We start from the raw sequence: 72,089 nt of genomic DNA, 5'->3' as shown, positions 1-72,089 counted from the left end.
CTTTTTGTATTCAGAATTACTAATTTTGCTGCATTAGTTTCAGTAGGTTATGGGCCCAGGCAATAGTGAATGCATTTGCAATAAGTATTCTGACATACAGAAGGAAGTACCATCAGAATAGCCCTGGAAGTGTGTAGTTAAAGCTGTCAGGACAAGCCAGTTGTGGCATAGTTTAATACTAGCAAAAGTAATAGTGAAGATGAGTTCAGGACAAATACCACAGACAGAGAGACTTGTACATCATGAGAACTATGCTACATGGAAACTTGCTGAGGAAGCACACTTACACATGGACAATTTATGGGATGATGTGAATTGTTCACTAAAGCCCACTGAGCAAAATTACATAAAGAAGGTCTGAAAGGCAAGATCAAACCTGATATTACTGATTCATAAAATGAATTATGTACACTTAGAGAAAGTTGTAACTGCAAAAGTAGTTTGGGACAAGTTACAAAGTTCATTTAAAGATAGTGACCTCACAAGAAAACTTGCATTACCCTGTGAACTTATAACACTCGATGGATAATTCCAATAATGTGTACAAGTGTGTCAACAAGATAACATTGACATTAAATCACCTAAGGAACATTGGGTTCGAGATTGCTGCTGAATGGGTAGACACAGTATAACCAGCAGGACTGACCGAAAAACATACATCCATGATTAAGGGGTTAGAAAGCTCAGGCATACCAATTATGTGAGAAAGTGTAAAAGTAAAGATCCTGTAGGACATGTAAAGTATGTTAGTGTGCCTTAATTTGAAGAAGGAAACTGCTATAGTAATTTATTCTAAGAAGAAAACAGTCAGGTGCTACAACTACCAGGAGATGAGTCACGTCACACCTCAATGGCACCAAAGGCCAAGTAAGAAGTAAAAAAAGACATGACACAACAAATAGTCCAGAAAGGAAAACAGCTGATTAAGGTAAGGCACTCTCCATTTATTACTCATTTGGAGTAATGAGTAATAGAGAACCAGAATGGGTATTAGATTCAGGAGCATCAGTGCACATTATTAGAGACAAAACAGCTCTTTATGATGTTTGTAATAAAATGGACATGGATATATCCACAGTGGATGGTTCCAAGTTACAGTGTAAGGTTGCTGGGAAAGTTGATCTTAAGACAGCTGTAAATGGAGACTGAGGAAATATTTACTATGTAAAAGTTGCTGTAACTAACTTGTTATCTGTAAGTAAAGTAGTCAAGAAGGGAAACAGAGTAACCTTCAATATAAATCAAGCAAAAATAGGAGGAAGTTATAGCTACGTTGACAAATGAAAGGGACATTTTCAAGTCAGATACTGCTAAAGATGTAGGTGAAGTTGTACACCAGCCTCTGTGCTCTGAAAAATGTTTCTTATGGCAGAGAAGACTTGGGCAACTAAACAGAAAAGGCATGTCATTATTAAAGGATATGGTGACAAGAGTGGAAGATTGTGGTAAATGTAAAGATATATGTATACAAGGGAAACAGACTGGACTACACTTTAAGCCCAGCAAAAGCAGAATTGCAGGTGTATTGGAGTTAATATATATAGATTTTTGTGGACCAATGGATTGTGAATCTTTAGGAAGAAGTCGTTATGTTATTGCCTTCATAGATGCCTATTAAAGATGTAAACCATGTTTATTTTTTAAGTTATAAAGATCAAGTGAGTCATTTTTTTGAGAAGTTTCATAATATGGTAGAAAGATAAATGGGAAAGAAGATTAAAATCATCAGATCTGATAAAGGGCAAAGTATACCAATCAAAAATACAAGAAATGTTTGAACAAATTAGGAGTTAGACACCAAACTACCATCAGATATAGTCCAGAAAGAAGTTGAAGAGAAGAGCAAATATGAGTATCGTTGAAAAAGCAAGAAGTATGTTAATTGTTGCTGGGTTACCAAAATGTTTTGGGGTAGATAACACTTTACATTACACTAATACTTATTCCATAGATCATGAATATGACATTTCGTAATGATGTGGCATGTGTCAGTTTCATGTAAGGTTTCTTTATGCAATATAATAAATTTTTTTATTTTATTTTATTATTTTTTTTACAGTTATTACTTCATATTTTAAGATTCATCTGTTATGTAGAAGGACTTGTCATTCAGAAATTCTTTTCATTTGTTTTTAAATGTTTGTTGGCTGTATGTCAGACTTTTAATGCTGTTGGGTAAATGACTAAAGACTTTCACGGCAGCATAGTTCACCTCTTTCTGTGCCAAAGTCATATTTAATGCAGAATAGTGAAGATCATCTTTTCTTCTAGTGTTATAACTATGCAATTTGCTATAATTTTTGAATTGGGATTGGCTGTTAATAACAAATTTCGTGTGTGAATGTATATAATGTGAAGGTCTGTGAATATCCCTAGGGAATGTGGCTCAGATCATACCTAACTGACAGAAAGCAGAGGGTATTGCTGAATCACGAAGATGGCTCAATAGTTTCATCTGGCTGGGGAACAGTTAGTGTAGGCGTGCCGCAAGATTGGTGCTTGGCCCTTTGCTCTTTCTTATTTTTATTAATGACCTTCCTCACTGTTCAAATTTACTCTTTTCCTAGATGGTACATCCCTTGTAATTGAAAAAACACCATAAAATGATATTGCATCATCTGCAAACTTGGTTTTCCATGACCTCCATAAGTGGTTCAGATGCAACAGCCTAAAAAAAAAAAAAAAAAAAAAAAAAAAAAAAAAAAAAAAAAAAAAAAAAAAAAAAAAAAAACACCTTAACATCTATGGTCATCAGTCCCCTAGAACTTAGAACTACTACTTAAACCTAACTAACCTAAGGACATCACACAACACCCAGTCATCACGAATGACATAAGTCTAAGCTGTAATGATCAAGATATACATCAAGTTTATTCAACAAAATTTTTAGGCCTCCACATTGACAATAAATTAAATTGGTCTTGCGATATTTTGGACTTGAGAAAAAGACTCAGTTCAGCAATTTATGTTCTATGTATTATAGCAACAACTGCTAATAAAAATGCTGTTAAGGCTGCTTGTTTTGACTGTTTCCACTCATTGTTATCCTATGGCTTAATATTCTTGGGTAACCAACCAATGGCAAATAAAGTATTTGTAACTCAGAAAAGAGCAATTCGAATTATAAGTGGAGTTAACAGGAATCATTCATGCAGAAATCTTTTTAAAACACACAAAATATTAACAATGACCTCACAATATATCTTATCCCTTATGTGCCTTTCAGCTAAGAACCTACATATGTACAAAACCAATACTTCTTATCATGACTATGACGCAAGAACAAAACATGACTTTCATATTGACAGAAAAAACTTGAGCCTGATACAAAAGGGAGTATACTACTCCATGTTGTTGTGGTCTTCAGTCCTGAGACTGGTTTGATGCAGCTCTCCATGCTACTCTATCCTGTGCAAGCTGCTTCATCTCTCAGTACCTACTGCAGCCTACATCCTTCTGAATCTGCTTAGTGTATTCATCTCTTGGTCTCCCTCTACGATTTTTACCCTCCACGCTGCCCTCCAGTACTAAATTGGTGATCCCTCGATGTCTCAGAACATGTCTTACCAACCGATCCCTTCTTCTAGTCAAGTTGTGCCACAGACTCCTCCTCTCCCCAATCCTATTCAATACCTCCTCATTAGTTACGTGATCTACCCATCTAATCTTCAGCATTCTTCTGTAGCACTACATTTCGAAACCTTCTATTCTCTTCGTGTCTAAACTATTTACCATCCACGTTTCACTTCCATACAAATGCTTTCAAAAACGACTTCCTGACATTTAAATCTATACTCGATGTTAACAAATTTTTCTTCTTAAGAAACGCTTTCCTTGCCATTGCCAGTCTACATTTTATATCCTCTATACTTCGACCATCATCAGTTATTTTGCTCCCCAAATAGCAAAGTGTCTCATTTCCTAATCTAATTCACTCAGCGTCACCCGACTTAATTCAACTACATTCCATTATCTTCGTTTTGCTTTTGTTGATGTTCATCTTATATTCAAGCATAAAGGTGTTTAATGCACTCCCGTCTGTCATAAAAAATCTTACCAGTGAAATGCCAAAATTTAAGAGTAAATTGAAGGAATATCTTCTGGAAAAAGCGTTTTACTCTCTTAATCAATTCTTTAATGTAACATTATAACTTAGATGTAATACTTTACTTGTAATATTTGCTATTGCCACTTTGTAACTTAATACATCTTACTGCAGTACGGGAATTCGTGTTCAGGCAATTGGCACTATCAAATTCCTGCTAATGTATAGTTTGTAATATGGAAAAATGTAATTTATTATTTTATTGTTTTACACCTCTGTTTTACCATAGAAAATGCACAAGCCTGTAACTATTAACATACTTTGTTTCTTATACACCAATTGCAATTTACATTTGTTAGCATATACAAGTAGGCTACTGTGTTAATTTATATTGTGACTCGTTCCATATCCATGCAATTCTTTTGTATACCAGATCTATGGAACACGAATAAATAAATAAATAAAGTTCCCTACATAAATGTCTGAAAAGTTATCTTGGGTGGGCTCCAGCTATTATTCTGATTACACACATCTGTGCAATAAATATTTTTTTCTTGATTATGAATTAATATGATGCCACATGAAAGCAGTGAATGAAAATAGGCATAATTTACTGATATATTTATAATCAAACTTTGCAATAACGCGAATAGCATAAGTAGCCGAACTCAAATGTTTCAGCAGATTATAAAAGTGTTTCTTGCAGTTTAATTTCTCATCAGTGCACACACTCAGAAATTTTGAATATTCTCCTTTAGCAAGAGACTTCTGTTCAATGTCTACATTAGCAACAGTGTTATGCCATTTACTATACGCAACTGTATATGCAGTTTTTCCTCAAAATTTAGTGAGAGTCCATTTGCAGAAGACCACTTAATAATTTTCAGAAATACATTATTTACAATTTCCTCAGCTAATTCTTGTTTGTTGGGTGTGATTACGTCACTTGTATTATCAGCAAGAATAACTAGCTTTCCATCTTCATGAATATAGAGTGGCAAGTCATAAATATAATATCAAGAATAATAAGGGACCTGAGACAGAACCCTGTGGAACACCGTTCTTAATACCTCCTGATTTACAGGGCTCATCTATTTTTGCAGGCTATCTGTGCACTGTTAATTTCAATCTTCAATGTTCTCCCAGATAGATATGAATTAAACCATTTGTGCACTGTGCCACCCATACCACAAAACTTAAGCTTATCTAGAAAAACTTCATGATTCACACAGTCAATAGCCTTTGTTGGTGCCGACAGCTGAGTATTTGATCAATCGATCGCCTACCACACCGGTAAAAGATTGAACTCCCTATGAAGTGTGGACAGGGAAGATGCCAAATATAAGCAACTTAGAAGTTCCTGGATGCGAGGCTATGGTATGAATCCCAAAACAGTTGAGAGGCAAGTGAGACCCAATGTATAAGAAATATATTTTTGTAGGCTATTGTGAAGTCTCAAAGGGTTACCGACTCGTGAATCTTACGAATAAGAAGATACTGACCAATAGAGATGTTATATTCCTTGAGAATAATAAAAACGAAATATAAGAGGTCATCAAGACAGTGCAACCATTCCATTAACGTCATCAAGTTCAAGAAATACTAATTCTGAAAAAAATCAGAAAATGAAGAAGAGGAATAAGATGATGTCAATGAACACACGAAGATGAATGTCTAGAAGGCGAAGAAGAGGACGAAAATATTTTGAGACGTTCTTCTAGTATACCTAAAGCTAAAGAATACACTCATTATGAAAGGTACATAGCCTAACCATTTAGTGATGAACCTACAACAGCTGAAGAGGATATGAGTGGTCCGAATTCTTTCAACAATGGAGAGAAACTATGGCGTCACAGCCGAACTTTTCAAAATTTTCCCCTCAATTTTATTAATGTGAATATGCAGAAACAGACATTGTGTAGTAAGCAAACGAAAAATATATATTAACGGCATCATAGATACCAGAACTGTAACCATAAATGTAATCTCTAATCGAACAAAGATCATCGACATAAGTGATTATATAAACCATTGTACAAGGGTACTCGATCTCACTTTTTGATCTCATTGTCTGCTTATTTTGCTCGCTCGCTTTGTTACCGTAGCTCGCTTGATTCTTAATTGCGCTAGCTGTGCTCTGATGTTAATTTAGCTGGATGTTCAGCTTTAATTCTTAATCAGATTCTAGGAATAATGAAATGTTTAGGAATGATATAAAAGTATTGTGTTCACAGATAACACTTTTATCAGGGTTGGGGGGGGGGGGGCGCAGTAAGTAATGCGCAGAAAGTAACGAGTTTTGCAAGTTGTGTACATATCGTCACAGTGGAAGCAACTGCGCTCTAAACAGTAAACTTCGTTTCTGTGTGTGTCATGGTTTTTGCTGTATTTGGTGGAGTACTTTGATTGAGTTCTTCCCTCGGAAGTACACGGTCAACAGTGGGAAATTTAACGAATTCGGGAGTGTTACGGTTGTTGCTGTTATTGTAGAGAGATTTGAGTCAGAACTTAAATTGTTAGCGAACTGTGGGCAGCGAATCAACATCGAGTTCGGCAGCTTTATGGTTTGTTCTGTGAAATACTCGGTGCAGAATGTACTAGTGAGTGTGAAAATTAACTTTTACGTGTAAATGATGCGCATGCACGAAAATGCTCTCGCCATTTGGCAGAAGCAGATTGCATGAGGGATTTACAACCTGAATTGTTCAATTTGCCCCGAAAAAGTGTGTTTAATCCAGAAGCAGCCCCGTCGTGCAATTTACAGTGCAGGAGTGCGATTGTCAACGTGTCACCTGCAACAGAAGACACACGCTAACGTGCAAGAAACGTGAACTACGTAAAAGATCTCTCCAGACTCTGGAAAAGCTGTCACTAAATAAGAAACACCCTAATAAGTGCACATTTACCGATGACAATCTTTCTTCTGGCACAGATAAAGTTACTTTGATGAATGCTGTAGGGGCGTTAGAAAGAAGTAATGTTGGTCTTACAAACAAGTGTGTGTCATTTCGAGCGCGTAATTAAGATCTTCGGAGTCAGCTGTCAAGAACACAACGACTTCTGCGCGAAGTTGAAATTAATAAGGGTGTCTTTGTGTCTAATGAAATTACTCGTGTGTGGGGGAAAATATTTTCATCTAATCAAATAAAAAGTTTATTAAATGATTCAAAAAGGGTTCGATAGAGTAATGAGGACATTTGTAAAGTGATTGCTCTGGGTGCTATATCGTGGAAATGTTAACAATTTTCTGACGATCATGTCGGGTATCCTCTGCCGGCAGTGTCGACGTTGAGGACTCAGATAAATCGATCTTTTAGTTGCTGTCCTGGCATTTTGAAAGATATTTTAATTATGATCAAAATGCAGGGTAAAACATTCGATGACAGGGAACGTGTCTGCGTTTTGTCCTTTGACGAAATACACAATGACAGCACGATTTGCTGTCTTCGTTGATATGGAACGCGGGCTGTTTGCAAGTTTGAAACAACCTGTTTATTTTGATTTTGATATTCACATGACAGCTGTCCCCTTGAACGAAATTGTCGCCTTAGCCAGTAATTCGTAAAGTTGTAGCTTGTGTAGCAGACATGGGAACAAGAAACATTTCCGTTTGAAACGAGCTTTGCGTGACGCATATAAACAGTTATTTCCCTCATCCTAGCGGCACACGGAAACGTGCATGCGTGTTGGCTTATGTCCCATAGTTGCTGAAGCTGGCACGGAATCATTTGCTGGATGAAGGCATTATCGTAGAAAGTAAGGCAGTGACGAAATCCATTTTCGAGAGACTTTTGGCTTTAGACAGTGGCAAGATGAAAATGTCCCCAAAGTTACCTCAGGAACACAACACTGTTACGCACAGAGATCGACAGGCAATGCGTCCAGCAGTCGAATTTCTGTCTCGCACAACTTCCCACGCCGTTCGGTATTCAGTGCTAGACGAACACGCTAGTGACTTTATACAGCTTGTCAATGATATTTTAGATGTCCTCAATTCAAGGACATTCAAAAGTAAGAAACCTCTGGAATGTAGGTTCGGAATTCATTTCGAAGCATAAGAATAGTATCTGCACAAGTTCTACAAATGTCGTGTAAACACGCGCGTTGGCTCATCGAGACATTTGTTACCTTTACAGAAAGGATTCATGAAATGTATTCAGTCACTTTTAAGTCTGTTCAGTGACTTAAGAGAATATAATGTCAAATATATACTTACTGCCAGCCTGAATGGGGACTGTCTGGTAAACTTCTTTTCTCTTGTAAGGGGTCTGGGACATTTTTGTGACCATCCAACACCAGCAGACGTAAAGAGAAGAAATAGAATAAGGCTATTATTGTTAAAGATCAATGGTTTCTATATTCGTCTATCTAATGCTGCTTTTGTTGAACCTGATGAAAAGGAACATTTGTGACTGCAGCATTGTTCAGCAGCATCCTTCCCGATATGTCTGAAGCACTGTCAGTGGTTGAAGGGCTGAAAGAAATTGAGGGGATACAAATGACTGAAGAAAATTATGAGAGTTCCTCAGTATCTGTGGATTCGGACTATAGCGTGGACGGATTTCGGTACCTTGCCATATATATAGCTCATCGGAGCAGGCAGTAAGACATTAGCCACACCTACTGAAGAGCTATGTCAGTCCCAGAAGAAAAACCTGTCAGCTGGTTGTGCATGATTAATAGGGGACGTTTACTTGTGCGTTCAGAAACATGGCCCGAGACAATAAGCCAATAGACTTTTGCTCAGTTTCACGGCAGTGACGCTTTTTGTCTAGAGAAAAAGGCATTCATTAGTTAAGTTGCGTGCAACACTTGGTGAGTGGTTCCCCAATATACACAAAGAGATAATTAGAATTTACGCTAGAGCTCGAACATTTATTCTTTTGCGCTGGCGTTCATTAAAAGACTGAGTAAGAATATCTGAGATAGCCCATCGAAAAAAAGGGAGAAAATTGCATATGGCATCGCAATTATCAGTTCAATATGTATTGTAACTGTTTTGTAAGTAAAAGTTGTGTATGTACGTACGTACATTTTTGACAGAACCTTTGTATATAATGTGTAGTTGCGTGTGATATTTTATCTGTAAACATCTCCCGAATTTTTTCACGGAATTACAACACTTACGTTACGTATGTTTTTGCATATTTACGACACTGTTTGGAAGCTTCACGTCAGAGGGGAATTGGTAAGTAAACATGTTTCTTATTTATATAATCGTAATTTACAGCAATTATTCTCTTATATAAATTTATTTCAGTGCGATCAAATTAATAGTTTCTGATCCAGTTGAGCCAATGTTTCGCATTTCAAGTGTAGTTGTGATCTGATATTTTGCCGATGATTAAGGCATAAGCTGCGATGGAACATAATCAGTTTCAACTGTAACATTTTTAGCACCGGAATAGCGGTTTTAGACATCTAAATTCTGCTTTAAACAAAATCTTTCACCAAAAACTAGATGTAAGCATGCATGCCGTGTCATCTGCTTGTGAGCGCCTGCTTCCACACTAAGGCCACACCGCCACACCGTCAGTCAATGGCGGAGCAGAGTGCCAACTGCCCAACTTTAATATTTACTATCCTTGATTTTTTTTGTTTTCCGTCGTAATTATCGACTAGTTGCTGTGATGATCAGATGTATGTGTGTGTGTGTGTTTTAGTTACTTTGAATATATTGTTAAATTCATTTTTTATTTCATTTAAAATACCACACCTTTCCTTCCAAGATTAGTAATTGTGGAATATAGTTACATTTTTTCCCTGAGACATTGAAGTTTCTTCTTTACCTGCGATAATGATTGAAGCAGAAGAAATGGATTAAAGTCTGTGCTGCGGCTGGGACTCGAACATGTGCCTTCTTGCTTGCTAGGCAGCAATGCTAACCATTACACCACTATGGTTAACATATTTAATATGATTTGAGTCCCAGCTGCAGCACAGATTTTAATCCATTTCTTCTGCTTCAATCATTATCACAGATGAAGAAGAAACTTCAATGTCTCAGGGAAAAATGTAATTATAGGATCTATAAGACCACCTATGATACAGGGCTTTCCCATTACGTCCAACGCTGTGGTGCTATTCCAATGCCGGAGAGCCCTGGCAGTAGTGACAATGTAAGGGAAAATAAGCAGAAGATATGAACTGAATTTTGTGTTGGGGAGGGCACTAAACTTGAATAGTTTGTGCAGCAGTGTGAACCATAGTGATGTGGTGGTGTAATGGTTAGGATTTTTGCTTAGGAAGCAAGAAGACGCAGGTTCGCATCCCAGCTGCAGCACAGATTTTAATCCGTTTCTTGTGCTTCAGTCATTATAGCAGAATTGTGGAATAATTAAATACAGAAATGTTCTTTTCGTCCACATAGTTTTCAAGTGCCATTTTATGCACACTTATCTTTTGTCTTTAAATTCCAATATAACCTGCATTCACTTTTACATTACGAAGTCCGATTATAAATAACATATTCTTTTTCAGCAGCAAACGGCATTAAATTTCTAGATCAGTTTATACATTACCAAAAGAAATGTCTTCCAAGCTAACTGTGGGCTGCAGCTATTTTGAAGTTGCCACTGAAATTGTTTAATAATTTATGTAAAAGCATTAACAATAGAATCGAAGTTTTCTCTAACGTTGCTGTCATTGCTAATTATTTCAGGTCCGAATTTACAGAAAGTTAATACTTTCATTTCTCAGTTATTTTCCGTAATTTCAATTCATTTAAAGAGATGGTGACATTAGAAAGTCATGGAAAGAGAATTAGAGTCATTTTATCAAAATGAAACTTTCGATTGGGTTGAAATGTCAGAAAGAAAGAAAAACGTGTTATAATCACGACGGGTGTTTAAGGTAAAAAAGCCTGAGAGTGCAACACCAAAATGTAAAGCACAACTTGTACTTCGCAAAAAGAAGGCATAGATTGCAGAGAAACGTTTTCACCAGTGGTAGAATATGAATCGTTTGGACACCTTTTAGTCCTGACAATAAAATATGATTTACTAATTCACCGAATGGATGTGAAGACAGCCTACTTACTTGGGAAATTAGATGAACAAATGATGTGATCCACCAAAAGTAGCTAGAAAAAACTCGTCTAGAAAAAGGGAAGATTTGGCGACTGAAGAAATGTATCTATGGATTCAAACAGACTGGCCATTGCTGGAACAGACGTCTGCACGAAACCTTTCCAAAGAATGGTATGAAACAGTCTAAGGCAGGTCTATGTCTCTGTTATAGGAGAAGTATAGAGAGGTCACAATAATGGATATATGGGGGGATGATTTCTTCATTCTAACTAAAGATGAAGAACAGATGAACAGTTCTAAAAGACAATAAACAACCAAGTTTAACACCACAGAAGGCGGCTACACGGGTAGCAGGGGCTGTGCGGCATGGACTGGGCAGTGTTTTAGGTTAGAGGGTCTCGGGAAAACACAAGAAGGGCTTCAGTCACATAGGGTACAGGCTGAACACAGGAAGAACAGATGAACAGTTCTAAAAGACAATAAACAACCAAGTTTAACACCACAGAAGGCGGCTACACGGGTAGCAGGGGCTGTGCGGCATGGACTGGGCAGTGTTTTAGGTTAGAGGGTCTCGGGAAAACACAAGAAGGGCTTCAGTCACATAGGGTACAGGCTGAACACAGGAAGAACAGATGAACAGTTCTAAAAGACAATAAACAACCAAGTTTAACACCACAGAAGGCGGCTACACGGGTAGCAGGGGCTGTGCGGCATGGACTGGGCAGTGTTTTAGGTTAGAGGGTCTCGAGAAAACACAAGAAGGGCTTCAGTCACATAGGGTACAGGCTGAACACAGGAAGAACAGATGAACAGTTCTAAAAGACAATAAACAACCAAGTTTAACACCACAGAAGGCGGCTACACGGGTAGCAGGGGCTGTGCGGCATGGACTGGGCAGTGTTTTAGGTTACAGGGTCTCGGGAAAACACAGGAAGGGCTTCAGTCACATAGGGTACAGGCTGAACACAGGAAGAACGTGGATACAGGAACCATTGACGTAACAATTGTAAATTATCGTAGGGGTGTTGAGAAAGTACCAGAGCTCCAAGTGCTAATAGAAAGCATGCTCAAATCGTTATAGTCACTGAAAGCAGGCTAAAGCCAGGTATAAGCTCAGCCGAAATTTTTGCGAAGCACCTAATGGTGTTCCGAAAGGATAGGCTACAAACTGTGGGCGTGGCATGTTTGTTGCTGATCGAAGTATTTTAACTTGTCGCGAAATTGAAGTAGATACTTCCTGTGAGTTAGTATGGGCAGATGTCATTGTTGGCAACTGGAATAAAACAATAATTGGATCCTTTTATCGACCTCCCAATTCAAATGATACAATTGCGGAAAGTTTCAAAGAAAGCTTCAGTTTGATTTCAAACACGTACCCGACTCATACGATAACCGTTGGTGGTGACTTTAATTTACCCTTGTTATGTTATCGAAAATACATGTTTAATTCAGGGAGAAGGTACACATAAAATATCATCCGAAATGGTGCTAAACACATTCTCTGAAAATTATAACGCGTTCTCTGAAAATTATTTCGAGCAGTTAGTTCATGAGGCCATGCGAATAGTAAACGGTTGTGAAAACACACTTGACCCCTTAGCAAAAAATAATCCTGAGTTAATAACAAGCATCAAAACCGATTCCGGGATTAGTGAACACAGGGTTTTCGTAGCGAGATTGAATATTGTAATCCCCAAATCCTCGAAAAATAAGCGAATAATATACCTAACCAAAAACCAGATAAAACTTCACTTGACGCCTTGCTGAGAGACAATCTCCACTCATTCCAAATTTATAAGTGTAGACCAGATGTGGATTAATTTCAAAGAAATAGTATCAGCAGCAATTGTGAGATTTATTCCAAATAAATTACCTAACGACGGAGCTAATCCTCCTTGGTACACAAAACGGGTTAGAACACTGTTGCAGGAACAACGAAACAAACATCTCAAATTTAAACAGACGCAAAATCCCCAAGATTGGCGATCTCTTACAGAAGCTCGAAATTTAGCGTGGACTTCAATGCGAGATGCTCATAACAGTTTCCACGACAAAGCTTTGTCTCGAAACCTGGCAGAATATCTAAAGAGATTCTGGTCGTATGTGAAGTATGTTAGCGGCAAGAAACAAGCAATGCCTTCTCTACGCGGTAGCAATGGAGCTGCTATCGAAGACAGTGCTGCCAAAGCAGAGTTACTAAACACAGCCTTCCGAAATGCCTTCACAAAAGAAGACTAAGTAAATATTCCAGAATTCGAATCGAGAACAGCTGCCAACATGAGTAACGTAGAAGTAAATATCCTCGGAATAGTGAAGCAACTTAAATCAATTAATAAAAGCAAGTCTTCCGGTGCAGACTGTATACGGTACCAATTAGGTTCCTTTCAGAGTATGCTGATGCATTAGCTCCATACTTAACAATCATATACAACCGTTCGCTCGACGAAAGATCCGTACCCAAAGACTGGAAGGTTGCACAGGTCACACCAATATTCAAGAAAGGTAGTAGGAGTAATCCACTAAATTACATGCCCATATCGTTAACGTCGATATGCAGCAGGATTCTGGAACACATATTGTGTTCAAACATTATGAATTACCTCGAAGAAAACTGTCTATTGACACACAGGCAGCATGAGTTTAGAGAACATCGTTCCTGTGAAACACAACTAGCTCTTTATTCACATAAAGTGCTGAGTGCTATTGATAAGGGATTCCAGATCGATTCCGTATTTCTGGATTTCCGGAATTGTTTTGACACTGTACCACGCAAGCAGCTTATAGTGAAATTGCGTGCTTATGGAATATCGTCTCAGTTATGTGACTGGATTTGTGACTTGCTGTCAGAGAGGTCACAGTTCGTAGTAACTGACGGAAAGTCATCGAGTAAAACAGAAGTAATTTCTGGCGTTCCCCAAGGTAGTGTTATAGGCCCTTTGCTGCTCATTATCTATATAAACGATTTGGGGGACAATCTGAGCAGCCGTCTTAGGTTCTTTGCAGATGTCGCTATCGTTTATCAGATAATAAAGTCATCAGAAGATCAAAACAAATTGCAAAACGATTTAGAAAAGATATGTGATTGGTGCGAAAATTGGCAGCTGACCCTAAATAACGAAAAGTTTGAGGTCATCCACATGAGTGCTAAAAGGAATTCGTTAAACTTCGGTGACACGATAAATCAGTCTAATCTAAAAGCTGTCAATTCAATTAAATACCTAGGTATTACAATTACGAACAACTTAAATTGGAAGGAACACATAGAAAATGTTGGGGGGAATGCTAACCAAAGACTGCGTTTTATTGGAAGGACACTTAGAAAATGTAACAGATCTACTAAGGAGACTGCCTACACTATGATTGCCCATCCTCTTTTCGAATACTGCTGTGCTGTGTGGGATCCTTACCAGATAAGACTGACGGAGTACATCGTAAAAGTTCAAAGAAAGGCAGCACGTTTTGTATTATCGCGAAATATGGGAGAGAGTGTCACATAAATGATACAGGATTTGAGCTGGACATCGTTAAAAGAAAGGCATTTTTCATTGCGACGGAATCTTCTCACGAAATTCCAATCACCAACTTTCTCCTCCAAATGCGAAAATATTTTGTTGACACCGACCTACATAGGGAGAAACGATCACAACGATAAAATAAGGGACATCTGAGCTCGTACGGAAAGATATAGGTGTTCGTTCGTTCCGTGCGCTATACGAGATTGGAACAATAGAGAATTGTGAAGGTGGTTCGACGAACCCTCTGCCAGGCACTTAAATGTGATTTGCATAGTATCCATGTAGATGTGGTACCAACAGTTACAAGATCTGATGTAGGCAACACAGATCTGTAGAAACCGTTATCAATAAAAAGATAAACAAGAGACCTTCATTTCCCCTTTCTTTGAAACTTACAATACCATCACGATGTGCACTGGAATTTCATGTTCAGTTACCCTTTGATTAGCGTGTTTCCAATTACTAGGGCAATTTGCACTCAACTAGGACGAATCCCCAAACAGTTTACTTAGTGCACAGTTTAGTCTGACTGAGAGAGTAAATCAAGTAATCGTGTTGCACGATGTCTCCATTCAAGAATTTCCCTTCAAACAAGTCCTAGAACATAAATCTCCGTTTATCAGGATATGCTCGCTCTGACCTTATGAAATCACAATTTCTATTCTGATTAATTTCGTTTCATACTATGTAATCTCATGTTTTGTCACTAGTTTCCGAAAAGAAGGGAACCTAATCAACCGTTAAGTCTCGTTCACTTGCTGTGGAATTATCCACAGCCAATTTCAGAGTCTCTAAAGTTGAGCTTTTCACCACAACTGCCGCTGCACTGTGAGTCATTTGTAATTTCAGGTTTCTAGGAGAGAAAGAAGAAACTAGTTCTTTGTTAAGAAAAACGTGTCTGACCTCGATGTTTGATCTAACACTTCCTTTTCCCTCATCCTCTTTTGTTTAACTAATTTCTGTACCCTGCGCCACCGAGACGCCTCATACCATCGGTATTGACATTTAGTTTTATATCAGAACTTCACCACCGATAGGGGGGGGGGGTAAATACACACGAACAATAATAAAAGCACCAAGCTCCATCAAAGTTTCAGTTTCTGTTGGGTTGGTGCAGAAGTTTGTAGCGTTCTTGCATAAATTTAATAAACACAACATACACACGTAACACGGACTTTAGTCATCAATAATACAGGGTGTTACAAAAAGGTACGGCCAAACTTTCAGGAAACATAGCTCACACACAAAGAAAGAAAATATGTTATGTGGACATGTGTCCGGAAACGCTTACTTTCCATGTTAGAGATCATTTTATTACTTCTCTTCAAATCACATTAATCATGGAATGGAAACACACAGCAACAGAACGTACCAGCGTGACTTCAAACACTTTGTTACAGGAAATGTTCAAAATGTCCTCCGTTAACGAGGATACATGCATCCATCCTCCGTCGCATGGAATCTCTGATGCGCTCATGAAGCCCTGGAGAATGACGTATTGTATCACAGATGTCCACAATATGAGCACAAAGAGGCTCTACATTTGGTACTGGGGTTGGGTAGACAAGAGCTTTCAAATGCCCCCATAAATGAAAGTCAAGAGGGTTGAGGTCAGGAGAGCGTGAAGGCCATGGAATTGGTCCTCCTCTACCAATCCATCGGTCACCGAATCTGTTGTTGAGAAGCGTACGAACACTTCGACTAAAATGTGCAGGAGCTCCATCGTGCATGAACCACATGTTGTGTCGTACTTGTAAAGGCACATGTTCTAGCAGCATGATAACGTGCTCCATTGAGCGTAGGTGGAAGAACATACTGACGAAACTAAAATGAGCTCTAACGTGGAAATTAAGCGTTTCCGGACACATGTCCACATAACATCTTTTCTTTATTTGTGTGTGAGGAATGTTTCCTGAAAGTTTGGCCGTACCATTTTGTAACACCCTGTATATTCTCCTTCACCATTTACAACAGTCTGCCATCGCTGGTAAAACTTCCTGATTCTGCGACAGTAGAAATCACGTGGTTTTGAGGTGAAGCACTCGTTGAGCCATGTTTGGAGCGAATCTAAATCCGGAAAGGAAATTCCTTTAAGGGTTTCGGTAGAGACCGGAAAAGTTGAAAATCTGAGGGCGCAATATCACGTGAATAAGGTGAGGGTGGAATGACTTCCCAACCCCTCCTGTATAGTGTTTTTTGTCTTCACAGAATGCGGGCGGGCGTTGTCGTGGAGTAGCATCACTTCAGTCTTACTGGTCATTGCTATTGGACTGCATCTGCATGACATCTCAGTTACTTACAATAAATGTCAGCGGTAATGGTTACATCTTGGGGAAGCAGTTGATAGTACACCACACTGTCACTGTTCCACAAGATGCATGACATTATCTTTTGTGGTTGGGCACGAGTCTTTGTGCAGGTAGTTGCTGCTTTGTTTGGGCTCAGCCATACGTTTCTTTTCCTTATTCAGCATAAAGACGTAATTTCTTATCACAAGTAACAATACAGGACAGGAATGGTTGGTGTTGTTCATGAGCCAGTTGGTGACAACGGAGAAGAGATGGACGTATGGCCACCCACTGATTTTTGTGATTTTCGATTAGAGCATGCGATACCCATACACCCTATTTTTAACCTTTCCTGTTGCCTGCAAATGTTCGCACGATGGTGGAAGGATCACATTTGGTCACATTTGTCAATTCGTGAGTACAATGATGTTGGTCACTGTGGATCTTCATCAAACCCTGACTAGCAACAGTTAACTACCAATAAAAAATAACAGTCAATAAATAAACTGACAGCAATCGAAATACCAACATGCAAACCAAAAATGATACAACTTAATATATCCTGTGTGTCCATGCCTAGCCCAATTAGTGCAATACATGATACTAAGTTCATTGGCTTAGCCACACAAAAACATCGCAGGGGCAGTGTTGCCAGCTGCACGATGCCACAGACATGTGTATGTCCATGATGCACACATCTTCGTCCGTGTACCTACGGTTTCCCTCTCACTAATGAAACTTCCCACAACCATCGCTACTGGTTTTTGTTCCTAGGCGCACATGAAGTTTTTTTGGTCAAAAATTTGCCACCCTGGGCCTAAACCCATGCGTAAATACGGAGTGCAGGCGAATTAGACTTTTGCTGGCCCATAAATATGCGCAAATTGGAAATAATTTTTACCAACGGACGACATTGCAAATAAAAGTCAAATGAGTTTGCGACGATTTCTGGCTTGTGCTAAACTTTTGAGGACCGAAAAACCACAATATTTTGCTTATAACTCAAAAACGATACATCCTACAGAACATTTTCGAGACACCAAAATCAAAGAGCATAAATTTAATTTAAAGTTAGATTTGGTTCAGTCATTTAGGTCCAATCGATTGTCAGAAATCAGCAGTTTTTACCAACTTGGCAGGAAAGTAAGTTATGATAATGTTCTAATGCCTGTACCTCAAATACAGCTATTCCAAATGAACAGTGTCATGGATGAAAGTTGTAGAGCGTCAAATTAAGTGTGAAAAGAGCTACAAAATTATAAAATTCATGTACTCCTTTCCTGCTAACACATTATTGTAAAGTCTGATTACTTTTGAAGGCCCAATTATCCACATCCATTCAAATATTTACATGTAAGGGCAGTTTAGTTAGGTACCTACAAAACGTAAATACATGCCTACCAACCTAGGTAGTTAGTACTATGTATTATTTAATTACCATGTCAGTCGAAGATAATAAATGTGCTTAAAACTAAAAAACCATGTCAAATTAAAGGTTTAATTAACGGAAAAATACTTTCATTACAATATAAAATTGATGAGAATTTTTTTTGTATATATTCTTCTAGCAGTTATTGTTCTGTATTTACACTCCTGGAAATTGAAATAAGAACACCGTGAATTCATTGTCCCAGGAAGGGGAAACTTTATTGACACATTCCTGGGGTCAGATACATCACATGATCACACTGACAGAACCACAGGCACATAGACACAGGCAACAGAGCATGCACAATGTCGGCACTAGTACAGTGTATATCCACCTTTCGCAGCAATGCAGGCTGCTATTCTCCCATGGAGACGATCGTAGAGATGCTGGATGTAGTCCTGTGGAACGGCTTGCCATGCCATTTCCACCTGGCGCCTCAGTTGGACCAGCGTTCGTGCTGGACGTGCAGACCGCGTGAGACGACGCTTCATCCAGTCCCAAACATGCTCAATGGGGGACAGATCCGGAGATCTTGCTGGCCAGGGTAGTTGACTTACACCTTCTAGAGCACGTTGGGTGGCACGGGATACATGCGGACGTGCATTGTCCTGTTGGAACAGCAAGTTCCCTTGCCGGTCTAGGAATGGTAGAACGATGGGTTCGATGACGGTTTGGATGTACTGTGCACTATTCAGTGTTCCCTCGACGATCACCAGTGGTGTACGGCCAGTGTAGGAGATCGCTCCCCACACCATGATGCCGGGTGTTGGCCCTGTGTGCCTCGGTCGTATGCAGTCCTGATTGTGGCGCTCACCTGCACGGCGCCAAACACGCATACGACCATCATTGGCACCAAAGCAGAAGCGACTCTCATCGCTGAAGACGACACGTCTCCATTCGTCCCTCCATTCACGCCTGTCGCGACACCACTGGAGGCGGGCTGCACGATGTTGGGGCGTGAGCGGAAGACGGCCTAACGGTGTGCGGGACCGTAGCCCAGCTTCATGGAGACGGTTGCGAATGGTCCTCGCCGATACCCCAGGAGCAACAGTGTCCCTAATTTGCTGGGAAGTGGCGGTGCGGTCCCCTACGGCACTGCGTAGGATCCTACGGTCTTGGCGTGCATCCGTGCGTCGCTGCGGTCCGGTCCCAGGTCGACGGGCACGTGCACCTTCCGCCGACCACTGGCGACAACATCGATGTACTGTGGAGACCTCACGCCCCACGTGTTGAGCAATTCGGCGGTACGTCCACCCGGCCTCCCGCATGCCCACTATACGCCCTCGCTCAAAGTCCGTCAACTGCACATACGGTTCACGTCCACGCTGTCGCGGCATGCTACCAGTGTTAAAGACTGCGATGGAGCTCCGTATGCCACGGCAAACTGGCTGACACTGACGGCGGCGGTGCACAAATGCTGCTCAGCTAGCGCCATTCGACGGCCAACACCGCGGTTCCTGGTGTGTCCGCTGTGCTGTGCGTGTGATCATTGCTTGTACAGCCCTCTCGCAGTGTCCGGAGCAAGTATGGTGGGTCTGACACACCGGTGTCAATGTGTTCTTTTTTCCATTTCCAGGAGTGTAAATTCGTTTAAAATTTATGTTTTTATGTTGTTCTGCATTTTGCAGAAAATAGCCCTGGGGAGGAACTATCATCCAATTCTTCGTCTTCTTCCAACCCAGGATTTAAATCTATTTCCTCCTTAACGATGTCAATCTCATCATCGATTTGTATCGAATCAACAAAGATGTCCTCTTCTATTAGAGAGTTAAAGGATACAAGTCCCTTGCACTCACTCATATAGCCGAGCACTGAGGGAGATGTTCGGGTTGGTTACACCAAACAACCCCCATTCAGCAGTAGTTCATTTATGCACCCAAACACAAGTAAGGCTCACAAAGAACTAGACATGGCGGAACTCAGAACAAAGATAATCTTAGCTTAGTTCAAAGATGGATGCATCGATGTTGGTGTCAATTTCATTGGCAACACATAGACCCCCCCCTCCAGCAGTATGGAATACTCTTGAGAGGCCCGGTGGGGGGGGGGGGGGGGGGGAGTGACTATGGTGTCGGCAGGAGTGGTCCACAGGAGCCAGACCATGGTCAGCTTGACAGCATCGTCGGGGAGTTGTGTGGGTAGATGTCGTGAAGGAAGGTTTGGCCACCGAACTTGGAAGTCGTTGAAGCGAGCCGGGCATCGTACTGGGCGTGCTGGTCATGCGGCGACAGGTAAGCCGGCAGTTTGCGGGTGGAACGGAGCAACGACGATGATGTCTCCGGTGGGCATTGTGAACACACGAAGCATGTTCAGGTTGGCGTTGGGCAGGAGGGAAACACGTTTCACCAGGTGGCAGGGAATGGCAGAAGTTGTGTTATGAGCACTGGATGAAGAGAAACACATGACGAACAGTGTATAATCGTGCAGTATTATTGAGATGTTGTGGATTATGTCTGGGGGGACAGGCACAAACACCTCGAGTGAGGGCACGTTCAAGATGGGGGGGGGGGGGGGGAGGGGGGTGTGAGAAACGTCGACAGGGCAAGGCAGGCGACGGCGGAGAGGTCGAAGGGACCGGCGAAGGGCCCTGCAGCGAGGGTGTGATCATAGGTAAGCCTGATGTGGGGAGCATGTAGTCACTCGACGGAGTGTGTGAGACCGGAGTAGAGGGCGAGGTCAGAGGAGAGCTCAATGATTGGGGCTGGAAGTCACTCAACTGAGTGTGTAAGTCCAACGTGGAGGGAGTGGTTGGAGTGTCGTGAGCCACGACAGTGAGTTACGTGGTCATGGCCTGAAGGGGGGTAGAAGAAGGCTCGACATGAGCAGGCTTAAGTCTGTTGAGAGAGACTGTAACAGCTGAATCTTTCATCTGGATGTCACAGGTGTTGCGTGAGCGCCGGAGAACTTGGTACGGGCCAGTATATGGAAGTTGTAGGGGAGCACGGACAGTGTCATCTCGGAGCTTGACGTACTCGCAATTGTCCAGAGATTTCGGGACGTGAACCTTAGGGCGGTAGTGGCTGGCAGGGAGAGGGATATGGAGGTTGATGAAGCGGCGTCTGACGCGGTCCATGAAGGAAGGTAAGTCAGAGAGAAGCGGAAGGGCTCACAAGTTCGCCAGGGAGAATAATGTTCTGGCCATATACAAACTTGGCTATTGTGCCTTTGAGGTCTTCCTTATAGATCACACGAATGGCGAGTAGCACAAGGGGAAGGGCCTCCATCCATAGAGAGTCGTGGCATTGAAGAGCCGCCTAGTAAGTGCGGTGCCAGCACTCAACTAGCCCGTTACTTTGCAGGTGATATGCTGTGGTATGGATGCACCGGATGCCACAAATGTTACAAATCTCGTTCAACAGACCCAACTCAAATTGTCTGCCCTGGTCAGTCGTGATGATAGCTGGACACCCGAAATGCAATACCCATGACTCGATGAAAGCTCCAGCAACAGTTTCTGCCATAATATTGGGGAGGGGGACAGCCTCGACCCATCAAGTTGTTCGGTTGATAGATGAGAGAACATAACGAAAGCCGTTAGAGGGGGGGGGGGGGAGGAGAGGGCCGACAATGTCAATATGAATATGCTGGAAATGTCAAGGAGGGATCGAAAAGGCAGCGAGGGGGGGTGAAGTGTGCCTGTGTACTTTGCAGCATTGGCACGTGACGTAGGAGCTGGTAGTCCTTGTTGCTGGCAGTCCTTGTTGACATTTCTCCACACAAAGCGCTCCGCTACGAGGCGGGCAGACTCACGAACACCGGGATGGGATAAATTACGCAATGCGTTGAAGACAGTCGATGGAGTGTGGTTGGGATGAGGGGGCGTAACGTGCCTGTACTGTCATCGCACCAGATCTCACTAGAAGTGCCAGGGAAGGTGGTGCGGCCGAAGTGTAATGAAGAGGTAGAATCTGAAATCAGGTTTTGTGTTTCCTCGTTGGTGGGTTGGAGGTTACACAGTTCACATCTAACAGCGAATAGACGGCGTCGACCCATGAAAGGAAATTACCAACTACATTACCCTTTATGTGTCTGATATTGGTGGTGAACTGAGATATTAAGTCCATGTATCTGAAGCGGCGAGGAGGTGGGTCAGCTGGCGTGTTTGTAATGGCCGCAGCCAGGGCTTTGTGGTCTGTTAAAACATAGAAATGGCGTCCCTCAACATCAGTCTTAAAATCCTTGATCACTTCATAGACCGCAACTCCCTGTCAAACATGGAATATTTCCGTTGTACATTGGTGAGCTTGCGCGAGAAGAACTGCAGAGGCGAAGTTTGGCCGTCGATTGTCTGGCTAAGGACAATGCCATTGGCAGTATCGCTCTCGTCTGTGGTGATGAAAAGCTGTGCATTGGGATGAGGATGCGTGATGGTGCAGCCCTCGGTAAGAAGATTTTTGAGGGCAATGAAAGAGTCAGTCATAGCAGGGGTCCATGGAACGGGCCAAGATCCAGAATCCTTGGTGCCTGCCAAGGCGTCCATCAGTGGAGCCTGAATCTCCGCAGCCTGAGGTAGATGTTGGCAATAATAATTAACCATCCCCAGAAATCGCTGGATCTCTTTAAATGACGAAGGTCTGGGTAGGTTTAGTATTGTTTGTACTTTCTCAGGGGGTGGTGAAATGCCGTCGGCAGAGACCAGAAAACCAAGAAAAGTAACAGTGGGTTGATGTCACTGCAATTTGTCCTGGTTGGTCTCGATGCCTCCTGCTGCGAGTGTGTTCATGTCGAATGTTGTCCTCGACGGAGGAGCTGAACACAAGAATGTCATCAAGATATGCAAAGCAGAATTTTTAGGTCGAATAGCACTTCCTTGATGAAGCGTTGCCAGGTCTGGGTTTCATTTTTCAGACTCAACGGCATGAATCTAAACTGAAATAACCCGATCGGGGTGGTGATTGCTGGCTTCTCAATGTCTTCAGGTGCCATGGGGATCTGGTGGTAGGCCCGTTTGCAATCATTGACTGTGGTCGCACCTGCGAGGGAACTGGCAAAGTCGGTTATGGGGTAGGTGCCCATAATTGTTCGTGCGTTTAGTCGACAGTAGTCTCTGCACATGTGCTAGGATCCGTCTTTTTGGGTGTCATATGTATGGGCGTAGACCAGCTACTGCAGAGGGTTCAATGACGCCGGAGCTTAGTAGTTCAGAAATCTGATTTTTAAGGTCGGAGAGGCGCTTGGGACAAAGTCGACGTGGTTTACTGGAGATCGGGGGCCTGGCGTGAAGCGAAGCTTGTGAACCGTGCTGTTGGTAACAACAGAAATGTTGCCGGTGGCACGGGATGCGGTTTGTTTACAATGTGTGGCAGGCGGGGCGTGGTCGTGCTGTTCGGAGCCACTCGGCAGATCCGACGGGAGCCGAGGTGGCAAAGTGTCCCAGGAGTCAACGCGACAAGATGGCCGCCGGCCCGAAGCAGTAGCACCGTAGTGGGGTGAGCTCGGTAGAGCTCGTGAGGCATTAGTGAGTCCATTGTCCAAGGGCGCAGCCTGTGGCCGCACGGTTGCGGGTGAAACACTTGGCACCAGTCCACTGTTTGTATTGTCAGTGGCAGTCGCACGGCGGCGTGCAGGACCCGAAGTTGCATAGTTTGAGGTGCTGTCTGCGAGGGGTGGAATAGGAGCTGTCAGTTCGGGAACACATGACGCTTGTCGCGCATGTGCACTTGGGTGTGGCCGAGTGTCAAAAGCTGCTGTGTTAGGAGGATGTGGCCCTGCGGAATTGTCAGTACATGTTATGGCAGTCTTGATAGCACAGTTGCGAGGGGTAGCGGGAGGTAAACACACTCAGGCTCGATTGCTCGGACTGCAAGCAGATTCAGAGCACTTACTGACCTTGCTGTACCGTCTGTAATTCCTTTGCTGCATCAGAGAGCTGGAGCTGAGTTTCATGGAGCAGGAGGGAGAGCTCGAAGTTTTCCTTGCGTAGGCGAGCAATGTTTTCAAGCTCGACAAGGCACTTGTGCGTTGTTTCTTGTAATGTCGTCGTCAAAGACGAGCATGTACGGATGAGATGAGCCTGGACCAATGTGTCATGGGGGGGTTTGCTCGACAGAGCACATGGGAAGTGACTCTTGGACAGGTCATGAAACACGGTGTTTCACACTAGGTCTGGTGAAGGTTTGAGGTGTCGCAAGAAGCCAATGCCTAGTATAGCTTCGTCAATTTCACACACTAAAAAAGTACACTCGAGTTTGCAGTTTGTGGAGAGTGAGACGACGTGGGAAGTTGAACCCGAGCATTGTAGTTCAGTTGAATTCATGGCCTGCAGTGAAGTATGATGAGGGCGGATGTTCGACAACCCTAAGGACATAGGCAGCAGTGAAACATCGGCGCCTGTGTCCACTAGGAAAAGGCATCCCGACAAAATGTCTAATGTAAAGTCGTCCGCAATTATCCGGTCATTCCCGGACAGAATGGAGCACTGGAGGGTGGCTGTCATGTTGTGCGCACGAGGTGGCACCCAGACCTATCTACGATTGGCATTTGGTAAGTAGCATGGCAGTCTGCAGTTCTGTGCTGCCTCACCAAACCGTGTGTGGAAGTAACAGTACAGGTAGTGCAGCTGCATCTCCTGCGGAATGTTCGTTGCCAGTGGCGGTGGCCGAGGTTCAGTGGCCGCAGCAGGGTCGATTGCAGGAGGGGGCGTGACCGTGGGGGCAGCCGGTGACGTCCCAGTAGCTTCTTTACTGCTTCTCAGAGCAAGCGGAATGGTTGGCACAGTGCGGCCCCGGCCACAGGACGATGAACCTGAGACTTGTCAGGTAGGCAGTGGCTGGCGAAATAGAGCAGTGACGCATCGTGTAGCTTGTCAGCAATTGTCATTCTTTGCTCAACATGTTCAGGAGACCTCTGGGCCAGAGCAAATCGGATGTGAGGAGATAGTTTATCTGACCAGATGGCGAGGAGAGCTACGTCAGAGAATAGATCGGCGCTAACCAGGGCACGTAGCCGTCTCCAGAGCTGGGAACGTTTGTCGTTGCCTAGTTGCTCGATGTGGAGCACTAACCGTATTGCTGCCTCAATTGAGCATGCACGACGACATAGAACTGTCTTTTTGGCTAGAGTGTACCAGGTAGATGAATCCGGGGCATTGACCAGGTCAGCAATCATGTCCTCCTGGTCATGCAGGTGGGTGATGAGGCACAGAAACCTGGTTGACTCATTGAGTTCGTAATGATCGAACACTTCGTCTGCAATTTTGAACCAGGTTGTAGCCCTGTAAGGATTAAACAACGGCAACGTCGGGAAGTGTTGTAGAAGTGTCGGAAGAACACGTTGAGTTCGTCGGGGCACTACCTGAATCGACCTGTTGTTGGTGTAGTATTCCAGGAGTGTGTGCCTCCAGGGGATGTGGTAACGACGGCTGCTTGGGTAGCAGCGTGAAGGTGACACGTTGTGGTTGGGTGCGATCCATCACATCGTGGAAGGCCGCTGCGGACGAGAGACCGTAATGTGTCAACTGCGGTTGCGGAAGCTCAACACATTGCGGGTGTGTTCGGATTGACGTGTCGCGGAAGACCGACGTGGATGAGGCACAGAGATGTGCCAAGAACAGTAGCGGAAGCTCGACTGGAGCCAGCGCGGGGGCTACAGGTGAGAAAAGGTTCAAAGTTTGAGAACGCGTGTTAGAACGCGGAAAGCTCGACGTATGATCAGAGTGGGCCACCTGTGTTGCAGGAAGGCTGTGGAGGTGTGGGCTGTCCAGAAGTACAGTGTGCGAAATGATGAACGTAGGACGGAATGTGTGAATGTTCACTGTTCATAGTCACTCCACTCAAAACAGTGTGCGGATAAGGTGAATGTCGTGGCACAAAACACTGAGGTATAGCAGTGGGACGGAGATGGATGTCAGGCACAGATAAGTTATTGTTCCTGTTGCAGGCCGAGGTATCGGAGTAGGAAGGCATGTGCTGATGCTGAACCGAGGCAGGCGCGGACATGGTCGAATGCTGAGTAGGTTGACCTGTGAACAAAGCAGTTCCGACCACGTGGCAGGTATCCGCATGGTACTGCATGGATTGCGGCATGGCAAATCGTTGTCCTGGCAGTGGTAGGTTGTCCAACGAAGCATTTGCAGAAATCGGCATTGGTCCCGCACTGCACAGAGATCCGTAAGAGGTAACTGCACAGTTGATGAGGGAGGGCACATGTGGTGGGAACAAAGGTGTTTGATAGCCGGAGTCATGTGCACTCCTAATCTCACTTATTGTTGCAGGCTCGAAAACGTCCAGCGAAATCGGCGAGTGAGAGGCATCGTGTTGCAGTCATCGCCCGCAACACGACGCATGTCAATCACAAAATCCGGCGTTAGGCGTTGGGCCAAAGTCATTGTTCGAATGCTGTGTCGATGTGATACACGCGAAAGTAACCGACGCGGAGGTCGAGGTCACAGCAAAACAGCGAAAACGGAACACATTACAACTCGGGGTCACCAGTGAGGGACATGTTCGGGTTAGTTACACCAAACAACCCCCATTCAGCAGTAGTTCATTTATTCACCCAAACACAAGCAAGGCTCACGAAGAACTATACATGGCGGAACTCAGAGCAGAGATAATCTTAGCTTAGTTCAAAGATGGATGCATCGATGTTGGTGTCGATTTCATTGGTGCCATAGATACTTACCTGCAAGAGAAAGCTGCTTGCGTATCTTCTTGCGAGTTTGGGGTACTGTGTTGAGCAGTACCTAGGGCACTTTTAGTTGACGGATTACGATGGAGATCAGACCATTTTTTGTGGTCTTATATCCCCTTTTCTGTGGATGCAGTCAATTGTTCCTCCAGATCTGAAAACACTTAGAACCTGAGGGACTGCTGGCAAGCAGTGGCTTCAGCAGAAGGCAAACATGCCAAACTGAGATTATTTGTCAATTAAGCTCTTTGGGAACAGTTACAGAGATGAATTTCATTCAAATGTTTGGAGCTACTCTACTTCAGAGAGCTTAGAACTGTTGGGAGTGTAAATGAATGAGTTTTGGTTGCCTTTTCCAGGTTTCATAAGGATGATATTGGTGACTGGTTCTTCCTGCTCACTACTATTAGCTGTATGTTCAGTCAGCAGGACCAAAAAATTAATATCTTGCATGATAATGAAGATGTTGCCCCCTGCTGTGGACACAAGGTATCTGCATTCTCAGTGGCCTGTTTGACGTGATGCCCTTCACTATATAATTTTTTGCCAACATTAAAATGAGACATTTCTTGTTAAATTAGTTTAGTAAGCAACATTCATTTGGCATAGTTGAGGACATTGTCTCATCAAATAAAACAGAAGTTGATGACACAGCATGGGCTCTTTGGGATGTTCAGCAGATTTTATGCTTTTCTCAGCTCCCTCCTCAGGCTATACACCAAACACTACAGCACAACTGGAACAAATAGTTTGACAGTTCATGTACTTTTAGGCAGAAGAAAAAAACACTTCATTCGTATTCCACACAACTCAGTGTGAGAACAACACACTGTCAAGGGCAATGTTGCTTGTAAATTGAAGATTGCCTGGATTGAACACTTTAATGAGGGCTGATTTCCTTTGTCTTGAGCACTATTCCATCATTAAGAAGAGTTATGGATATGGGTCTAAATGAAAGGCAAAGTAGGACTTGAACTGCTGTTGTCATTTCATATGGAAAGGGTTTTGACGGAAAATTGTATTAGGAGTGTCAGGGATGGTTCGCCATTCATGTGTCGACTGTACACTTCGCAGCTAATAGGGGCACCACTTGGTTTTTCCTCTTCAGTAACTTCACTTCATTAATGTATTCCCTTTAATGGTTTCTATGCTTTTTCCCCTTTTTAGATACTCCTTGTATGAGCACCATAAAAATAATTAATTCAAAACTATAAATTACCTACTTGAATACTTAAATTAATAAATAGAGCTAACTACCTGTCAGTAGGTACCTAACTACACTGCTCAACAAAAGTTTGGAATATTATCACAAATTGTAGTCTGCAATAATAGAGGTCTCATTAACCTCTGCACTTCATGCATTGTCCAATGAAGAGCCTATACACTGGACGGTGTTTTTTACTGGCAAGCTTTGTGGCCATTTCCCTGGCTGGGAAACATGCCGCTGCCGCAGCTGCACACTACTAACAGTCCAGTATCAACAGCAGATTCGTTCAGTTTGTGTTCAGCATTGAAGTAACATGCCACATAGAGGCACACAACTCTTTGATAGAGTCAGAATACAGGCTTTACTTTCAGTAGGTCAAACACAGAAAGATGTTGTCAATCAGTTATTCGTCACTCAAAATGGTTTGAGAAAGTACAGAGTGATGGGAAATGTGAGTGACAGACCTCAGTGGGCACCCTCATACAACACCAATGCTGGATCGCTTCCTTCAGCTCTTGACTTAGCGACTTCTCCCAGGCAACAGGGATTCTTATCTGAGACCAGGCAGTGTCCAGAAATTTGCCTCAGGGTGGTCCTCATTCCAAAAGACCAATGAGAAATTTAGCGCTGTACCATCACAATCGAAGGACCTGGGCTCTTGCACATCAACAGTTATCTTTCTAGAATGGAGTCATGTCAAGTTTGCTGATGAGGTCTGGACTGGTTAGTGATCGGACACTAGATGTGTTATGGTTTGGAGAAGTGTTAGATGACACCAGGAATGCTGATACGTTCAGGAAGTCCATCCATTTGCAGGTGGAAGTGTCGTGTTCTAGGTGGCAGAAATGATGGGACAACCAGACACCTCTAATTGCCATCTACAGCAATATGACTCCAAAAGGGCCTACAAACAATTGTAAGACCATACAAATGTGAGGTCTGTGACAACTTCATCCTAGTTGATTACAATGCACAATTGCACCGTACTCTAACATCTCGGTATCTTGAAAGATGCAACACCAACCTAATGAATTGGCCAGTACTGTCCTTAGACATGAATGCAACTGAGCATGCATAGGACCTGTAGAAGGTGGCCATTGCACAGTGTCCAAATCCACTTGACAATCTCCAGCCTCTCAGAAGCTGCTACTGACAAGTGGGACCTCATACCCCAAGGTAAAGTTGATTGTCTCATCCAGAGCCTGCCTTGCAGAGTGGAAGAACTCATTTGTGTGCGGGGAGGACATACTACTAGAGTGACATTGATCACCAAGATAAAGATTTTCACTGTTTTTGTTTTCAAGTTATAGACATAGGAGAGAGAGAGAGAGAGAGAGAGAGAGAGAGAGAGAGAGAGAGAGAGAGAGAGAGAGAGAGAGAGAGAGAGAAGGAATCATGTTTATTTTGTTCATAAGGCATTGTACAAACCTCAGTCGGTGTACCAGAGGAAATCATTGGAGTAAACACTGTTATATTCCAAACTTTAGTTGAGGTGTGTAAATTGCCTGAATATTTGGACGAATGTGCAAGATTTGGCCTCAAAGTAAATTGACTTCACAATAACATCTTAGCAGGAGTTTTGCATGTTGAGAATTTTCATGGTTTTATTTGTTTCTTTGGAAAAGATTGAGTAAATTTCAAAATTTAGGTGCTCTTCTTATGCCGAATTTGACACACTTTTATCCAGGACAGTTTTCATTTGGAGTAACTGTTTTTGGGTTTCAGGTGTTGGTAGATGAACAGAACATTTTCACACCAAGTTGGTAAAAATTGCCAATTTTTGTAGCTCGTTAAGCAAAAACTGAAAAAAGTCCAAAAATGTCAGCTTTTTCAGCCCTCAAGAGTTTAGCATAGGCCAGAATCTGTTGTAAACTCCTTTAACTATTTGGGTTGTCTAATGTTGATTAAATTTGTTGCCAACTTGTGCATATTTACTGACCAACATGGCGTTTTTTTTGGACTAAGTTGTCTGGATTAGTGGTCAAGCCACACAACTGGCAATAGACTCATTGCATTCTCCACCTAAAATAAGAAGGATGACATGTTCAAATCAATGGTGGTGTTACAGAAGTTGTAATTTTTACACTGTTTGCAAATAAATACACTAGCCAACAGCAACTGTCAAAAGTAAAACGAGTTACCAACAATTTATTTCTCATCCCTACTCCAAGACAGTGGAGATAGTTTTCATGATATTGAAGCAGAATGAAGGTTTTAGTACAGTATCGTTCAATTAAAACCTACCACAAAATAAGTAAAAACTGTAACAATTGTGGGAACAACGCTTCTGAAAATAAAGGTCTTAGATGAACTAGCACCTGCTGCTAACATGGTGTGTGTGTGTGTGTGTGTGTGTGTGTGTGTGTGTGTGTGTGTGTGTGTGTGAAGTGATTCAGTAAAATCACTGCATTTACATGCCTAAAACATATATGGAATCTAGACTTTCAAAAGTGATTCTCCAAGTGCAGCTGTGCCCTGAACCTTAAAAAGTAACATTGGTGAAAGTTCTTCAGTATCTAAATATGAGGAATGAAGCAACAAGATACAATACTGAAACAGCAGGGATCCTTTGTGTCATGCACAAGGAAAAATTTCACTCTTCTTCAACAAAGCAATTTTCACTAGCTATCCACTTTTGAAAATATTGATACAACTTCTGTATCCACTGTCATGTGGTGAGGATGGGAAACTTCTAGTAACCAGTCGAACTTTGACGGTTGCTGTTGTCTAGTGTCTATAGAATTATGGAAGGCAAAATAAAACTTTCTGCTTGGTGCTTTTAAGTCATTAATCCTTCCTACATAAAGCAGATAGTGATAAACTCTCCCTTGGTTAATCCGTATACCACACTGAATAATCATGACCAAAATCAATTCTTTCTGAGGGAAGTTGTCAGAGGTAACACACATCTACAGCCATAGCTAACATCCATCCAGCACCTTAGCAATTGGCAATGAAGTGCTGGTCATAGTGATTATTCTACAAATTTTCTGAAATATGCAATTATTATGATATGTTTTTTGATAGGTAGCAGACACTGAAGAATTTTAGATTCAGAACTTGCACATAAAAAAATTTAATGGTTGTATTACTCAGTGGTGTAACCCCACAAAATCTTAAATTTACTTTTTACTTTTTTATAAAAGAAATTTCTTCTTTAGTAGCTCTCTCCATTGCAGCTTTTATCTAGCTCATGAACTCTATTCACCTATGTGGCTGCTCTTGCAATTTTGCCAAGAAAAATACCACAACCATCGAAAGTAGTCCCATTTTGCAACAGTTACTGTGTCTATACTTTCCATCTGAAGCAGAAAAAAAACCTAGATAACTTAAACACTGCTCTCTTTTCATCATCCAGCATCTTCTATTGCCATTGGAATTGCAGTTTCACTTGCACTTGAACTCTTATGGGAGAGAGATACGAGTTGCCTTCTGCTTCTGACAAATGAAGCATTTTCCAAGAAGAGTGTTCAGTGTGCATTCATTCTCTTGCTTAATAGAGCTATACATACTTGAGAGGCTAGAATAACCAACAGGGAACTTCACAGGAGATAATGTTATAAAATCTTCACAGACGATGTCAAAGTTAATGGTTAATGTGATAGAGGCTCATAATGACCTTTACACACCATAATCACTGCATTACCAAGCAGGCACGTTCCTACTGTTCCCTACATTTCACTAATTTTAAAAATAAATGATTCAGAGAGTGTTAAACATCATGGGGTAGATATTCAGTTTGTAATATAAATTAATTGCTGATTTTCATAATTGTCTTCAGTAAACAAAAATTTAATATAATTTCCAATTAAAGTTCACATTCAGTTTTACATGCTGTGTTTCCCCATGTAAGGCACAATATTTGTTATAGCTACCTCATTTAAATTACTAGTCCAGGGAACACAGCAAACGATGACATTACTTTTTCTGCACATTTGTGGTTTAACTAATGAACACAGAAGTTTGGTGTAAATTATATTTAAATGGAATTGCGGCCAGCCCTGATGAATTACTCATACTCATTTACTGTCCCAGTATCTTCAAAGTAGCCACTTCTTTATTCTTTGCAGCAGAGAGTCTAGTCACTTCAGAACACATTTTCCTTTACATACACACACACAAATGTTTAACATGTCATTTTTTCTTGTCCATTGTTGTTTTGTCAAGTGTCCACATAAAAACTCAGTGGCATTAAAACATCAATACTGACAAATGCACTCAGCTCATACAATGGATGTTGCTTCTGCATCAGACAAGCAGTAGAAGCATCAATAATCTATGGGACGATAGGTCATTACCTAATGTATTCTTTATAACATGGTATTTGATTTATGATCCTTTATGTCAGTATCTGAATTAACAGAATTAAGTTTTTGGACTTCTTATCCTGTTTTTTAAATCATGAGAAATGTCTTTGCATTATATTTATAGTCTGACAGCAGAAGCAAAACCCTTTCATTGAACTGGCTAATGGGAACAAGGCACAACACTTTCAGCAGCCAACTGCTGTACTGTCAGCTGCTCTCTGTTCTTTTGATGCCATATGTCGCATTAGATTGTTGATAAACTTCTCCATTTTCTTTAAGTCTTGTTGTATTTCTGTTTTGTACTGAAGGCACTGAAACAAAAAAATAGTTACTCAAATATGTGCACAACAAAATCAAATATAAAATATTTAAACAGGAATATAAAACAACAATCAATAACATTGGTGTGTACACAAATATTAAAACTGACCCAAAACCTACATGAAAGTTTTAAATATGTAGAAATAAATGTTTGGATTCAGACTGCTTGTGTGTGCAGAAAGAGAGTACACATGTATGTACATATATATATATGATATGAATATAATAGAGGGAAACATTCCACGTGGGAAAAATATATCTAAAAAGAAAGATGATGAAACTTACCAAACAAAAGCGCTGGCAGGTCGATAGACACACAGGCCTGCCAACCCGAAGTTTGGTACAGATTTATTGATGACATTTTCGTGATCTGGACTCACAGTGAAGAAGAACTCCAGAATTTCCTCTCCAACCTCAACTCCTTTGGTTCCATCAGATTCACCTGGTCCTACTCCAAATCCCATGCCACTTTCCTTGACGTTGACCTCCACCTGTCCAATGGCCAGCTTCACACGTCCGTCCACATTAAACCCACCAACAAGCAACAGTACCTCCATTATGACAGCTGCCACCCATTCCACATCAAACGGTCCCTTCCCTACAGCCTAGGTCTTCGTGGCAAACGAATCTGCTCCAGTCCGGAATCCTTGAACCATTACACCAACAACCTGAAAACAGCTTTTGCATCCCGTAACTACCCTCCCGACCTGGTACAGAAGCAAATAACCAGAGCCACATCCTCATCTCCTCAAACCCGGAACCTTCCACAGAAGAACCCCAAAAGTGCCCCACTTGTGACAGGATACTTTCCGGGACTGGATCAGATTCTGAATGTGGCTCTCCAGCAGGGATACGACTTCCTCAAATCCTGCCCTGAAATGAGATCCATCCTTCATGAAATCCTCCCCACTCCACCAAGAGTGTCTTTCCGCCGTCCACCTAACCTTCGCAACCTCTTAGTTCATCCCTATGAAATCCCCAAACCACCTTCCCTACCCTCTGGCTCCTACCCCTGTAACCGCCCCCAGTGTAAAACCTGTCCCATGCACCCTCCCACCACCACCTATTCCAGTCCTGTAACCCGGAAGGTGTACACGATCAAAGGCAGAGCCACGTGTGAAAGCACCCACGTGATTTACCAACTGACCTGCCTACACTGTGAAGCGTTCTATGTGGGAATGACCAGCAACAAACTGTCCATTCGCATGAATGGACACAGGCAGACAGTGTTTGTTGGCAATGAGGATCACCCTGTGGCTAAACATGCCTTGGTGCACGGCCAGCACATCTTGGCACAGTGTTACACCGTCCGGGTTATCTGGATACTTCCCACTAACACCAACCTGTCAGAACTCCGGAGATGGGAACTTGCCCTTCAGCATATCCTTTCTTCTCGCTATCCGCCAGGCCTCAATCTCCGCTAATTTCTAATTTCAATTTGCCGCCGCTCATACCTCACCTGTCTTTCAACTTCGTCTTTGCCTCTGTACATCCGCCCCGACTGACATCTCTGCCCAAAAAATGCCCAAACTCTTTGCCTTTACAAATGTCTGCTTGTGTCTGTGTATGTGTGGATGGATATGTGTGTGTGTGCGAGTGTATACCTGTCCTTTTTTCCCCCTAAGGTAAGTCTTTCCGCTCCCGGGATTGGAATGACTCCTTACCCTCTCCCTTAAAACCCATATCCTTTTGTCTTTCCTTCTCCTTCCCTCTTTCCTGACGAGGCAACCATTGGTTGCGAAAGCTAGAATTTTGTGTGTATGTTTGTGTTTGTTTGTGTGTCTATCGACCTGCCAGCGCTTTTGTTTGGTAAGTTTCATCATCTTTCTTTTTACATATATATATATGATTACACATGTGGCTAGGCTGGGAGCCCCACCAGCTGCAATCCTGGCTGCCTGGTGCAAGTCACTTCCGTGACAATAGGATGAAATGATGATCAAGGCAACACACCACCCAGCCCCCAAGCACAGAAAATTTCCGACCCAGCAGGGTATCAAAACCAGGTCCGTCACATGGCTTTCTGCCATGTTGACCACTCAGCTATGGTGGTGGACTATGTTTGTATGAGAGTGACCATATACCCAATGAATGAGTCACAGAATAGGGGACAGCGAGTGTTGGAGAAAGGGAACAAAACGAAACAGGACAAGGAGAGGAAGGACATGCCACCGAGTAGAAGCTAAGTGGTGAGGAGGGAGAGAGGAACACAAACAACTCTGAAATTATGAGCAGGAAGAAGGAAAAATGATGTACTGCAGCTTCCCTGGGCACCAATCTCTTCCAAACCAGTGCTTTAAATGAGTGATTTGCCTATGGCTCATACATCAAATATATGTTTTGACTAGCCACTAGTTACTCCCTGTAACTGTTTGGATTTGGCTCCCAACATGGAGCCAAGTTTAAACTTGCTGTGAATGCTTTACATTCATCTAAAGGATACAAACAGCACACTATCTCAAGCCCTTTCCCTGTGGTGATCTGGCTTCTACTCCATCTCCCATCACACTCGGTGCTTGTGCTTCATTGTGTCCAATCATGATTGTTTCTTTGCTTGAAAAATATCATTAATATTTGTTTATCAAAATAATAGTAACACCTGAGCAAACATGATTAATATTGTTTTGGATCATCTTGTGTAGTTTTTAGAGGGATTATGAACTGTTTTGTCACTTTTTATAAATTAAAATCCACATTAGCCTATTTCATGCACTGACACAAAAAAGGCAAAAACAGTTGTTTATTGGCACAGTGAAAGTAAGGAAGATACGGATATCCCTGAATGTCATCAGCGAGTGTCTATCCACAACAGAGCAACAATTTTACTATACAATATAGTGTTCTGGTACAAGAAAGGTCATTTCTTAAAAATGTAAAGGACTAGGAGAACAGGTAGAATTATAAATGAAACAATATGAGAAGAATTACAAACATGCAGTCTCAATGGAACAACAGGAGACGATTGTTTGGATTGGAATAAACACCATGAAAGAATGGACAGAGGAAAACTACTACTGAAAGATAAAAATTAAAAATTTCAAGAGCGGGCAGATCACACAACAGATGTGTACTATAAAAGGCTATTTTGCCTAATATTTGATGGAAAGAGGTGCTCACTGATAAACAACATCACCTTAACATTTTGAAAATCCAGTTTAGAATTGGCATTGACAGTCTGAGACGGTGTGTGTGTGTGTGTGTGTGTGTGTGTGTGTGTGTGTGTGTGGGCGCGCGCACACACACACACACACACACACACACACAGGAAGGCCTTTTGACAAAAAGCTTACTTGTTTAGCAGTCTTTTTGTTGTGTCTGTCTCCAACTCACCATCTCCCCTATGGTACATTATGAGTCGCAATACTGTCACTTCTTAACATTGTATGACAGAAAGAGGCAAACTGTTCTTTCTTTTTCTGTTAATTTCAAATAACTATGGAGCCCAATTTTGACTCCTGTTCAAGCTACAATATATTCTGCATATTACGTAACCTTGCAGCACAGGTGGTGAACTATACGAATTTTTTCCGATTGCTACGAAGACTTCCAATACATGCTACCAGAAACTGCCGACGAAAACCCAGAGCATTAAGTGATGTGCAACCCAACAGTTAAGATTTCATATAAACAGTGAAACAATTCAAGTATGTTCAGAGATTAAAAACAGTGTTGTAACTGGCAGAATGAAGCTGGTAATAAACGTGTTAGTAGAGTTCCATACAAGTTTTGCTTTAACCATTTTGAAAGTGAAGCTGCCAAAAAGTGGATGACCTGATCAAAAGTGTGGCAACTTTTACACATTTTTCTAAATCCCAGTGCACATCATTTAGTGTAAGCAATATTACATTGTGTTACTCGATTACAGATAATTCTGATGGCATTTTTGCAAAAGATTTTAACTTTTATCCAAGTTAGATAACTCTTCACACAACTGCATGAAATTATAAGGAACGATAGAAAACCTGTGTGGAAAAAGTCAGTCATTCAAACTGAGGTGAGGTGAGTGGCATTTTTGTTGTAAATGCAAATACGATCTCTGGTCCACATGAACAGTAATCTATAATGTGAATAAGTGTAATTTTGAAAAAGAATTGACCACTGCACGAAAGATGGTTAACCAAAGGGAGGTAAGTTTGTTTCATGTCTGCACTTCAATATTATTATTTTCTAATACAAAGCTCAAGGCTTTAGACCATGTGCTCAAAGGTCAATGTTTTGTGTAGAAAATCTAACTGTTTTGCTTTAGCTTCTAGATTCTACATCAGGTCATAAAAAACCTGAATCACTTTAGCTCTGTTTTGAAGTTGCTGTGCTAAAGTAGCATAGAGAAATTTCCGATAACTGATAATATTTAAGTCGGTAGAAGGCATCTCATGGAACATTAACAGCACAAATTTTTCCTTGCAATACAGAATTGGTTAATTTTTGTGAATGTATTAATAAATTTACAATACAACACTATCAGCTTCAGTAACTGAATAATTAAATAAATACCACATAACATGTGCCATGATGTAAATACGGTTGTACAAACATGTCTAGTCACAGCAGCTTGGCTACATCTTCATCTGTAACCTGCAAAAATGTGTGAAGTACCTGTCAGAGGGTATGTCCCACTGTACCAGTTATTAAGGCTTCCATCCTATTCAAGTATTCCTCTGTGCATGCTATTATTAATCTAATCTTTGTTCTCTGAATCTTTCACAGTGGCATGTCTCAATAAAAAGGAAGTGACAGTAAAAGACACATTGGGTCTTTTGGCCCAACAATTTCCACCTATAACCGTCAAGTTGTTCGCCATGTTCTTATATCACGATGAATATTATGAAATGACTGATGGCACAGCGATGGCATCACCAGCGTCTCATGCAGTTGCGAATTTCTTCATGGAGCACTTTGAGGAGCAGGCTCTGGACACTCTACCATTGCAATCATCTTACTTCCTAAGATATGTTAATGACATTCCTGATGAGGCCTCACACTGAAAATGCACTGCAGCACTTTACCCCAACATTAAATTTACCACTGAGATGGAAGACAGCAAATGCTTTCAGGTGCCACTGAAGGATGCCTTGTGAATGAGCAAAAGATGACAAGCTGGCAGCTTTCCTGCTTTACTGTGGGGCAACGAGCAGAAAGTTAAGGTGTGTGCTGTAGAGACATTGACTGAGACCAGTGTTTCGGCCCACTCCAAAGATACAAGATACGCTGCACTGTTAAAGACAACATAACTCTTCATGTGCCCAGTGTCCATGATGCCCCTTGCAAATGCGGTAGCATTTATATAGGTCAGACAATTTGCACAGATGCAGAGCATTGTACTGAACACAAACGACATATTAAACAAATGGAACTTGACAACTCAGCCACAGCTGAGCATTGCCTGTAAAACAGGCACAAAATACAGTTTGAAAACACAAGAGGCCTGGCTCATGTGTTAACATACTGGGATTACATTACAGAGATGGCATAGGATTAGGATTAACAGCAACCATTTTAACAGAGACCAGGCTCATACTCAGTAGAGCATGGGGGCAGGTTTCAGATGTTGAAAGGGACCAAAGCCGGATGTTTGGCACTTGTAGGGAGGCAGGAATAGCAGTCTGAAACGTGGTGCCAGCTGGAGCTGCCAGCCCCAGTGGTCAGTGGTTTTACTCCCATTGACAAAGATGGAGATAGATGTCAAAAGCTCAAGGACTTTTTTTCTGACAGATACAGCTCAAAAACTGGGAACATTTTATTCCAATCTAATATTGTCTTCATGATCCCTGTGCGAGTAATATGTAAATGTATTTCCCCCTATCTTCATGAGTCTTCCAGTTTGGTTCTTTCATCATCTCTGTGACACACTCCTGCGTGTCAAACAAACCTGTGACCATTCATGCTGTCCTCCTCTGTATATGTTCAATACCCCCACCAGTCCTATTTGGTACAGGTCCCACACACTAGCAATATTCTAAGACAGGTCACACAAGTCATTTGTAAGCAATTTCCTTTGTAGGCTGATTACATTTCTCTAGTATTCTACCAGTAAATTGATTTCTGCTACCTTTTTTACGTATGACTGAAGCTATGTGATCATTTCTTTCATGTCCCTACTGTTACACACAGGTAAGTCTACAAATTCCAATGGTGAGTCACTGATATATCCAAATAGTATGGTTTTTGTTTTGTGAAGTGCGAAGTTTTACATATCTGAACATTTAAAGCAAGCTGCCAACATTTGCACCACTTTGAAATCTTATTACAGTCTGACCGAATATTTGTACAGCTTTGTTCAGACTGTACTTTGTGTAGGTAACTGCATCATCTCTGAAAAGTGTGAGATTACTATTAATATTATCTGCTGTATGAACAGCAAAGGACCCTACACACTTCACTGGGATACAATCAAACTTACTTCTACATCTGTTGTTGATTCTGCATCCACAATAACATGCTGTGTCCTCCCTACCAAGAAATCCGCATTCCACTCACGAATTTTGTCTGACACACCATACAATTGTACTTTCTATAATAAGCATAGTACTGTACTAAGTCAAATGCTTTTTGGAAATTGACATATACAGCATGTACTTGAATGTATTGATCCATGGCTTTCAGGAGGTCATGCGAGTAAAGTACGAGTTGAGTTTCACAGGGTCTAAGTTTTTTAAATCCATATTGGTTGACATGGAGGGCTGTACAACACTCCTGCTATCTTCTTGTACACAAGTGTGAACTGTGTTTCTTCCAGCTACTGGGCACAGTTTTTTGTTTCATGGATCTATGATAGACTGTAGTTAACAGAGGGGATATCTCAGCCAGAAACAGAGTGTAAAATCTGATAGGGATTCAATTGGGGTCTGGGGCTTTGTTCAATTTTAATGATTTCTGCTGTTTCTTAAAGCCACTCACACTAATATCTATTTCACTCAACTTTTCAGTGGCACAAGAATTAAACTGGGCCAAGACTTCTTGCTTTTTCTTTTTAAACGAACATTTGAAAACAGTTAAGCATTTCTGCTTTTCCTTTGCTACTATCAACTTCAGCTCCTGTCTTGTCCATGAGAGATTGGATGCTAGCTTTCATGCCACTAACAGCTTTTCTGTATGAAAAGAATTTCCTTTACTTTTGTGAAACATTTTTCCACAATATTCTGGAATGGAAGTCATTTAATGTTTCAAACAGTCCTCTCTTGACAGCAAAAGCTGTTCGATTCAGCATTTCACTAAAACCCTATGGTTTATTTTATACCCATTGTCCAGCAGTCTGTTTCTTTAGAATTTTCTTTACTATGACTTCATACCATGGAAGATCTCCCTCATGAACTGTCCCGTCCTAAGCTAAAAGTTCCAAGTTCCTCATTGAGACGTGACACTACTGCTTCTGTCTGGTTTGCTGAACATTACAAAAAGACAGATTGCTACTGACCTTATGAAATACTTCTAGATAAGCTCTAGTACTGTGGTATGAATGGGATAGTGCACAAATGGTTTACATCATACCTAACTGGAAGAGTGCAGAAAGTTTAAATAAACAGTTCACATAATATGCAAATACACTGGTGATTTCTCAAACTGAGGAACAATCAAAAACGGGGTGCCGCAAGGTTCGGTCTTGGGTCCTCTGCTGTTCTTAATATATATTAATGACTTGCCATTCTATATTCACGAAGATGCAAAGCTGGTACTTTTTGCCGATGATACAAGTATAGCTATCACACCCAACAGACAAGAATTAACTGGTGGAACTGTAAACAATGTTTTTCAGCAAATCATTAAGTGGTTCTCTGCAAATGGGCTCTCATTAAACTTTGACAAAACACAGTATATACAGTTCCACACAGTAAATGGAATGACACCATTAATAAATATAGACTTCGATCAGAAATCGGTAGCTAAGGTAGAATATTCAAAATTTCTAGGTGTTTGCATTGATCGGGGGTTGAGCTGGAAAAAAAAAAAACACTAAGGATCTGCTGAAATGTTTGAGTTCAGCTACTTATGCTATTAGGGTCATTGCAAATTTTGGAGATGTACATCTGAGTAAATTAGCTTACCACGCCTATTTTCATTCTCTGCTTTTGTATGGCATCATATTCTGGGGTAACTCATCATTGAGTAAAAGAGTATTCATTGCACAAAAGCATGTAATCAGAATAATTGCTGGAGCTCATCCAAGATCATCCTGCAGACACTTATTTAAAGAGCTAGAGATCTTCACTGTAGCCTCACTATATATATATATATATATGAAATTTGTTATTAACAATTCAAACAAATTCAAAAGTAATAGCAGTGTACATGGCTACAACACCAGGAGAAAGGATGATCTTCAATACTCAAGGTTAAATCTAACTGGCTCAGAAGGGGGTAAATTATGCTGCCACAGAAGTCTTTGGTCACTTACCTAATAGCATCAAAAGTGACAGATAGCCATATAGCATTTAAAAGGAAATTAAAAGATTTTCTTAATGGCAACTCCTTCTGCTCATTAGATGAATTTTTGGATAGAGTAAGTAATAACAAAAATAAATAAATAAATAAATAAATTGAGTGTCATGTAATATTTTGTGTAATGTAATATCTCATATAGACACCTTTTATTAACCTGACACTTTCCACATCATTAAGAAGTGTCGTATTCATGATCTATGGAACAAGTACTAATCTAATCTAACCTAACCTTAAAAAAGACATGTCAGGTTGCAGAGAGGCATAATTAACAGCCACTTGCATAAAGCTTTTAGCCACAGCTTTGATATTCCTACCTGGAGTTTCCATTGTTTGATATAACTGCCTCATGGCCACTCTTACCAGTTTTGATGTGGACTTCCTCAAAGAGGTCAGGCCTGTTTGTTGCCATTAAATATTTCCATCATGAGTGGAGTTCTGAGTATCTGTTCTAGGTAGTTTTCAGAGAAGCTGTTCGATAATATATCACAGTATATCTTGTTACATCCACCAGTAACAAAACTACTATTATACCAATTGACTGTTAGATGATAAAAGTCTCCTGCAATGATTACACTATGTTTAGGGAATGTATGTACAAGTGAAATGAGCTTTTTCTTAAAGGTTTTGTGTGTTCCATCTCTAATGAAACTGTTGCCATTATGATGTTAACTCCTAATCTTTCTTCATTTTCTCTTTAACACTCAGTACTACATTGCGCAAACTGCACAAAACAAAATGTAGTAGCATTCACATCCACAATAAAAGTAATCCCATATGGCAAATGTGTCAGTCCGACCGGGCTAAAAAATCACTGCAATTTCACTCCTACAGCTCCAACCACATCTCATGTAGTTTTGATCTTCTATCAAGAGACTCAAGGAGGATGATGATTGATCATTCCGTATAATCTCACAGGTGACCAATTCAGAATTGAATCATATTTCCAGATGTGGACACCTACCTGTCTTAATAGTATAACAGCCAAATAGCACTTTCCTAACTAACCATTTTGATAAATTCATTTCGGAAGCTCAAGGATGCATATGCAGTCATTAGTCAGGCATAGATTTCTCTGTTTTCCTTAGTAATTAGTCAGCCTACAGACCCCAGTCTTTCTATTCATTTAGTATGGAGTCCACTAAGTTGGATATCAGGTGTAAAATGTAGAACACACAATTTACATTTTTTTCCACTTCATGGACGCTTTTTCCACTTTGTGCTTTAAATTTGTGATTTTTTTAAAGCATGTCTTTGTACAGGGAAACAGTACAGATATATTGTGTACTAACTCTCTGGCCATAGTGTTAAAACACTAAAAGATGAATACAGCTGAAAAGAAACATCAAATATGATGAACTTCAAATTCGCTTGAAATTATAAAATCAAATATCAACCTGATTTTCTGCTGAAATGTTTACATACCTCATAGCAATCTTAGGTGCACAGGAGAATATCCTAAATAACTTTATTTAATGAAAATGCCAGTTATACATACCACCAACACACTACACTGCAGGGAACTGCTAAACAACAAAGTGTAATCCTTGAAAAATTGTTCTTAAAATATTTGTGGTTGACACATGTCAGAAATGTAAGAAGGTGGGAGCTGAAAACAATTATGAATCTTTTTTGTAGCGTATATGTTGTATTTCACTGTTAAATGACACATTAACCATCTTTTACATATATACCGTTATACACTGAAATAAAAATTCTGCAAAGAACAGTTTCCTACACAAATTCAAATAAAAAGAAGGAAATTGTGTTTTTTGAACACTTCCATTTTGTATACAACATTGGTTTTCTTGACATCTTGATCCAAAAATGAAATAAGCAGTGCTTTTTTTTCTAAAAAAGTTTGAGGGTACTCCGACATTGGATATGATGCAGCGAAAATTGCTTATAACTGAAGCATTGGATACCACACGTCTGCTTTTAGGCATGACGTCATCAACATCATGTAGCAGGACCATAGAGACATCTATCGGTAGCCCAGCGTTTGTACGCATATCCGTTTAGCACTACCATCACCCATTATTAGCGGGCGAGGGCACTACATGCTTGTCGAACTGGCTGCCAGCGATTCAGTTGTCGAGAACGGTTGCCGCTGCTTCGAAATGCTTGAAAGTCTATGACATTGCTTTTCCCACCAAAAACTGCACTGGTATCATTCGTATTGTAGTTACCAACACGAAAAAATTAAATAAAAAATTTACGTCCGTGAAGTAAATCTTTGGCACTCTTCCAAGTTCTCAATGTCGCAAAAAAATGATTTTTGCGACGAAAAAGTTTAGGGGTATGCGTTCCCCAGAAAAACAGCACCAGAAATAAGACACTTAAAAGCGTCAGACACGATCTTTTCATGGCACTTATTGTCAAGTTTATACAACTGCACTGTGACTTTGTAATTATGGGACATCCATCGTTTCTTTTAATATTTATAAGGGCAATGATAACCTCGGCATTGACTGCCCAAAAGTGCCAAAATACATGCACAGGCGCATGCACACCCACCCACCCACCTCACGTATAACATTGGAGAACAGGACCCAAACAACATCTCTCCTGGAATTGCGATTCACGAAATCAACATCTTTAAAGTCATGTGATATTTGGGAAACGTGTCCCATGTAGCAGTTTTTTGTCATATTTGAAAGCCACATATTGCCCCACTTTTACTTGTTCCAACAAAGCATTTTCACAAGCTCTCATAGGAATAGTGGCCCCATTTGCACCTGTTGGACATCTCTTCATCAGAAAGGTGTTAGTAGTAGAAGCCAGAAATTCAAGTACAATCGTGTTCCTGATTGCCCTCACTGCACTGTGTCTGTGTACCTCGAAACCTACATCCAGTCTGATCTCCTCTGAAGAAACAGAGAAAATATTAATACCCTGCATTGTGTGGAATGCCCATGCAAATAGTGCAAACATTTTTTTCTGATGTAATGAAATTTCAACCCGCTGTGAAGAGATTCAAGTTTCAACAAATGCCCCACCTTCATGGAGCATTGTCAGAGTAGCAGCTACTTTTGGCATCACAGAGCCCATGTGTGTAGCAAGAAATTTTAAAGATGTAATTTTTTCTCCAGAATGCAGGAGTGGTCAAAAGAAGTTACTGGAAACTGTGAAACAAGACAGTGATAATATTATGAAAAGTATAGTTGCTACTTACCATATAGTGCAGATGCAGAGTCACAGAAAAGCACAACAAAGAGACTCAAGAGTCAAAAAAAAAAAACACACACACACACACACACACACACACACACACACACACACACACACACACACAACTTAATATAGTGATGTTTTACGAAAATGAGAATGGTTTGAGACTATGCTAGAAAAAGGATTATGTTTCTGTCATGGTAGATAACAAGAAGAATCAGATAAATGATGATAATAATCTTAAAAACTCTTACTTTAGTTAATCTGGAAGAGCTGTACACAAAACAGATGGCATTAATGTGCCGTCTGTTTGTTCACAGGTGACCAAATCTAATAAAGGTTTCTTCGAACACAGGGACAGTACAGTGAGGAAAATGGTGTATGTGTTTTCTAGAAACTGTCTTAAATGATTATGTCATCTTACATTCCTAATATGCCTTTTTTCCTCTTGAATTTCAGTGTTCTTTTACAAATATGGAAAGGAAATTCAAATAATTTGAAAGCCCACTAAAATGCTCCATTCAAGTCCTCTGATACCTGTGGGTCACTGGCTAGCTCACTGCCCCTATAATAAAGGTCATTCACAATGTAGTCTTATTTTCGAATTTACATATTGGAAAATGTGTTACAAATGGTATGTAGTACCATACTGTACAAATAGATGTATATAAAAACTCCTGAAAAGTTGTTTTTGAGTGCTCCAGAAAACAAGAAGACGCGTAAAATGTGTGTGGTTGAACTGTGCCAGCAAATTGCCACCATGTCAACACACAAGTTCATGAACGTAATTAAAAATGTGTTGCACTGTGAAGTTGACATTAATGTACCTCCAAGGTGTGATTTCCCACTGTTATAAGAAAGAACAGCATCATTCAGTGAAATTAAACTCTTAGTGAAAATTATCGTGTCAGCCAAATCTAGCTAAAATGTTTGGTAGCTCAGTTGTTAGAGCAGTAGACCATCGATTTTTATAAGATGATGACCAATCACTGGTTCAAATAAAATTGGAAAGAATATTTTTTAACTTATTTGTAAAATTACTAAATAATTCTCTTATGAAAACCAAATCACAACTAAAAAACTTCACCACACTGGACAGGAAGAGAATATTGTTTTCTCCTTGCTGTTTACATGCACTTACATTTACCATCGCTGTTCACACACATCGTGTTCAAAAAGATATTTTCTAGTTAATGTGACCACATAAGTTTACTTTATTACAAACAATGTTCTTTTTATCTTCGCACTGTTGAGCTAGGATCCTCATTGTATACACTTTTGAAGTTTCATCACTTTACATAAAGCTGAAGCAAGCCTCTTTTGGACACTGATTTTAGTTTACATTCACCAACACCACAATCTTTACGACTGTTACCTGCATGTGCTACATGCTTTTTATATCTCTCTGTACAGAAAACCTCATCATCCTACACCTTGTTATACTGTGGGAGCATGGTGATACCTTCACTACTTGCAATGCTTTCCAAAAAAGTGAATTGTTTGCTAACTACTTGCAGTCAACTGTGCTATCCGTCAAGCCACTGAGCGCCAGATGGGCAAAGTGTCTCTGCTAAATATCTTCTAAAGAGGAAATCAGCACTAAGATTTGCCAAGAATAATTTTATTGTGCTTTTGGTTGTAGCTCATGATGGATAGTTGACAATTAGATATAATATACGGCTCCAATTACAAAAGTTCTACAATTCCTTAGTTTTGAGTGAGTCAAATGATGTTGCAGGGAGCAAGAAAAAGAATCTTGTCATTGCACATATCACCGCAAGGGTGGAGCACAAATGTGTCAACTACCGCTAGATTTCCACTATCAGCATTCCTTTCTGTTCTTACCACATTTTTATCTTGTGAAAATAGCCTATTCCACAAATACGATTGCACTGCCTTTCTACTCACTGCTAACAAAGAAACATTCAACAAGTGCAAATGGGACCACTGTTGCTATGGCAGCTAGTGAAAATGCTGTGTTGGAACAGGTATTAGTGGAGCAATATGTGGCTTTCAAATATGACAAAATCTGGTACATAGGACACATTTCCCACATCATATGAATTTAAAGATGTTGAGACTGACTGCATTTCTTCTGCTGAATCACAGTTCCTTACATGGCCCAATAGGAAAGATGCTGTTTAGTCTCCCTTCTATGTTATAAGTAAGATGGATGTCCCATAATTACAAAGCCACTGTGCACAGTGAACTTAAAAATAAGCACTACAAAAATATCTTATCTCACACCCTTAAGTTTATTTACTTTGTTTTTACAGCAAGGTGTCAAGAAAACCAATGTACGCAAGGTGGAAAAGTTTTAAAAATACTATTTCTTTCTTTATATATGAATTTGTTTAGGAAACTTCTTTGCAGAATCTTTATGTTGATGTATATTGGTACATATATATAAAAAATTATTAATGTCTTGTTATTGCTCGCATCTTTTGTTTTATTTGTTGTCTTCTTAATTTACATTAAGAGTATAAGGATATATTACCACATCCATGCATTCAAGCTATGTCTTAATTCTTTACACCGAAGCGGCATTTAACAGTCAAATAAAAAAAAAACATTGATAATTGTTTTGAACTCTCAACTTCTTTTTTGACCTATGTCAACCGTGAATATTTAAGAAAATTTTTTCAAGGAATACACATTGTTATTTAGCAATTCCCCATAGTGTTGACTATAGGTGTATGTGCAACTCACACTTCTATTTTGTATTTTTACCAATGAATAAAGTGAGTTAGGCCATTCTTCTTTGCACCTAAGATTGCTATGAAGTACCACATTTCAGCAAAAAATCACGTTGAGATTTAATTGATTCTGTACCATCATGAGAATTTGAAGTTTGTCGGATTCGATGTTTTTTCTCACAGTGTTCTCTTTAAAGTGACAGACTTACCTTCCAAATGCTTTTCACTATTATTTATACTTAATACTAGGACCAAAAAGTTGCAGTGCACAAGATGATGTGTACTGTTTCTCTGCACAAAGTTATGATTAAACAAATTTTAAAGCACAGGATGGAAAAAGTTTTTTTTTCAGCATTTTTCATAAAAGTTGTAAATGATGTAGTCTTCACTGGTGCTTTGCCATAAATAAATTATAACTGAAGGTCTTTACTTCTGCCTACACCAAAAAAATTGTTCCATTACTCTTAACTGGCAAAACATAACTTAGCTGTAGATTGGCCCTACAATTTTAATCAGCATTACATCCATCACAAACACGTCTCTTATCAAGTATTGTGAAAAGTCGCAATATTATCAGAAGTTACTTTAAACAAACACCAGGAGTTTAACACACAAATGCAACTGAGAAGCACCATAACTGAAAATCTAGCATCTAATTTTCAGCCAAAATAAGACAGTTTTGAATGTGTATGAAGTCTAATGTTCCCAATTCCATTATAGTAGTAAGTAATATTACATATTAATGCAGATTTGTAAAATAATATTTCCCAAACAATTATACAGATGAACTAAACTATCTTATGCAAAAAAGGATAATCAGCTTACAACAACATTGTCCGTCAGCTTCACTTTCAGGCACCCTTGTTTGTGTATATACTTCATTGTGTACCGCACCTAAAATATGAAACAATATATATATATTAATTCTTTGTTCTATAAAACTATGCTAGTATATACAGCCCAGCAATTTAAACAAGGAGCAGCAAGTTCTTTACAAAATTACATAGTTTTCTGCACTGGTTTGAAATAATGAAAACGCAATTAGGAAATCCAAAGTAATATTAGTTCTCTACAATAACTTCTAAGTTCATTAATTACAGTTTGGGATAATGATATATATTATGGCGTGCCTACAAAAGAAATCAACTGTAATTACACTCTTGTTGCATTATCTGTACGAATAAAAATTCTGCTTACAAAATTCTACAGGTTTTCAAATACATTTTATTTTTAGTGAGCTCTTCCTGACAAAACGAAAACTACACAAAAGAAAATATGTTGGGTTCACAGAGTACGGTCTGCCAAATGCAACGGCCAGTGCCGCGAATCTGTAAACAATGGCTTTTTCTGTCTGAGATAATAAACATGAAACTGAAGGAAAGAAGGCAGGCAAGATATGAGCCGGACAGCTAGATAGAAGAGGAAAATAGCAACACCACAACACTTACATACGAATGCATCTTAACAGTACATAGTCTGCATCTAACGTGATAAGTCAAATGGTCTTCACCATGGGAAGAATCACTTCTAATTAAATATTCTTAATAATTATGAAGAGCACCTTCATGGGATCTTGGAGATATAACCTCTCCGCTTGTTTTTCAAACTCTTCCCAGGATTTCAGATACGTCATTGCTCAAAACTACTACTGTTTTTTCACGATAATCATTCACGTTGTCAAGCCCGGGACTACAAAGAAAATCGCCAACACATGCACCTCATTGGATAAACATCTGTTCGAGTGTAACATGACATGTGTGCAGATCAAAGATATTTACTACCACAATGAAAGAGAGACACAGTGGAGCTCGATCAAAGACAATATTCAACAGATTGTGGGCTAGGGGGTAGGGACAACAAATCTTGTTACCAATCTGGTAAACCACTCGGTTGCGCTAGCCTGGCCTCGGTTTTGCAGCTCGAAGCTCTTTCTGGTGGCAGACATCGAAAGCTTACAGGTATAAAATAGACTCCTGTCTTGTATGCGGGTTTTGCTTATAGTGCGTTGCTTCATTTTACTAAAACTTTCATTTGGAAAAACGAAATATGTAGTTGCAACGTATTCACTACAAAATAGGGCGGTAATAAAAGCCTAATATCGCCAAATGAAATTTTTCAAGACAGAGGCACGATAACAAAAGTTTTCGTTAAAGTTAGCATTACTTCCAAGCTGGGAAATACAGGTTTCTCTTTAACCTGCTGACATTACTACATATTACATTTCTGAGCTGTCTCCCTTACTTACAGTCTTGAACGTCTCAAACCTTGCTATCCCAGAAAATTGTGGAAAGATTCATATTGTGACAACGAGCTTTTTCCCTCTTACCAAACACTAGGCTTTTCATGTGTGCAATTTATACAAAATTTCATATATACAATGGAAAAATCTGATATAGGATATCTCGTTTATCATGTGTGAAATTTAAATATCTCATTATTTATTTGCAAAACACTAATTGTAACAGGCAGCAGATGCAGTTTTTATTCTAAACTCATACATTTGTACCAAAGTAGTAGTCTTAAAATCAATAATCCGGAATTCCTCCAACACGTGTACATTATAGGCCACCCTATTTTCAAACTATTTCAAATACTTGCAAAATGTACGTAGACACTGGTGTTGCATAGATCTTGCTCCAATAATAGACTCATTAAGATAACTAGATTGTATCCAAATACCTGACAGCCGTTACTGATTCTCCGTTCCAGTTCCAGTAACTACTCCTCCATCACCAGGATTATAAAATATAATTACAGTACTCTTTGTGCTATTGGTAAATTACATCCAGTGAAAGTGATGTTACATAAAAGCATATAGCTACTTCTAAAAAAAGGTACATAAAGTTTTTGTGTTTTGATGAGTTTCCTGTACTTAAAGTCAATGGCTTTAAATTGTATGTTATGACAACGAACTTCTATTTCCATTACTTAAAGATGAAATTGAGTTCCAGGTTGATGAAGGAACCTAGTGTCCATAAAGTTTGTACAGACATTGCCAAAAAACACAGGGTTCAGGCCAATCTATCTACACAGTCCTCTACACCCACAAACATATAGAATTATTCAGTTACGATAATGAGAAATGGAATATATTTGTAGTTTGGGGAGAATATAAACTTTGGTACATTTTTACTTGTGGGGTATATTTCAGAGTTTTTTTTTGTCAAATCAGCTACATAAGTGACTTAGGCGCTTCGACACATTATGACAACTTATATGAGATTAAAAGCTTCAGTAGTTAACAATTTTGAATTTCTCACAGAATGAATCAAACAGCTCCTTGTCCTAGTTAGAACAAAAAATATATATCCAACCTCTAAATGATTGTGCAAAGATTTATTAAAGTGCCAGAACTTAATGTAAGATCAACAACAGAACAACTATAAATTTTGTAAAACTTCACAGATCTCTAATACAAAGAACAGATACATCAAAGATACTTGCACACATGTAACAGAAACAAATATGAACTTGTAATATTATTTACAATCCTTTAACACTCTCCTGCAGGTTCATATTTCATCACCAAATCAAAAATTTAACTCAATCTTTATTTTCATTAGTTACTTCCATCCCAATCAAAGTTTTCATTCTTGATAGCTTCTTTGCTGATAAGCCCTTGGTAAGAATGTCAGCTGCCTGATCTTGTGTTGAAAGATACTAGACATTGATCTTCTTCTCATTGACTAACTGCCGTACATACTGATAGTGCATTTCCATATGGTTAGAGCATTCATAGAATCCTGCGCCTTTGATATATTTAATAGCACTTTTATTGTCAATGCGTAAAGTAGGAATTGAACTATTTTCAACAATGTCAATTACTTTTAATAAAAGATCAAGCCATACTAGAGATTTACTTGCCTCACTGGCAGCAACAAATTCAGCTTCAATTGATGATTGTGCGACACATTTCTGTAGTTTACTTTTCCACATTACTGGTCCACCACAAAACTTCATTAAGACTCCACTTGTTGAACGTCTAGTCAATTTTTCATCTGCATAATCAATATCGCTATAATCTTCTATAGTAGAATTGTTTATTTTCCTAAACAGAATTTCATCACTTATTGTACCCTTCAAATAGCGAAGAATTCGTTTAATTAAATTAGGTGTGCTTCAGTAGGCGAATCTTGTGTTCTTGAAGCAACATTTACAGCATAAGCTAGATCCGGATGTGTCCCCAATGTTAAATATGTGAGACTGCCTATAATTTCTCAGTAAGTGTCAGTACCAGTAGCTGGTGGTGAATTAGCAGGTATCCACCCAGGCTCAATTGGTAATGATATTTTCTTTGCATCAGTCATATGATGCTTGGCTAACACTCTTTTCACATATGCAGTCTGATTAATCTTCATACAGTCATTAAATCTTTGGACTTGCAAGCCAAGATAACAATCCACTTCACCTAATACCATATCAAACTCCTCATGTAATTGTTTTGTTTAATTATCAACTGTTTCACCAGGTCCCATTATCAGTCCATTATGCACATGAAATAAAATGATTAAATTTTCATTAAAATACATACAAGGATCAGCAATGCTCTTCTGCAAATTTGATTTCTTAAGGTATAACTTTAAAGACTCGTACCAACATTTTGCTGCTTGCTTCAGTCCATACAAGCTTCGAAGCAATCTGCACACATGGCCTGTGCCGTCATCATAACTTTATGGTTGTTGCATGTAAATTTCTTCTTCCTGTTTACCATTCAAGAATGCTGTTTTAATGTCTTAATTTCTCGATGTTCTAATTTCTTCGAACAGCAACACACAAGAGGGCTCTCAGAGTTTCAAACCTAATCACAGGACTGAAAGTTTCATAAAAATCTAGCCCTGGCCTTTGGCTAAACCCTTTTGCAACTAGCCTTGCTTTGTACCATACAGTGTCATTGTTATTATCCAATTTAATTGCAAACACCCATCGATTTCCAATAGCCTTCCTTCCAGCTGGTAAATCAAATAATTTCCAAGTACCAATCTTTTGATGTGAGTCCATTTCTTCATCCATTACAGTTTTCCGATTATCTACATCTGAGGATTTTACTGCTTCATCATAGTTCCTTGGAACTTCTCTCAGCATCATCATGTTGGGTCACTCAGGTTCATCTAGGTAGCGTATCGGCCTTCTAATTGTTTGTCTGTCTCTCGAAACTCGATGACCATCTGCATTTTCAGTCGCTTCTACATGATCTTGATGATCCAGTCTTGTAATATTTTCTTGTGATATTTCGTCATTAGAATAAGATGTTTCTGTATCATTCATAGTCGATATGTCAACTAATTTGGTAACATCACTCTTCAATGATTGCTTCAATATTTCATTGTTGAATTTTACATCTTGGCTAACAATAACTGAATGCCTGTCTGGAAGGTATACACGATAGCCACAGTCATCATAACCAACTACATAACCTTTCAGAGATTTTGCATCAAACTTTCTTCCTTTCTGTGCTGGGATCCAGACAAAACATTCAGTCCCAAATACTTTTAGATGATTAAACTGACTCTTCCTTCTCAGAAATAATTCTATTGGTGTCTTTCCTTTAACCTTCGTGTGCCCAGTTTGATTCAGAGTATGAGTAGCTGCAAGTATAGCTTCTCCCCATAAAGCTTTTGGAATATGCTTTGCTGACTGAAGACATGAACGTACCATTTGGCAGATAATCCTGTTTTCATGTGGTATGTATGGCACAGTCAAAGAAAGTTTCAATCCAATTGACTCAGCATATCTCCTCACATCATTATTGTCAAACTCCTTGTTACCATCAGTCCACAATTCTTTAATGGTACACTGAGCTTGTGTTTTCACCAACTCAATAAATATTGGCAACTTCTCCTTTACCTCATCATTTTTCCGCAAAAGATATATCACTCTGAAACTTGAGAAGTCATCTTTAAAAACAAGAAAATATCGATGGCCAGTTAAATCGTTTTCCTCCATTGGACCACAGACATCAGCGAAGATTAATTCACCTGGGCTAGTTGACTTGTCAACTCGTGAACCAAAAACTATCCTATGATGTTTACCTAGAATACAACCTTCACATAATTCATTGCCTAACCGTACATTAATATCATGAGCAGTCAAAAGTGATTGTAGATGTTTGTTCTGGTACCCAAACCTTTCAATTGAAGAGTATCAGAAGCTTCCTTTACTACACAGAACTTTCCTTGTTTTATCACTTTCACTGCCAAGCGATAAAGTTCATTCTTCCTTTTAGATAGAGCAATAGCAGTTGGAATATTGTCTCTATAAAATGACCATATTTTACCATCATTTTTGATACTATTTCTCCGGCCTTTTTAACAGATAATAAATTACAAGCACCATCTTGACAATACCATACATCTTCAAAACGTCGTCTATTCCACTCTCTTCCATTAAAAGTTTCAACATCAATACGACCACTCCCAAATGCTTCAATATGCACATTATTTTTAGCACTGTACATCTTCTGTGGTACATCAAAAGGAGTGTTTCAAACATACCAGTCTTGACGATTTGTAACGTGATGTATCGCGCCACTATCGATATACCACTCATCACATTCTGATACATCTACATTTGTAGGTAAATTACATACTTTCAACAAAGTTTCTTCTGGAATTTCTCGTGACAATGTTTTCACAGCTGATAACATTGCAGAACCACCACCACCACCACCACTAGGACAGTTCCTGGATATATGACCCTTGCTTTTGCATTTAAAACACACTATGCCCGTTTTTCAGTCTTTCGAAATGTTTCCAAACTTACCACCTGAAAAACATTTCTTCACATCGCGGTTACTTGAATTTTGCACCTTTTTCGCATTACCCAATTTAATTTTGCTTCGTTGCTGTGTAGGCACACTTCCCTTGGTTCTTGAAAACATTGCAGCGGCTACATTTGTTTCTTCTCTGTCTTGAATTCGCACCTCATAATTCAAACACCTTTTTTGTAGTTTGTGCCATGTTTTGTCAGCTTGTGGCAGATCATGCCAAGTTACGTAAATGTAATCAAATTCTTTTGGCAGTGTCTGAAGCAAACGTGCACATAAACCAGCTTCCTCTATTGGTTTATTTAGCATAGACATCTTTATTTGTACTTCATCAAATTTTGCTAAATGACCTTGCATACCGCCTGACCATTGCCATTTGATATTGTAAAACTTATGTCGCAACAAGTCGATATTTTCAGTAGACTGAATATCATAAATCTGGTGTAATTTATCCAAAACATCTTTTGCAGTTTCACATGTAGCTACTCGAAGTAGCGGTTTTGTTTCCAGTAACAAAACAAGACGTTTCTTCGCTTTTGAATTCGCTTTCGTCCAGGCACTTAATTTCGTTACATAATCTTCAACATTTGTTTCCGGTTTCACAAAAGATCTGCATACAACATCGTAATTGGCGTCACATTCCAAGACAGCCTTCATGAGAATACGCCAGGTAGCCCAATTTTCTTCGCATTTAATTTTTCAACCTGTTGTTTTTCTTCAGTCATGACGTTTTGTCCCTATTTTCTGTTACAAACAGGTCGAATAACTTCTTAAACTGTCTGCAAAAAGGGTGATCACGTCACAAGCCGTTTGCTTGAATTAGTCGATTCTGACACTATTAAAAACGTCTCAATTATATATCAAATCGATGCTAATCAATATCACGCTCCTCTGCTACCATGTTAGTATAAATATATACCCAACCTCTAAATGATCGCGCAAAGATTTATTAAAGTGCCAGAACTTAACGCAAGATCAACAACAGAAGAACTATATATTTTTTAAAACTTCACAGATATCTAATACAAAGAACAAATACATTAAAGATACTTGCACACATTTAACAGAAGCAAATATGAACTTGTAATATTAGTTACAATCCTTTAACATAAAAGCATATAGCTGCACGTAAACTGCTGTAGTTAGATCTGAACTTCTCAAAAGAAGCACATGAAGTTTTTGTGTTTTGACTAGTCTCCTGTACTTAAAGTCAATACCTTGAAATTGTATGTTATGAGACAATGAACTTCTACTTCTATTTCCATTACTTAAAGATGAAATTGAGTTCCAGGTTGATGAAGGAACGTAGTGTCCATGACGTTTGTATAGACATTGGCAAAAAATACACGGTTCAGGTTAATCTATCTGCACAGTCCTCTACACTCAACATATAGAATTATTCAGTTAAGATAATAAGAATTGGAATATTTTTCACATGAAAAATTACTTGTAGTTTGGGGAGAATATAAACTTTAGTACGTTTTTACTTGTGGGGTATATTTCAGAGGGTTTTTTTTCGTAAAATAAGCTACATGTGTGACTTAGGCACTTCGACACATGACAAATTACATGAGATTAAGAGGTTCAGAAGTTAACAGGAATGGGACATGTGACATAGGCGGTGACCTGGACAAGATAGCTTCCCTAACTCATGGCTCCAACATACACTTTGTTGAGCTGTTCCGGCATCATGATTGACCACACCTTGATGGAGCTGTGATGTGAATCAGTGTGGGCTTAAGGATGGCTTTGAGGACAGCCAACTTTGCTCATGTTTTTCTGGTGCCCGTTGGGTCTATCACCAGATGGGGTTGCACAAAGCATGGCCTATACCTAAACAGGACTAGGAAGGGAAGATTGGTACACCCGACTCATGAAAGTATAGGGGGTGGATCTCGGCCCGCACATGGTCAAATACCTGTTGTCATAGGTCGGAAAAGACAACAGGTTCCCCTGCCGACAGAGTATCTCCTGCAGTTTAAAAAATACTGAAATAGTCACTCACAAGACAGATTTTCACAATTCAAATATATCACATACCAGATGTCACAAAGAAAAACAAACCATTGGAAAGAGTAACTTGAGGCATTTCACAGACTTAACAATCCTCCATCAAAACATGCAATCAATAAAAAATATTAAACTATTAGAAATTGAGCTCTAACCTTTGAACTGCACAGTAGTTCGTGTTACTGAGCACTGATGTAGAGACACAGAAATTCAACATGTAGTATTATCATTGTGTGAAAGGGCAAACTCTTACTGCAGAACTGTTTCAAGGGGTGGAGGACAATGTATTTATATCAGAAAAGGAACGCAGTTCAAATCAAGACATGACCTCAGTACAGTAGGTGAAGACAAACACTTTGAAATATCAGCTATTGTATTAACAGGGCTTGACATCACCAAAAAATTAATCATTTTGTGTGTGTCTGGCTCTCCCAGTGGTAGTGTGGACACTTTTTTCAAGAAGTTAACAGAAGTTCTAGATAAAGTATCAAGTACAAAGGTCAACATAATTCTGTGTGGGGACATTAACATCAACACTAATATCATAATTGAATCCAGCAAAACACTCGTAAATATCCTTCGAAGTTTTGGCATGTCCCTATTGGTCAATAGTGCAGCCATGGGTACTACAATGACTGCATCAGTAATTGACCATGTGGCCGCAAATAACAGGAGTAAAATCAGGCATCGAATCGTTCCCTAAACTACAAGCCTACAAATGACATCTATCAGAAATCGAAATAAAAGATTTTTCAAAAGAACGAGCGAAACAAAGCTGGGATGAAGTGTATAAGGAAACCAATATGAGTATGAAATTCTCTAAATTCTCCATATTATTTAAATTGAACTTCGGAAAGGCATTTCCAAAAGTATGCTTGTCTGTATCAACATTTCACAAAAACAAATGGATAACAGCAGGTATTAAGAAGTCCTCCCAAACACTTAACTACCTCAGTTCCATGAAAAAGAGTCACAATGATCCAGAATTCTTAAATTTCTATCATAGATGCAAAAAGACCTGTAGGAAGGTGCTGGTTGCTACAAAAAGTCATTAAATGACAAAATAGTATATAATGCAGAGAACAAAAGCAAGGCAGTCTGGGATGTTATTAAAAAGGAAATGGGGAGAGGCAAACAAACACAGACTAACATACTCCTGGGGAGGAGGGATAAGGTAATAAATGACCCATACCACTTAGAAACTATGTAAATGAGCAGTTTTCAAGTATTGCAGAGAAGTTACAAAAAACTCCCCAAAACAAATATAACACCAGTAAATAATGTTGCACTAAAAACGATGATGTTACTTCCGACCACAGAGAATGAAGTCAATAAAACTGTTCAAAATCTAAAAAATAAAAAGTCAGTAGGCTTAGATGAAGTATCAGTGTGTGAACTGAAATAATGGATAGGGATTTTACAAGGCCCCTTAACGAATGTAATAAATGAATCCTTCACATCAGGAACATTTGCAGAGCAGTTAAAACAGGCAAGAGTTGTATCTTTGCTTAAGGAAGGTAATGCAGAAGACATAGAAAATTACCAGCCCATTTCCGTGCTGTCACCATTCTCAAAAATAATAGAAGCAGTTACGAAAGACAGATTAATGAATTAACTGAATAAATAAAATCTCTTAAGGGAATCACAGTTTGGTTTCCGAAGTGGCAAAAATACGGAGCCAGCCGTAATAGAATTCACAAAAGTTGTACTTGATGCTCTTGATAAAGGTGAGTGTCTCACAGGCATATTTTTGGATCATTCTATGGCCTTTGATACAGTCGAGCACAAGATTCTACTAAATAAATTAGAAACATTAGGAATAAGAGGGGTAGCTAATGACTGGTTTCGATCATACCTAACAGATAGGGTACAGAGAGTAGAGATAACACACACTTCAATTAGATCTAAACATTTAGTAAAACACTTTTCAGAACTAAAATACATTAATATAGGGGTTCCACAAAGTAGTATATTAGTACCAATACTATTCCTGATATACATCAATGACTTTCCAGTAGTGTTACTCATGGTGAAAAGTTCTCTTTGCTGATGACAGCAATATTATAGTTACTGAGAAAACGAGATAACTCCTTGCAGAGAAAGCAAATGAAACTCTCAAGGAAGTTTATGATTGGTCAATAAGCAATAAAGTGACATTGAACATAAAGAAAACTAATACCATGAATTTCAATTTGAAGAGGAAAAATCACAATGTTAAATGTAAATGGCACCTCTACAGACTCTGTAACAAATGCAAAATTTCTAGGAAAGAATATTGTTTCTCAGTCGAAGTGGTGTGAACAAACATAAGTACTTGCAAACAGAATGTTATCAGCATGTCATGCCCTTAGAATCCTATCATGAGTGTGTAACATGCAGTATGTTTTAGTTACATACTGTTCAAATGTACTCTCAATTCTTAGGCATGGCATTCTCAAAATATGAACACAGTTTTCATACTCCAGGAAAGAGCCACAAGAATAATAACCAAAAATAGTAGTCAAGCTCATTGTATAGATCCGTTCAAAATACTGGGTATTTTAACTGCTCCATGTGAATACATTACCAGTCAGTTGTATACATCAAAAATAACATTGGTAGTTACTATACAAACAGCTCTGTTCATGACCATGGAACAATAGCTAGACTCTACTTACGTTTACCAAGAAAAAATAAACATAAAACTCAAAACAGCATTTTCTACCAAGGACTAAAACTGTACAATAAATTACCAAAAGAGATTAAAGAAATAACAGAAACACACTTATTTTTAAAGGCAACTAAAAAGTACCTGTTATGCAATACATTTTATACGTTGAAGGATTACTTAGATAAAACAGAGTAGGCGTTTGGTAAAAAGAAAGTTATACAAATAAATAATAATAATAAATGCATCCAACATTCCACATAACATCTTCACACTATGTTTTTTCTTTCTTTTTTCCTTTTCTAGAAATACTTACCCCCAAGCTAAGCATAGCACAATACTAACACCTTGTCGTCTTTCTGAGCTACAGATCAATAAAGCTACTACCACTACTACTACTACTACTACTACTACTACTAAAACAAAGAGAACATTGCAGGCTTCAGTCAGAAGTTCTAACGATCCCTAAGAAAGGCTACGCTAAAAATTGTACTGTAACATTCTTTAAAAAATCATTGAAAAATCCAAAAGCAAGATCCTAAAATCTATAATTGAGAACTCAAAGAATAGTATCAAAACAACAAGGAGCGACAGGAAGCAGGTAACAGTAGCAAACAGACGATGGAAAATACAAAATTAATTGTCAGTGACAGAAACTGTATATGACGGGGAGGCTGCTCCAGATATACTTAATACTCCAGTTTTAACAGCAGGTTATAAGATCAGTTTCAAAAGAAGTGTAGAAACACTACGAAACTTGTGCAAAACATTATACAGACAAAATGTGGCCAGATATGTCTCCTCTTGTCTCAGTAAATCAAATTGAAACGTTAGTTACATCAATGAAATAAGTAAAACCCCACTGACACAACATTCTCTCCCACATATCCATCGAATACTTTAAGAAAGAAATCGTCGCCAAGAAACTGATATATATTACCAAATCACAGTTAGATAAACGTTATAAAAAGAGTTTCTAATTAATATAATGTTTCATAATTAATAAGTCTATAAAAATGCTACAGAAACTAGTTATTGAGACTGTTAGCTATCTTAACAAATATAGTATCCTCAGCACAACCCAGTTAGGTTTCCAAAAGGTGTCTCAACTGGACAGACCATTTCCTCATTTGCTAAAGGAATGACAGAACCCTTATACCATAAAATGTCTTTAGTTGGAATTTTTGTGACCTTCCTAAGACCTTTTCTGAGTGAACCAACAGATTTTACTTTATGGTTTAACAGGAAAGAAGGAATGAAATAGGAATAATGTTTAGTAAGAGATGGAGAAAGGTAACTCTGAATGATGCAGAAGGGACAACTGCTTCATCTGAATGGGCCATCATGACACGTGGAGTCCCATACGGCTCTATATTGTGTCCTCTGCTGTTAATTATATTAATTGATCTTCCAATGTGTACAAGCATAAAATAGTGCTTTAGTCTCTTTGCAGATGACACAAACATTTTGACTGACCAACTATGTAGCAGCAACATATAGAACATGATATTTGAGGAGGTTCTGGATTGGTTCGCTACAAATGGTGTAATATTTAATGTCAGCACGACTCAACTGAGGCAGTTTCACAAACCAAACATGGAGGAAGAAATTTTAAAAAGCCTGTAATGTTAACAGCAGTACAGTATTCCAGATTCTTCAGACTTTTACATTAAATACATTAAATGCATTGACATGTGTAAAAAATTAACCATGAAGCGGGCTCGCCTATGTATAAAGAGCACAAATAACAGAAAACAGCGTTTTATACCATTCCATTGTCGTTTAACAAAGCAAACCTGTACCTATCCCTTCGTTACTGCTTCAGCTAAATACTATGATAAGTTGTGATATCCTATGTTCAAGTGAGTAGCAGTAATATATAATAAACAGCGAGCTAGGTGAGAAAAAAATTTACGATCTGAGCCAAAAGAAGACCTCGATTCTGAGATAGGAGTACAAACCCACATTGTGGCAGCTATCTACGAAGTAAATAGTAATGAAATAAACAATTCGTAGGAATCTGATGCAGCTGCATTGTTTAATGCTTCGAATGAGTCATTAATGTGGGGTAACACATGTGCGCAGCAACAGAGTGAAATGATTAAACTTAATTTTATTACTGCTTACTAAAATAGTGATTTCTGTCATATATGTAATTTATTTTATCGTTCTTTTATTATACTAAGATGAAACAGTGGTTTTGCTCATACATATTTACAGTGGTAACATAAAAAACAGATGTTCTTACCTTGTGTACGAAGTATGCCAAGCACCCTCTCATATTATGAAAAATGGCGCGCCTGCTCGAAGGTTAAGCTTGGCAATATTTGTTATCTGCACCATTGCATCAGTTGATGATAAGGATGCCTTAAACTTGTGTATGTGGGTTCTTTATTCGATTATGGCTTATCAGGTAGTATTATATGGCACACCCCACATAAAAGAAGAGGATCTTTACTATATGAAAGCAAATGATAAGAATTATGAGCAGATCCGATCGTAGGAGTTCCTGACCATGACATCTGAGTACATTATTTCTTTTATGTCATTTGTTCCCAAGAATTTTAGATTTTACAAAGTGAAGAAAAATGTTTCACTACAATGATGCTAGAAATCAGTAAGATCTAAACCAAGAGTTGAAAAACCTCAGCCAAGTACTGAATGGAGTTCGTTACTATGGCACAAAGGCTCTTCCAACCGACATCAAATTCAGAATGACTGACTTAAGTACGTTTTAAAATACCTAAATAATGTCTGTATGAAATATGTTTCAATTCATTATGACAATGTTATAATGATGAGTGACTGAAATGTAAGATATTGAATATGAATTTCATTGTTGACATCTGTTTGTCTTTGTAACTTAAACTATTTTACATTCAAGTGTAAGATGAATATACACAGACTTATTGCAAATGTATGTCATAGTAAACATCAGGGTGATATGTTTGGTCGTGGATCTATGTAATAGGAAGTAAAATAAAATAAAATAAACTGGCACTGCAATTGATAACATAACGTTTCAAAATGTAGCAGTTCTGTGAATTATAATATTTTCTCCCTCTAGTCAGTATTCTAGTAGCAACGTTCCCTGTATGGGATCAAGTGAATCTATTTGGATGGGTATTGCTGTCATTATGCAGGCTCATCATCACTAGCCACTTGACACACACTGCTGGGTAAAGGCATCTACCGAACTTCGCCTCTATTGCATTCCTCTTTTGTAGGTATCTTCTGGGCTCCTACATATTTTATAATATTCTAGACACCTTAAAGAATAAAGTAGATGAGCTTCTGGTTTGTTTAGAAGATTTAGAAGCTGAGAATGAAATAGATATACTATGCCTGTCTGAGCATCACATTGTTACTGATATGGATAAGGTAAATGTAAGTGGATATAAGCTATCTGCACATGTAATGAGAGAAAATATGGAGAAAGGAGGAGTTGCCATATATGTCAAAAGTTATCATTGTGCAAAAAGTATAGAAACAAAAAAGTTTTGTGCAGAGAAACATATAGAAGCATGTGCCTGTGAGCTTAAATTAAATAAAGGCACATTTATAATTGTAACTGTATATAGGTCCCCATCAGGAAATTTTTATCTATTTCTGAAAAATTTGGACTCCTTGTTGTGCTATCTGTCAGACAGGGGGAAGTAAATTATTATTTGTGGGGACTTCAATGTAGATTCTCTGAAAGAGGGTAATAGGGAAAATGACCTTGAAGTATTACTCGGTTCTTTCAATTTGACACCTGTTATTGATTTTCCTACTCGGGTGGTAAAGGACAGCAGCTCACTGATAGATAACTTCTTTATAGACCAAGATAAGTTTAACCAGATAAATGCTCAGCCTGTTGAAAATGGTCTTTCTGATCATGGTGCACAGCTAGTTACAATATATGACATAGCTCCATTCAGCAATACTAAACAGTCCTCCAAAGTAGTACGTTCAGTCAACGATTTAACAACTGCAAATTTCAGGGAAAGCCTACAGCAGTTAGACTGGGATGAGGTGTACCGTGAACCTGATGCCAATTTAAAATATAATTTATTTCATGACATTTTTGTAAATGCATTTGAAAACTGCTTCCCCAAGAAAATAGTTAAATATACTCGTAAGAAACCTTGTAACAAACCATGGCTTACTAAGGGTATAAAAATATCTTGTAACCGGAAAAGGGAAATGTATCTGACAGCAAGAAAGAGTAGTGACCCAGAAACTATCAAAAATTATAAAAACTACTGTGTTATATTAAGAAAAGTTATTAAAAAATCCAGGAGTATGTGTATCATGTCTGAAATCAGCAACTCTGATAATAAAATTAAAACAATTTGGAATATTATTAAAAGAGAAACAGGTCAACCAAGAGCAGAGGAAGACAGTATTACCATCAAATTGAATGAAAACTTTACGAACAAAAAGTCAGAAGTTTAAAATATTTTTAATAATTACTTTCTAAATGTTGTGGATATAGTAGGATCCAGGTGTTCATTAGAAGATGCTAGGCTGTTAATGGAAGAGGCCATACCTATGCAATTTGATACAATTGAAATCTCACCCACTTCTCCCTCTGAAATTAGGAAAATAATAAACTTGCTTAAAAGCAAAAACTCACATGGAATTGATGGCATTTCCAGCAAAATACTAAAAACTTGTTCTCAACAGATAAGTAAGTTTCTCAGCCACCTGTGTAATAGCTCTCTGGAACAGGGCATTTTCCCTGATAGACTGAAATATGCTATTGTTATACCTTTGCATAAAAAGGGGGATAGATCTGATGTCAACAATTACCGTCCAATCTCCCTTCTAACAGCTTTATCGAAAATTTTTGAGAAAGTAATGTATTCAAGAGTAGCTTCACATATCTGTAAAAATGAAGTACTAACAAAATGTCAGTTTGGTTTCCAGAAAGGTTTTTCAACAGAAAATGCCATATATGCTTTCACCAGTCAAATTTTGAATGATCTGAATAACCGAACACCACCCATTGGGATTTTTTGTGATCTCTCAAAGGCTTTTGATTGTGTAAATCATGAAATTCTGCTAGACAAGCTCAAGTATTGTGGCATGAGTGGGACAGTGCACAAATGGTTTAATTCGTACCTAACTGGAAGAGTGCAGAAAGTTGAAATAAGTAGTTCTCGTAACATGCAAAGATCAGCGCATTCCTCAAACTGGGGAACTATCAAGAATGGGGTTCCACAAGGGTCAGTCTTGGGTCCTTTGTTGTTCTTATTATATATTAATGACTTGCCATTCTATATTCATGAAGAGGCAAAGTTAGTTCTCTTTGCTGATGATACAAGTATAGTAATCACACCTGACAAACAAGAATTAACTGATGAAATTGTCAATACTGTCTTTCAGAAAATTACTAAGTGGTTCCTTGTAAACGGACTCTCACTGAATTTTGATAAGACACAGTACAGACAGTTCCGTACAGGGAATGGTATGACGCCATTAATAAATATAGACCTTAATCAGAAGCATATAGCTAAGGTAGAATATTCCAAATTTTTAGGTGTGTCCATTGATGAGAGATTAAATTGGAAGAAACACATTGATGATCTGCTGAAACGTTTGAGTTCAGCTACTTATGCAATAAGGGTCATTGCAAATTTTGGTGATAAACATCTTAGTAAATTAGCTTACTACGCCTATTTTCACTCATTGCTTTCATATGGCATCATATTTTGGGGTAATTCATCACTGAGGAATAAAGTATTTATTGCACAAAAGCGTGTAATCAGAATAATAGCTGGAGTCCACCCAAGATCATCCTGCAGACATTTATTTAAGGATCTAGGGATATTCACAGTAGCTTCTCAGTATATATACTCTCTTATGAAATTTGTTATTAACAACCAAACCCAATTCAAAAGTAATAGCAGTGTGCATAACTACAATACTAGGAGAAGGGATGATCTTCACTATTCAAGATTAAATCTAACTTTGGCACAGAAAGGGGTGAATTATACTGGCACGAAAGTCTTTGGTCACTTACCAAATAGTATCAAAAGTCTGACAGATAACCAACAAGTATTTAAGAAGAAATTAAGAGAATTTCTGAATGACAACTCCTTCTACTCCATAGAGGAATTTTTAGATATAAATTAAGAAAAAAAAGAAAAAAATAAAAAAAATAAAAATAAAAAATAAAGAAAAACAAAAAACACAAAAAATAAAGTTGTTATATTAACTTAAGTATGTTGTTAAATTAACCTAATTATGTCATGTATTAGAAAATTCGACTCGTTCCACATCATTACGAAATATCGTATTCATGATCCATGGAACTAGTATTAATCTAATCTAATCTAATCTGATCTAATCCGCAGGCCATAATGGAGCCGCCGCCATTTTGTCTCCATCCCACAGTAGAGGCGTCAAGGAGCTGTTCCTCTGGACGACGACGAATTAGCACTCTCTCACCTGGATGATGAAAAAAGGTTTCAGGTTTCATGAGACCTTCCAGTGCTTTCCCACTGTGCCAACATACAGTGCCAAAGGTCACAGGTCCATTTCATTCATAGTAGCCGATGTCATAGTGTTTACATTAGCACATGCGTGGGTAGTCAGCCACAGATGCCCATTGTTAGGAGTGTTCGGTGCACTGTGTGTTCAGACACACTTGTACTCTGCCCAGCGTTAAAGCCTGATGATCCCTGTCTTGTTTTATCAATGTGCTCAGTCTGTGATATCCTCATTCAAACTCTCATAGATCATGCATCTTCCCCATTCTACACACGGACAGCACGCTCACTGATACTACATGCACAGTGCGTGTGTTTGGCTAGCAGTCATTCCCCGCCAGGTGATGATGCTGTCACCTGGACCAGTTTATATCGGTCATAGGTCATAATGTTCCTGCTGATCTGTGTATTCGTATATACTATGCCCATGACTATACCCACTGATCATAAGATTCCAGCAAAGTTACAGTAATATTAAAACTGAAATTCTGTTTGTGAGACCGCAACTCAAACATTTAAAACTACTATTTATCTCATTTCACGAATAAGCCAACCTTTATCACTGCTTTAACACTGCTTGCTTGCAGTTAATTTCAGTGTGTTTAATGGTTACTTTCCTTGTTTTCAGAGATGCCCACATATTTACCCTACATTGATCATTATCATTATGTGTGTTCTTAGTCTTAAGTAAGTCACTGTAAAGGACACAATTCGGTCAAATCAGTAATTTAGTTGATATGAAAACATTATATCTCACTATAAATTTTCAAGCGCCTTGTCAGGCTGAGAGCTTAAGCATCATACAGGTTGCCTAATACAATTGGACAAGTTGTATTGTTTGAAGTGCCTCAGAAAAACGTTGTCAGCTGTCATTATAAGACATAATTCCTATATCCTGATCATGTCATACTCGAACTAAAAATAATACACAATGGCTGAAGAAAATGCTACACAGCTTATGGCGAAATCACGTGAGAACAATTATTAAGCCTGGAAGTTCAATATCACTATAATTCTCAAAACCTACAGAATTTTTGATGTTGTAATTCTAACACGAGTTCAACCAATTAAAACCGATAATGCCGCTGTGAAGGGATGGCTAAGAAAGAATACCAATTTTATGCTCTTGATTTCCACATTTATATACGAAAATCATGTGCAAAAGCTGTCAATTTGTTAGACAGCAGCATAAGTGAAGTTTCATGCATGAACAACGAGCAAAAGCAAGTAAGTTAACGTTAATACAAATACAAGTACAAACCTATGAATATAAGGTAAACGCGAATAATTTTAGTAGTTTCACACACATCTAGAGTTGAAAACCTAGTCCTGCAGCTCCAAAATGTTGCAGAATGTTCGTTGGATGTAGCCCTAATGTCAAAAATAGTTTAAAACAGCAGGGGACAACATGTTGACTGATAAACAAAATATGTAAATTTTGACAGAAAGTCTCATCAAAGAAGAGGTCCAAAAGAGGCCCAATTGACAATGGGTGATGACGACATTTGCGTGTGTATGCATTGAAGACGATCAGTAAGGAAAACAAAAAGGCAATTCAATCTGATAAAATCTACACTTCTAAAGACTGAAAAACACTATTCTTTGTGGAGCGTTTTTACTTTAAAAAAATAAAAATACGTCGCATTTTGCATGGGAGTGTGAGATGAAAAGGCGATATGTGAAGGAACATAAAACGCCTGAGATAAATGCGACTGTGCATTTAGTGTTTCATTAGAAAAAATACATTCTGTTATCAAAATGCCTGAGAAACTTGTGTAAAATGGGTAGGGTGACCAGCTTTCAAAGACAAGAAACAGGGGCACTTGTGTTTATACTTTATACTGAACTTCATTACTACACTTATATTTACCTTTCTTGTTAGTTTTCGTGATACCTTGAAGTAGATAATAGGCCTATGATGATGCAGCAACTGAAAGCCCCTTAACAACAATGTATCTTCATTTTGTGAATCAGAAAGGAAAATGTAGGAATATTACACATAAATAAAATACTTTTCTCCAGAAATAAAAAAGATACAGTATATACTTTATTATTGCCATAGTGTGGATATATTTTCAGCATTGTTGAGTCACTTACTGTTTTAAATAGATACAATTTGTTAATCCTAAAAGTTATCTACTGTAACATTATTAATCAGTAGTAAGGAAGAAATTATACAGTTTAGCCTAAGATCTGCTTTTGCTATATTTACCGGAAGAATTAATTGATTCTAACATTTTCTTGTTAGGAAACAGATAATCACAAAAGTCTGTAAAACAGGTACTGAAATGAGTTTTCACAATAATAATAGTTGTCATTGTATCAAAATTAGCATGATATTTTCCATCATGCCAGTACATGTTGATCAAAATGAAAACATTTTCTACTGCAGCCTTTTAACCTGGCAGACATAACACAAAATTAACAATTTTCTCTATATTTTCGAAAGAAACGTTACAATTTTTACTTTTCAAAAATATTGCATACCACATTTCTTCTAGAGGCACTTCCTTTATTATCCTTCCTTTGACATGCTGTTTCATTATGTTCTCCACATGTTCAAACTCATCAAGTAACGAATTCCCATTGAAATCAGACAGAGAACTACCATACTGTGACAAAAACTTAAGAGAATCCTGAACATGAGTCCAATGAGGCAGATCGTGTCAACAAATTCAAGACAGATCATGAATTAATACTGACCAAATACACACCATTTTATGTAATTCACACATTCGTCAAAAAATTTTTTTGTATTATTTGAAAAACTCTTTTTCTGTGAAACTTCCTGGCAGATTAAAACCGTGTGCCCGACCGTGACTCGAACTCGGGACCTTTGCCTTTCGCGGGCAAGTGCTCTACCATTTGAGCTACCGAAGCACGACTCACGCCCGGTCCTCACAGCCTTACTTCTGCCAGTATCTCGTCTCCTACCTTCCAAACTTTACAGAAGCTCTCCTAATTTCTTCTTCCAAAAGCGTTCTCAAAATTTCTTTAAGTTCTGTTCTTATTAATCTGTCAATATTTCTAGAAATTTAATTTTTTATAAGATTCTCAGTCTACCTAAATGTTTCAAAGAGTGAGATACTTTAATTCTGTGTTTGTTTAATGTTAGCAACAAAAACTTTTAACTGGTCTGCTAAGCCATAATGGAAAGTGCTATTAGAGAAGAAATTTAGCACCATATGAGGGCAGTTGTCAAGGAACAAAAAGTATGTCTTAAGTCCTTCGAAAATATCAAGGACCCTCCGCAAGGCAGGAAGAAGGGACAGCCAAAGTGGTTTGTTGTTACTTAACAGGGACTGGTATTCAGCACCATTAAACTCATAGAATTCTTTAAAGACATGGGTTTTAACAGTTTACATTTTAAAGTATTTGTAAATTTTGGACAGAATCTCCACAACATCTATTGGCAGACCATATGCTGCTGATTAAACACTATTGTGCAAAATGTGAGGACCACTGCCTACGCCAATAAGTGAATTCTTCAATTTTATTTGAACTTCTTGGTAAACATTCTTTGTCCCATTATGGGTAGGTCCCAAAAATTTGGTATCTGCCTTATCTGCAGAAAATGCAATTACTTTGTTCATTGAACAATACTTTGTATAAATTTTCTCAATAAACTGAATTTCTGCATCAACTGTTTTGTAGTGGGAAGAGGTAGAAGGCATTGTATTAAGGCTCATCCGAACTTTCCAATTGATTTCTTGTTTCCAAATACAGTGGCCCCATTCCTCTTCATCTGCATGACTGGGCCCCACAATGCTGAGGACACCACTTCAGTATCTGCGAAACGGCTTGGCTCGGAATGGTTGCCTTGGCGACCCTGCACACACAGTCTGCATCCCTGCCGCTTCAGCGCCACTCAGTGTGAGCTGCATGTGGCCAGCTGCATGCTGCCCACTGGCGTGGCTGAGATCGTGGCGACAAGAAGCGCCCGCTATCCAGCATCTGAATCTGCGGCCCTCGCCTTGGGATGCCTCCAGCGTGTGTTGGAAGCCAGGAAGACCATCCATGGTATCGAGCCATTAAGTGAGCCACCGCTGGCTGGCTATGGACCCCGTGTTGGCTTCAGAGGGTCGAACCAGCGACCTACCGTGGACTGGAATGCTGGTGCCCCATCTGCTGCGGTGTGTAGCTGATGGTGTGACAGGAGAGCTGCCACACTTGAATGAATCTCGTTAGAAACCTGCACTTATTTATATGTGGCTGTATGTCTCTGTTTTGCCATACACATCGCTTCGCGTCACGTACTCATAACACACTAGGTTGGCCAGTGGGCCCTTCTGCCTGTGATTTGCGACATGCAAAACTGCTACTTATACTCTTTCAGCAATTTGATGGCCCTGAGGGCTCTAATATACTTCACAACTGTTGATATGCGTAACTCACTGCAATACGGCCAGCACCTGGCTGTAACTTGTGCTCAGAATATTGCACAAAACTAACTTTCGCTATCCTAAACGGTAGTGCCGCTACAGTTTTGTTTGAAACATATTTGGTATCCAAAATTTTTTCTTTTATGCCGAAACCAGAAATGTAATATCGAACCGCTAAAAGAATCATTTCCATTGCTTTGTGATTTGATGCATCAGTCATTATAGAAATGTATCTTACTTTTTGTAGTTCATCAGATATTACTATAAAAACATGGGGGCAAGCACATTAACAATAATTGCTTCACTTTTAGTTCCAGAAAAACAATATTCAGTCATGTCAAAAAGGTTACAAATCAAAGAAGAAATGTAGTATTTGATTGAAGGCTATGATTGTGATAGACAGCATGACATGTAGACTTGCCTTCATCAGCAGCCATTTTCATGCAGACATTCCTGATGTACTTCTCTTAAAAACGAATTAATCTTCTTGTTACTTGTAGATGCCGATGGCACTTCCTTGAGCTTCTTCTTTTGGAGGTGACAATTTTTATCGCTTGTCTCATAGGACCTATTGAAAACACTGATCTGTATACCACACACTCAGTTTTATCGTTTATGTCCCTTTCTTTAGAAGACGAAAATTTTTTCTTTAACGATTCATGAAATGAGTATTTTCTCTTCTACATTTTCACCACATACCACACTTTCTAAGTTTAATATTCACATTGGCTGACTGTTAGCAATAGTAGGTAGTAACTTTTACTGTTGACATTGTTGTCAATTGTTCAAAACATTGAGAGGTTGATCAGTTGTGCAAGAACTAAATTAGGGCAGCACACCTGGATTTACCACTCTAAAGGAACATTTGAAAACAGAGATAAACGTTTCTGCTTTTGCTTTGCCACCCTCAATTTCAGTATCAGTCTCGTCTGTGAGTGACGGTGCCAGTACCGGTAATTCCCTTTCTATAACAGCAATGTCTTTGGTTTTTTGTGAAGCATTTTTCCGCAATATTCTGCTATGAAGTCACTGAAGGTTTCACACACTCCTCTCTTGACATCCAAATGTGTTTCACTCATCATCTTACTATGTATAGCCATATGTTTGATTGTACACCTATTATGCAGTAGTTCCTCTTTCTTTAGAAAGAGGAGCCTCAGGAGCCTTTCATCATCAATTGATCTATTGGGTAGAAATCTATCCAGCATAAGGTCAAATATTGTTTTAAACTTGAGACATAGTTTCTCTAAATGCTCCTGTCCTGGCTAAACATTTGAAGTTTCTCATTGAGATATGACACTGCTGCTTCTTTATCCTCATAATTTACAGAAGATATAAAGCTTTCTATTTGTTTTGTTTGCCCTATGTACTTTGGTGATCATTGTTGCTACAACTGTCTAAAGGTTATTGACATCAGTTTAGATCTGGTCATCCTCAAAGATGTCAGATCTAGTCGTTAGAGGAGGCGTTCAGTAATGTTGCACAGGATGTCTTGTCACAAGCACCACTAACGAAATCGTTATTATTTTAACTGACTGTTAGGCGATTTAAGTCTTCTCTGATGATTAAGTATGATTTAGGGAACTTATTTACCAACAACGTTTTTGATTATACCAAGGCATTTACAGTCAAGTGTATCCTTCAATCTAGTATTTCCTGCAATCACTTACAGGAACAGATAGTACTCGAGGTATCCTTTCTTCCAGGAGTGTTGGCCCCACAAAGTATGCAGGAAGTTTGGAAGGTAGGAGACGAGGTACTCTCAAAAGTGAACTGTGAGGACGTGTTGTGAATCTTGCTTTGATAGCTCATTCCATATAGCATTTACACACAAAGGCAAAGGTCCCACTTTAGAATACTGGTCCAACAGACACTTTTAATCTGCCAGTACGTACTCTAAGAGTACTATGTCTCACAACAGGTGAAAACGTCTCACAATAATCAATACCATATTTTTGTGTAAACCCTTTAGCAACAAGTCTAGCATGGTGGAGTGCTGTACCATCCCAATTCCTTTTCAGCTTAAATAACCACTTGTTACCTACAATATTTTTATTACTCTTTGGTGAATCCACAAGTTCCCAAACACCATTGTTCTGGAAACACTTAATTTCCTCTTTCATGGTCTGTATCCAGTCTTCTTTGTCACTTCTCGGCATGGCATTCTCGAAGTTCACAGGGTCTTCACTCAAACCAGAAAAATCACTTACCAAATAGGTGACATAATCTGGGTACTCTTTGGGTTTGGGTACACGGTCTGACCTTCTGACTGGTTGATCCTCTTCTGAAACATCAGGGTCCATCGGCTGCACCTCAGTCTCTTCTGTGTCTGCTACATACTGAGCATCTGGGATGTAGTGTGGGTCTCGATCTCTGTCACTTTCAGCACTGCTGACTTCTTCTTCTTCCTCTGCCTTATTATTCTTTATTGAAGATATATCCGATGAATTGACAATAACATCACCTTTACCTTCACTCACTAATTCAACATTATCAGCACACTTAATAATTTTTTTATTTGGTACTTTCTGTTTCTAAATCTTTAAGCCATTCCTTTCTTGATGTCATGTGTAATGATGCTCCGGAATCAATGATCCACTTATTCTGGTTGAAATCTGACATACCAAGTGCACAAAACAATGACTTTTCTGTTCCCTTTGATTCTTTCTTTGACGATTCTTGCTTCTGAGGACATTCGGACTTGAAGTGACCATACTTCCAGCAATTGAAACATTTCACT

At 39.2% G+C, this 72,089-nt stretch overlaps 1 protein-coding gene across 1 annotated transcript; it reads right to left on the bottom strand.

The window, feature by feature from the left end:
• Positions 1 to 31,911: 31,911 nt before the first annotated feature.
• Positions 31,912 to 48,863, bottom strand: LOC124595039 (signal recognition particle 9 kDa protein). The gene is made up of 3 exons (XM_047133602.1): positions 48,633 to 48,863; positions 47,897 to 47,965; positions 31,912 to 32,758 (listed from the first exon to the last, which is right to left on the bottom strand). Exons 1-3 carry the CDS (start codon positions 48,702 to 48,704, stop codon positions 32,633 to 32,635), a joined length of 267 nt encoding a protein of 88 aa, XP_046989558.1. The 5' UTR covers positions 48,705 to 48,863; the 3' UTR covers positions 31,912 to 32,632.
• Positions 48,864 to 72,089: the final 23,226 nt, after the last annotated feature.

This window comes from Schistocerca americana, chromosome 2 (genome assembly GCF_021461395.2).
Source record: "Schistocerca americana isolate TAMUIC-IGC-003095 chromosome 2, iqSchAmer2.1, whole genome shotgun sequence".
Lineage (NCBI taxonomy): Eukaryota > Metazoa > Arthropoda > Insecta > Orthoptera > Acrididae > Schistocerca > Schistocerca americana.
The sequence above is the reverse complement of the archived record's forward strand: the minus strand, read 5'-3'. Positions and strand labels throughout refer to the sequence as shown.

Excerpts from the sequence above, each read along its gene's own strand:
- LOC124595039 (XM_047133602.1), bottom strand. The coding sequence starts at position 48,704 with ATGACGTATCTGAAATCCTGGGAAGAGTTTGAAAAACAAGCGGAGAGG. Across the intron at positions 47,966-48,632 it reads ATCTCCAAGATCCCATGAAG|GTGCGGTACACAATGAAGTA; the intron begins GTGCTCTTCATA and ends TTCATATTTTAG. Across the intron at positions 32,759-47,896 it reads AGCTGACGGACAATGTTGTT|TGCCTTCAGTACAAAACAGA; the intron begins GTAAGCTGATTA and ends TTTTTGTTTCAG.